Source organism: Rutidosis leptorrhynchoides, chromosome 2 (genome assembly GCF_046630445.1).
Source record: "Rutidosis leptorrhynchoides isolate AG116_Rl617_1_P2 chromosome 2, CSIRO_AGI_Rlap_v1, whole genome shotgun sequence".
NCBI classification, from domain to species: Eukaryota; Viridiplantae; Streptophyta; class Magnoliopsida; order Asterales; family Asteraceae; genus Rutidosis; species Rutidosis leptorrhynchoides.
In genome coordinates this window covers 250,511,929-250,584,017 of record NC_092334.1, presented here as the reverse complement: position 1 = coordinate 250,584,017, position 72,089 = coordinate 250,511,929, and the positions used below count along the sequence as shown (strand labels likewise).

The window sequence follows — 72,089 nt, the reverse complement described above, 5'->3', positions numbered from 1 at the left end:
CCAACCAAGAAAGTGGAACGAACACCTCATGAGATATGGTTTGGTAAACCTCCATCTCTATCATACTTAAAGGTATGGGGATGTGAAGCTTATCCTAAGCGTTACGTCCCTAATAAGTTGAATGCTCGATCCACGAAGTGTATCTTCATAGGATATCCCAAGGATTATATGGGATATTATTTCTATGATCCATCCGAGCAGAATGTATTTGTTGCTCGGAAGGCTGAATTCCTTGAAACTAAGTTCCTTCTGGAAGGAAATAGTGAAAGGAAGATAGATCTTGAAGAGGTTCAAGATCAAGGAAATGATACACAATTGGTTAACACTAGCACTCAACATGAAAATGTTGAGAATGATCAAATGAATGATCAAAGTATACAAAACGTTCGTAGATCTGGTAGGATTAGTAATCCTCCTGAGAGATTTGGATTCTCATGGATGGTTGCTATGTGATTCATTTGGATGAACCAGCGAACTACCAAGATACTTTATCACGGATTGATAAGGATAAATGGCAGGAAGCCATGAACGTTGAGATGCAATCCATGTATGACAACCAAGTTTGGGAATTGGTTACACAACCTACTAACTCTAAGTTAGTTGATTGTAAATGGCTTTTCAAGGAGAAAACCAACATACATGGAAACTTGGATACATACAAGGCTAGACTTATAGCAAGAGGTTTCACTCAAACTCAAGGAATTGACTGTGATGAAACTTTTTTTAAAACCCGTGGTGATGCTAAAGTCTATTAGGATATTATTTACCATTGCTTCTCATTATGATTTTATGATATGGCAAATAGATGTCAAAACTGCTTTACTAAATGGATATCTTAAGGAAGATGTCTATATGGTTCAGCCTAAAGGTTTTGTTGATCTGAAATATCCGAATAAAGTATACAAGTTAAAAAAAATCAATCTACGGATTGAAACAAACATCGATAATGTGAAATCATCGTTTTAATGAGGAAGTCAAGAAATTTGGCTTCATTAATAATGGTGATGAAGCTTGTGTATACAAGAAAGCTAGTGGGAGTACTGTCATGTTCCTCGTACTATGTGTGGATCATATATTATTATTTGGAAATGATATTCCACAAATGCAAGAAGTTAAGACTTGGCTAAGTAGCTGTTTCTCCATTAAGGATATTGGAGAAGCAAAATACATTTTGAGAATTGGGATCTACAGGGATAGATCTAAGAAATTGATAGGTTTGAATCAAAGCGCATACATTGAAAAGGTCTTGAAAAGGTTCAAGATGGAGAACTCTAAGAAAGGTTTGGTACCTATTCAAAGAGGAACACTTCTCAGTTCATCTCAGTGCCCCACCATAAAATATGAACAGGAGAGAATGAAAAATGTCCCATATGCGTCTGCTATTGGATCAATCATGTATGCAATGACATGCACTAGACCAGATGCATCATGCGCTCTTAGCATGACAAGTAGATACCAGAATAACCAGGGAAATAGTCATGGGACTGCGGTTAAAAGTATATTGAAATACCTTAGAAGGACTAAGGATATGTTTCATATATACGGGTCTGGTAAGGAGGAACTCGCTGTAAAAGGTTTCGTGGACGCGAGCTTCCATACTGAAGGTGCGGTCTATTGGAAGAGTTAAAAATAGAATGTTGTTGCTTTATCCACTACATAATCAGAATACATCGCCGTCTCATTGGCAGCTAAGGAAGTTGCATGGATGAAGAAATTCATCGACGACTTAGGAGTGGTCCCTTCCATTCAGGACCCTCTTGAGATCTTTTGTGATAACGAGGGTGTGATTGCCCAAATCAAGGAACCTCGTGCTCACCAAAAGACCCGTCACATTGAGCGGAGATTCAACTACATTAGGGATGAAGTTGAAAAGGGAAAGATATGTATTCGCAAAGTTCACACAGATCATAACATAGCGGATCCACTCACGAAACTCTTATATGGAGCAAAACATGAAGGACATGTTTGTGCATTAGGGCTTCGATATTCTAGTGATTGGTCATGATCTGTTTTAAGTATTGTAACGGAACGAAGTGGTTCAAACTCATTAATATAATTATGGTTTAATTTATTTTGAGTTAAGTTCCTATTTTGCATATTTTATCCATGAATAAGTTATTATTCTAAATTCCGTAGTCGATCACATTTGTGGGAACAAGTGTGAGGTTTAGACTATTATGAACTTGGATTGGTATACGTTCATAGGTTGAATGTGGGGCAAGGTTGCTACCAAGGTTCATAGATATTTGTGGGATACAAATATTGGAAGACCCGCTCTCAAGATTTACTGTATGGAGCCTTTGTGGTTGATCACATGTAATCTTGAGTAAAGGAGAATATCATTGTATCCTCTGACCTGAGATACATATAGGGTTCAGACATTCACCAAATATTGTGCCTTAATTCTTTCCTTCGCTATTCTGAAAATGGTAGCTCATAAGGGAGACTTCAGGTATGGTATGAAGTGTAGTGTCTAGGACGTATGTAATCAAGATGGAATTTGTCCCTCTTATTCGTTGAGAGTCAGATGTCTAAGGCCTGATAAAGTTAAATCTATAAGAGAGTGATCACTCTATATCTCTTGGATTTAACATGACATCTAGGACGAAAGGATATAATGAAAGATTCACTTAAATATATCAGTTCGAGTAGGGAACTCGAAAGGGATGATGTTATTGAATGGCACAAAGTCATAACATATTAGGGGTGATGGACGGTGTGTTAGGCTGTTCCCATCACTTGCATTAATTTCTTATGTTTCTCGTACAAGTGGGAGATTGAAGGTATTTCGTATGCCCGAGAGACATATAAAATTAATGTGGCTAAGGTGTTATGATCCAAGTCAGGTCATACCCAATAACAAGCTTACTGACACCTTATATGTATTTAATCTTGACGATTGGTTCGTTAAATAAATACGTGACACTTGGATTTTAGAAAATGGGTTTTCTAAATATAATCACTTGAGTTAAGTTATTTGGATAACTTATATCCTATGGATTTAAATTGTTTATAGGAGTAAACAATTTACATTGTGTAATATTTATAAAAGGGTTTATAAATATACAAGTAACAAATAAATACTAGCACAAATATTACAAGTTTTATAAAAATACTAATCTTTTATAAAACAAAGTGGTGGTGGCGGTTTGCATAGCCCAAGGAAGACCAACATGTGCTTGTGTTGTTACTTTTAATATGACATAATTCTCAAGTGTATGCATGCTCACTTTAACCAAGCCTTTTGACTCATTTCAAGAATGCAAGTGGAGGACACAATATTATTCTTTTGGGAGAGTGCTGGCCCATTTTTCAATCAGCCTTTTTGCTGAGATTCTGGCCGAAATTATGGGTGAACAAAAGGTGGTTTCAAGCTTGGTCACTTCAATGTACAATATGTATATGAACCAAGACTTGTGAGGTTAAAAGACATGCATTTTAATACATATAAAACCACTTGTAATCAGCTCATTTTTCAGCTCCTTTTCTGTTGAATCTGGCCGTGAGTTTTAGGTAGGAAGAAAGGGTTCTTCATGTAGTATTGCAAGCTCATATGTAGTGTCAAATAAATCCTAACCAAATTGCATGGTGTTAGTAATCAAAGCTTGGGGTATGCAACACTTGAGGCTTCAAGTTAGAAGCTATTATTCATCTCATTCATCTTCATTTTGAGCTGTAAAACCTGCTGCTGTCCAATTTCTTACAAGGCAGAAAAGTGGGTTTTCAAGCTAGATTAACAAGGGTGTTAAGGTTATAAAGTCTAGCTAACTCAAGGGTGGTGTTGGAGGATCAAAGGCTTGAAGTTCTACACTCTTGTTCATCATTTTACTACCATTTTGGACAGCCCTTAAACTTAGTTTAAGGAGGTACATAACTCTACCTTTTCTTGTTAATTGTAAGCATATATATTTCACAACTTGATCCTTGATGGGATTTGGCTTTAATTGGTTTAAAGATGACAAGTAAAATTGATAATTACACGCTTCCGTTTACTATGTTTCTTAAAAGGTTTTAAGACTTATGAACTTGTTAAATCCCAACAGTTTTAACCAGATTATCTATCTCATGCTCTATCCTTCATAACTCGCTTGTTAGCAACAGCTTCCCTCGGGAACAGTTTTGGCCCAAGGACTTATGTCTTGATAATAGTCAAAACAACATTTAACTCATTGGTTTTCATGACCTCGTAACATTTGTTGGTCAAATGTTGCACGACGATTCAAGTCCTTTACTCAATCTTCCACGATCTTACTTCAACTTGTAACCTATGAAATACATATACTCTGTTATCATCGGGAGTTTTACACATTTGTTTAATTGGGCGGTTCTCACGAGATTTATGGGCGAATAAAAGTAATGAAATATTTTGTCATGTATACAATTTATAAAATCAGATATATACGTATGGATTCAAATGAATAAATTACCCTTACCTATTTTGGCTAGTATATATTAAATCATACCATCAAAATTATTTTAAAAACTACTCAATTATTGAGCTGTTTGACCAAGTCAATTTGTTTTATATAAAATGGTACACGTTGTACATACTTCTAAATTTACTAAGAACTTCGTTCCATTTATGTTGTCACATCAAACGTTTAAAGCTTTTCAAAACTCCTTTGATTGATTTTATCAAATTTTTGCATTACTCTACAGAGTGTTTGGATCACAGTTCCTCTCATCCTCCGTTTAAGGATGAAACTTACCATTAAGTTCATTGATAGAAACTCTTACACCACTTTGGATGCCGGTTTAATAAAATTTGTTGGAAAGTCCTTGCGCTCGTAAAATTTACCCTCTTATGGTTGGACATGGCCGAAACGCGGACCGATAAATCAATTTTCTGGGGTACACTCGGTGGTCACCCTATTGTAGAAAAGGTGCTAGGTAGGTTTCTACCCCAACTGTTGTTATAGTGGGTATCATGGATATATATTACACTAGACCGTTTGAGGAGTTTCTACTCTCAATATTCGCTGTCAACCGCAACACCCTCGTAAACATCAATCTTAGGATTCAACACTTTGAGGTGCACGAAATTATTTTTGGAGATTCATCTCACCTAGAGTCGGCCATTCTTTATAACCCATGATTCGTGTTCTTTTCATCCGCACATAAATTTAAGAATATGGATGAATCTTAGATTTACTCGCTCATTGTACAAGGAAGTTCACTCTCGTTGAAATATCACACCTTTCGTACGTCTTCCTTTCGAAAATGTAATGAAAATCTACTTTGAAGTCCACGATCCTCGTTATCTCCTTTGAGAGAATTGCCTTAAATATCTATGCCACCGATGTGACTACTCCTTGTTGCGACTATATTTCATTCGTCCCAGTTCGTCCCCTTGGGGAGCTCCTATTTTGTTTGTTAAGTGGAAAGATGGTTCGTTTCGTTTGTGCATTGATTATCGTGAATTGAACAAGCTTACTGTTAAAAACCGTTACCCTCTTCCGAGAATTGATGATCTGTTCGATCAACTTCAAGGTTCGTCCGTTTATTCTAAGATTAGTCTTCGTTCCGGTTATCACCAATTGCGCGTTAAAGAAACTGATATTCCGAAACCGCTTTCCGTACCCGTTATGGTCACTTCGAATTCCTTGTTATGCCGTTCGGATTGATAAATGCACCTGCTGTGTTCATGGACCTCATGAACCGTGTGTGTAGACCCTATCTGGACAAATTCGTTATTATTTTCATCGACGACATCCTTATTTATTCTAAGAGCGATGAGGAGCACGAAGAACATTTGAGGTTGGTGCTTGATTTATTGAGAAAAGAAGGGTTGTATGCTAAGTTCTCTAAGTGTGCCTTCTGGTTAAGAGAAGTTTAATTCCTTGGACATATTGTTAGTAAACAGGGAATACAAGTTGATCCTGCTAAGATTGAGGCGATTGAGAAGTGGGAGATTCTGAAAACTCCTACTCAGATTCGTCAGTTCCTAGGTTTGACAGGCTATCATAGAAGGTTCATTCAAGATTTTTCACGAGTAGCGAAACCTCTGACTGCTTTAACGCATAAGGGGAAGAAGTATGAGTGGAAGAGTGAACAAGAGTCTGCTTTCCAAACTCTGAAGAAGAAGTTAATTTCTGCATCGATATTATCACTACCCGATGGTAATGATGATTTTGTTATCTATTATGATGCTTCGTGTCAAGACTTTGGTTGTGTTTTGATGCAGCGAAAGAAAGTCATTGCTTACGCGTCATGACAGTTGAAGATTCACGAGCAGAATTATACTACCCATGATTTAGAATTGGGAGCTGTTGTGTTGGCGCTTAAGATATGGAGACATTATCTATATAAGGTCAAAAGTACAGTGTACACTGATCACAAAAGTGTTCAACATATCCTTGATCAAAAATAGTTGAATATGAGGCAGCGACGATGGGTTAAGACGTTGAATGATTATGATTGCAAACTTTTATATCATCCGGGGAAGGCCAATGTGGTGGCTGATGCGTTAAGTCGTAAAGAGAGGGCTGAACCTCGTAGGTTTAGAGCCTTGAATATGATAATACGAACTAACCTCGCTAGGCAGATTCTTGAGGCACAACAAGAAGCCTTGAAGGAGGAGAATTTTGTAACGGGAAGGTCAGAGGCATGAGTAAGAAATTTGAGGTACGAGCAGATGGCACGCGGTATTTTGCGGGACATCTTTGGGTTCCAAAATTTGGTGATTTGCGACAACTTGTGTTGGATGAGGGCATAAGGCTCATAAGTCTAGGTACTCTATTCATCCTGGTTCAGGAAAGATGTATCATGATCTTAAGGAGCTGTATTGGTGGTCTAATTTGAAAGCTTATGTGGCTACGTATGTTGCTAAGTGTTTGACCTGTGTCAAGGTTAAAGCTGAACATCAAAAACCGTCTGGACTTTTGGTGCAACCTGAGATTCCCGAGTAGAAGTGAGAAGGTATTACGATGGACTTATTGCGAAATTACTGAGAGTTGTGGGTGGTTATGATACCATTTGGGGTGATTGTTGACCGACTCACTAAGTCAGCTCATTTCTTGCCAATTAAGGAAATAGATTTTGAAGGAGAAGCTTACTCATTTGTATTTGAAGAAGGTTGTTTCTAGACATGGTGTTCCCGTATTTATTATTTTGGACCAAAACAGTCGATTTACATCGAGGTTTTGGCAGTCCTTACAAGATGCTTTGGGAACTAAATTGTATATGAACACTGCTTATCATCCACAGTCAGATGGTCAGAGTGAAAGGACCATTCAAACGTTGGAAGACATGTTACGAGCATGCATCATTGATTTTGGTAATGGTTGGGATAAGTACTTGCCACTGGCTGAATTTTCTTATAATAACAGTTATCATGCAAGTATTATGCCGCACCTTTTGAAGCGTTGTATGGTAGAAAGTGTAGCTCTCCTGTCTGCTGGAATGAGGTTGGGAATGCTCAACTCACAGGTCCAGGAATTATTCATGAGACTACCGAGAAGATCGTACAGATTAAGGAAAGTTTGAGAACCGCCAGAAGTCGGCAAAAGAGTTATGCCGATAAGGAAAGGAAAGATATAGAATTTCAGGTTGGCGACCGTGTTATGTTAAAGGTTTCACCTTGAAAGGGTGTGATACGTTTTGGTAAAATGGGAAAGTTGAGTCCTCGTTTTGTTGGACCGTTTGAGATTATTGAGAGAGTTGGACCAGCGGCATATCGTTTGAAATTGCCACAAGAACTCAGTGCTGTTCACGATGTTTTTCATGTATCGAACTTAAAGAAGTGTTTGACCGAGGCCGATAAGACTATTCCTCTGGAGGAACTTCATGTTGATAAGCAACTTCATTTTATTGAGGAACCTGTTGAAATTATGGACCGAGAGGTTAAGACTCTCAAGCAGAGCATAACTCCTATTGTCCGAGTTAGATGGAATGCCAGACACGGTCCTGAGTCAACCCCTGCACCTGCTTAAATTTCGGGACGAAATTTTCGTAACGGGAAGGTACTGTAACGACCCTACTTTTTCCGTTATCTTTTACCGTTAATTATTTAACGACCATTAATTGTTATTCGTGCCACGTCATTTCTATGACCTATATTATTATTTTTGTAATAACATATTAATTATCATGTGTAAAATGGATATTTGTATTCATATTTTAAATTGTACGTTTCTACGTGTCGCGGATTTCTATCCGGCGAATCTTTTCGGTCCTCAAACCAACGGTCGATCTTTTGGGATTTTTAAGTTCTAATTATTATAAATATGATATTTTGATGTCATATGATTATATATAGTGTTTATATATTTTATCCGTCGCGTATTTGTTATCTCTCCAAAAATTCAATCGCGTGGTAGCGTTTTCGCGTTTCGGGCTTCGATCGGGCGTTTGGGCCACAAGTAATTTACCAAATATCAAAAATGGGCCATGTGGGGCCCACCCTATTGTGAAACTCGACCGAACCCTCTTTAGAGAGGGGGTATTGTGTAAATTTTGCATTCTAGTGACATTTAATCAAAACATCACTACATCATATCATTTAATCAAACCTAAATGAGCTCTCTCCTTCTCCTTCCTCCCTAGGCCATCCCATATCAGCAAAATCATCATCATCATCATCATTTGTTCATCATCTAAGGCTTGGATCATTCAATTGTTTGCATAATCGGATTGCTCTCTTCATCCTCTACGCGATTGTATCATTTGATTATCGATTAGGGTATAAACCCTAACCCTATATTTTTAATTTTTATTTATTTTTCTGTATTTTGATGTTATATTGATAGTATGATGCTTACATGTTATTGTATTGATGATTGTATGCGTAGAATTGCTTGATTATACATGTTTTCGGTTTGATTGAATTGGGACAGCAGCATATTCGTTCATTTCTGATTATATAACTGATATAAAATGAAATTGAAGTGTTTAGATGAGTTCCTCTCATCAAGACATTAATTTTAGACTACGGATTCATGTCATTTCGATTCCTGGAACTCTAGATATGATTAAAATGGTGTTGTGTTAAGATTAAATTGTGAAAACGAATTGGTACAGGTATGGTCCGACTTTGTGATCATTTTTAGAGTCATTAGGGTATACTAGTGTGTTAGGAATGATGATGGGATGAACTTTCATGTTCGGGCCATCGAAATCCGAGCCACGGATCACCCGTTATGACTAAAACGCGTTTTTGAGCGGATTGAAGATCCAAACTGATTAGTGGCTGTAAGTCACGACTTGTTTGCTGTTCTTGGGGTGTTCTTGAGCACACTAAGGTGTCGGGTGAGTTGGTTAGGCAAAGATATATATAAGACTCGCCAAAAACTGATTCCCGGGGCTCAAGATATGACCCGATGAACTTTTAATTAAAACTTATGGTTAATTATTAAAACTTATGATATAAATAATGATTTTCATTATTATTAAATTACTTATGATATAAAAAGTAATTAATATAATTTAAGACTTATGATATATATTTATTATATCATTTAATAATTACTTATGATTTAATTAAACATTTTAATTAAACTTATGATTAATAATACTTTTTATTATTAATGGAAAATACTTATGATAAGTATTAAACTTCTATTTTGAGATCATTATTATAAGACTTATAACAAGGATTAATTAATTATTTAATTATTATAAGGCTTAGTTATTATTTAATTATAATTTAATTATTAAATACTTATGGTTTAATAATTATAATTAGAAACTTATGATATGATTAATACTTCATTATTAATTAATAATACTTATGATATGATTTAAAATTTATTATTAATTAATAATACTTATATTATGAAAAATATTTAATTAATTAATTAAATACTTATGTCATATTAATTATATCAATTAAACTTATGTTAACTTTAATGATTCATTTTAATTTAATTAAACTTATGTTATGACCTAATTATACATATTTAACTTTAATTAACCTTATAACTTATATTATTATTACAACTTACACTTTTAAAATTAATGTTGACTATGTTTGACCGAGGTTGACTTTTGAGCTGACTTTCGGTTGACTTTGACTTTCAGTTGACTTTTGTTGACTTTATAAATAAGGAAACTTTCCTAACTTAAAACTTTCTAAAAATAGAAACTTTCTAAATTTGGAAACTTTCCAAAAATAGAAACTTTTCTAAAATAGAAACTTTCCAAAAATAGAAACTTTCCAAAAATAGAAACTTTCCAAAAATGGAAACCTGCTAAAAATAGAAACTTTCTAAAAATAGAAAGTGTGTGTCCGTACGCTATTCCGATCAAATCGATGCATGTTGAGTATTGTTCTATGTCTACTTGCAACATGTACAATAACTATCATACTAAGACTTGACCTAAGTTAGTTATTTATATCGACCTGCTTTATTTATAGGTCTGCGTTGTGATCATTCCAGATCACTTTACTTCGTTTGTTGTTCGCTTATTTTTGTGGTTACTTCGTTTGCTATTAAGGTGAGTTATAGTCCCATTTTTCTATTTAAATCTTTTGGGATGAGAATACATGCAATTTATTTTATATTTTGGACACAAGTGGAGGTTGGTTTAAATTATTCATTGTGAGTTGAACAAAAATATTCCCTAGTCTGGTAACTGTAATCACTGGTTTCTACTGGTGAACGCGAATCCTATGGATAGATCTATCGAGTTTGACAACCCCATTTCGAGCTAGTCGCGCTAGCAATTTATAATCGAAATGTTTAGTACTTCTTATTTAGTTGAAGATACACTTGTTCGGTGTATCTTATTTATTGTGTTTGGCAAGGGTAAATAAATGGTTAAGTGGTTACCAGGTGGCTCACGGAAAATGGAATAATGTTTTTATATATTTTCTAGCATATAATTTTGTGGTCCAAAAAGGAGTTGTTATGTTTTCAAACATAAATTTTATGGTTTAAATTAAATATTATTTACAATATTAAACCTATAATTCACTCAACATTTTTGTTGACAGTTACTCGCATGTTTTATTCTCAGGTTCATGATTGATTCTTCCGATGTGCTTAGAGAGTCTGCATATTTATGATGGCAGCTTTTGTTAAACAATAACTTGCATTCTATTTTGATACATTTAATAGTGGATGCTGTTGACTTTTTTTGGTCAACTTTTGGTTAAGTAATAATGTATGGTTTTTCTAAACTTACATATTTTGATAGGTTTCCTTTATAGGAAATTATTTTTAAATAAAGAATGCAAGGTTATTTATTAAATTCATATAGAGTTATGATCAAGCTGTGGGACCATGATAACGATGGTCGTCAAGTGTACTTTGACGGGTCGTTAAAGATCTAGCCTGAGACGTGTATACACTGGGTCGTGGATTGATTCAAGATAATATATATCGATTTATTTCTGTACATCTAACTGTGGACAACTAGTTGTAGTTTACTAACGAGGACAGCTGACTTAATAAACTTAAAACATTAAAACGTATTAAAAATGTTGAACATACTTTGATATATATGTACATATTTGTTATAGGTTTCATGAATCGACCAGTGGCCAAGTCTTACTTCCCGACGAAGTAAAAATCTGTGAAAGTGAGTTATAGTCTCACTTTTAAAATCTATTATTTTTTTGGGATGAGAATACATGCGATTTTATAAATGTTTTACAAAATAGACACAAGTAATCGAAAATACTTTCTATGTCGGATTATCGAACCGAATATGCCCCTTTTTAGCTTGGTAGCCTAAGAATTAGGGAAATGGCCCCTAATTGACTCGAATATTAAAGATAGATCTATTTGGCCCAACAAGCCTCATCCGAGTTACGGATGCTTTAGTACTTCGATTTATCATATCCGATGAGAGTCCCGGAATGATGGGGATATTCTATATGCATCTTGTTAAGGTTGGTTAGCAGGTGTTCAACATATGAATGATTTTTATCTCTATGCAGTTTGCGAAATGCCTGATATGAGATGTGTTATAAAAATGAAATCTTGTGGTCTATTATTATGATTTGATAATATGTAGGTTAAACCTATAACTCACCAACAATTTTGTTGACGTTTTAAGCATGTTTATTCTCAGGTGATTATTCAGAGCTTCCGCTGTTGCATACTAAAATAAGGACAAGATTTGGAGTCAATGCTTGTATGATATTGTGTAAAACCTGCATTCAAGAAACTTATTTTTGATGTAATATATTCTTATTGTAAACCATTATGTAATGGTCGTGTGTAAACGGTATATTTTAGATTATCATTATTTGATAATCTACGTAATGCTTTTTAAACCTTTATCGATAAAATAAAGGTTATGGTTGTTTTAAAAATGAATGCAGTCTTTGAAAAACGTCTCATATAGAGGTCAAAACCTCGCGACGAAATCAATTAATATGGAACGTTTATAATCAATATGAACGGGACATTTTAGTTGGTATCCGAGCGTTGGTCTTAGAGAACCAAAAATTTGCATTAGTGTGTCTTATCGAGTTCGTTAGGATGCATTAGTAAGTCTGGACTTCAACAGTGTTTACTTGAAAAAACGATTGCTTAACATTTTTGTTGTAAACTATATATTATTAACATGTAAATATTATGTGATATAGTAATCTCTTAACGTGTCTGATATTGTGTGATACTACTACAGCTGCTGTGATGCTTACGTTTTGTCGACACAAACAACCACACAAACCACCATCCTTTTCTTATGTCTTTGCAACCGTCCCCACATCGAAAACCATCAATATCATCATCATCAAACGTTTGTTGCGGCTTATTGTTTTTACATACATGGTCATGTTCCAACACCACCACCATGAGCAATCATCACTAAGAACCATCGACCATGCTTAAGTTGATATTCTTTTCCCGTTATAAAACCAAGACCCAAAACCCATCACAAATAACAACCACCACGACCATGTTATATGTTGTTGTTCCTACTGCTACGCTGCAGTTGTTTTTTTTGCAGCTGTTAAAGGCCACAAAACGTCACCCTAAACCTAGCACAACCGCCACTTTGCCACCATGAATAACCGCCATAATCACCACCTTGAAAACCCCCACATATTTGCTGTTTTCAGTTATGAAATATCACACACACCATCACACCTCTAACATCAACACCATAACCATTACTTGCAAGTGGTTACAACTATTGTTCTCCTTCGTTACTTATGTTCCTAATCGAATTCAAACCCAAAACAAACATCCTTGTAGGGTCACTATTTTACTACTACATTCAGTTTCCTGTTTACAATCCAAACAATCAACACAACTTTTAAATATTCGGACCTATTATCTACATAATACTTGTTATCATTTTTTGATGTCAAGTGGGTGCTCTTTTTTGATGGCCGACAGTTTCCAAACAACCCCACATAAATTTCAATTTCCAGCTATTTTAAAAATTCATGATACATATAATAAACCAAGATATTCTTTATAGATTTTTTTTTCTTTTCTCCTTGGCTGAACCACAACAATCTTAGGTGTTGTCTAAGCAAACTTGGGCCGAGATCCATTATGCTGTTGGGTCACATTGCTATGGTTGGTTGGACTGAGATCCAACTTATGATGGGCCGAATCAATAATCAATTTCATAGGTTAACGTTTACCCTGTTTCGGTTATTGCTCGATGGTGTATAATGATGATTAGAAAAGAATAATGATGATGTTATGCTATGATAAAGATGATGTCATGATGATATGAGACACGATGGAGATGAATAATAAAGATGTGAAATAGTTGTTGTTTATAATATTTTTTTTCGGGCGAACTTAGTTAGAAAAACAAACAGGCCGAATATATTTCTGTGGGATTACTAAATCGCGATATGGGCTGCTATGATCCAGTTTTTCTGTTGTTGGGCCGAAATAAAACTGGGTCAGGAAATAATGTTAAGAGAAACAAATAATACGGGTTAAATATATTGGGTCTGATATAATTTCAGAAAAACTAAAACAGATCCATGGTTAAGAGTGTTTGTGCGTGAGCGGGAGGTCGCGAGTTTTAGCTTGGGCAGGGGCGTTTATTTTTTTTAAAGCTTGTTTCATTAAGGTAGCACTTCTATTATTTTTGTTATTATTATTATTATTATTATTGTTCTTATTATTATTATTAGTATTATTATTATTATTATTATTATTATTATTATTGTTATTATTATTATTGTTATTATTATTATTATTATTATTATTATTATTATTATTAATAGGAATATAAGTAATATTATTATCATTATTATTAAATAAAATTATCATTTTATTTAGTTTAAAAATATTAGTAAAATTATTATTTTAATCATTAATATCATAATTAGTATTATTATTACTCATTATTAGTATTAGGTATTATTATCAATATTATTGTTTTTATTAAAAAAATAATAATAAATAAAAAATAATAATAAAAAATAAAATAACTTATTATTATTATTAAAGATTATCATTATCATTTTTATTATTAGTATTATCATTATTAATAAAATTATTATTATTATTATTATTAGTAAATCAATATTATCAAAACTATCATTTTTAACAAATAAATATATATAACATATTAAACATATATATAGTATATAATTTCAGATATAATATATAGACAAAATGTAACACAAATTCTATATAAACAACAACACTAAAAACATATAAATATTGTATAATTAATAGATGTAATTATTTGATTACCATTATATGTGTTAATATATATATATATATATATATATATATATATATATATATATATATATATATATATATATATATATATTAGTTCGTGAATCCGAGGCCAACCTTGCATTGTTCAGTTCCGTCGTATGCATATTTTTACTACAAAATATCGTATTGTGAGTTTCATTTGCTCTCTTTTTAAATGCTTTTGCAATATATATTTTTGGGACTGAGAATACATGCGCTGCTTTTATAAATGTTTGACGAAATAGACACAAGTACTTAAAATTACATTATATGGTTGGATTATCGAAATAAAATATCACCCCTTTTAACTTGGTAACCTAAGAATTAGGGAAATGGCCCCTAATGGACGCAAATCCTAAAGATTGATCTATGGACCTAACAAATCCCATTCTAGAAAATGGAATGCTTTAGTACTTCTATTATGGTGATTGCGATTGCCTTTATATAGCATACTTGTGAGTATGCGGGGGGATATTCTATATGCATCCTTGTTAGTTCGGTTACTAGGTGTTCTTCATATGAATGATTTTTATACACTTGCAGTGTAATGTTATTTATGAAAAATGAGAATCTTGTGGTCTATTTAAAATTATGGAAATGATTGATTACGATAAACCTATGAACTCACCAACCTTTTGGTTGACACTTTAAAGCATGTTTATTCTCAGGTATGAAAGAAATCTTCCGCTGTGCATTTGCTCATTTTAAAGACATTACTTGGAGTCGTTCATCGAAATTGGACCATATGTTGACGACTTCGTCCAGATGGATTAGGACGGGTCGCTGCATAATAAATTTTAGAATTCAAATTTAATACAGAAACAATTATTGTTTGATTAACTCAATTAAAACGAAAAAAAATTCAATCTGTATCAGACTTTTATGAAGAACACGACTGAAATCAAATTCGACTTTTTAATAGGTTTTAGATCATGATTCCTGAATGAATTAAGTTCCAAATTGTTATTAGAAACTATGTGAACCAATAATTCAACTTACATTATAACAGAAAATTTAAATTTAATCGATGAACAAACTGTTTACTTTTTAAAACCAAAGTTTTGACTCTAAAATTCGAAATCGTTAATAGAGATTGGAAGTTGAAACTTTGCAGAAAGTTTAAGTGAACGATTCCTAACAACTTTGCATTATTACTTTTTGAAAAATTATTCGAATTCGAGCTAGTGTTTATCACAGTCAAGAACACTTTTAACTCTAACATCAAACTCAAATTTTAGGATGTTTTAGATCACGATTTATAAATGAATATAAGTTCTAAATCGTTCCTATAAACTTTCTGAATTATCAATTGAGCCTGAAACATTAAATTGAATTCGAATTTCATGATGAACAAAAAGTTTGACTTTTTGAAATTTATCTTTGACTTCAAAATTCGAAATTAATAGAAAGAATTGGGTAATAAAAACTTACAGATAGTTTACTTAGATCATTCCTAACAGAACTGCATTGTTACATTTTAAAAATTCATTTGAAATCGAGCTGTTGTTTAAGAGCTGTGAAGAACAGGGTAATGAGCTGGGTTTTTTTTTCTGTTTTTGGTTTTAAGTTCTAAATTGCAGTGAATGATTTATATAATGTGATATTGGTTGATCACTACAACATCCAGATTTGATTGTAATTGTTTTTTAGCTCATATAGAATCGACAGATAATTCAATCAATAACAGAAGAAGAAGAAATTAAGAAAACAACTAAAATTTTAAATTGAATTCGTACATTTAATTGATTCTGATATCTGATAGTATTAGATAGAAAACAAAATTATAGAAAGTTGATGTGGATATGAAACTGAATCGTACGAATTGTTTTCTTGATTTATAATTTATATAATAAATATTAATAACTAATAATATATTAGTAATAATAATAATTATATTATTAATAATAATAAATAATAATGATAATAATCATGTTATTAATGTTAATAATAAAATGTATTATTTTTTAATAATAATAATAATAATAATAATTCTTAATGATGATAATAAGAATAATAATAATAATATATAATAATAATACTAATCATAATAATTAAAATTATAATCTTACTACTAGTTATAATAATGATATTAACAATAATAATAATAATATTAATAATAATAATAATAATAATATAACAAATCAAATGTATATAATATTAATAATACTGATATTAATATTATTATTAACATTTATTTTAATAATAATAATGAAGGTAATAATATTATTATAACAACTATATTTTAACTTGCATTATATATTATTAATTATGTTATATCATATAATATATTATATAATAATTTTTATTGAATATTTATTATTCATAAATTTTATATATATTACAATATGCATATAATAATAATTATACATGAAAATCATATATATTTATATATAGATTCATTTTGAATTACACTTATTTATTTTGTATCTTATTTTACAAATGTTTAAATTATGTTTTATAATTTCAAATTTTTATATATACTTACACTTATATATATACATATATATATTTACAAACAATTTTTTGTGAATCGTCGGAATAGTCAGAGGTTGAATGTTTTCCATGTTAACAGTTCAAAAATTTTGAGACTCAATATTACAGACTTTGCTTATCGTGTCGAAATCATATAAAGATTACGTTTAAATTTGATCAGAAATTTCCGGGTCGTCACATTACATATTAGGCACGAGTAACATAAACATATACATATGAGTTTAGATCAAAAATCCCTTAGCTTGATTACATTAATTACTTTAAGTAAGCTCGACTTATAAGGACGGTGCCGTTAGGTTTGACAAACCTCGCCTCAACCTACGAGGTGCTTATTCTGTTGTTACTTGTACACATGATCAGTGTATGCTTAGAAAGGGTAAAGGGAAGACGTGTAGCGCTTTAGCTATCCACGGGTTAAAGTTTTATAATCAAGTGCTCATGATAATGTATACTTTTAAGATGGTTTTATTTCAGAAATCTCGTGGCCTAACTTACGATGAATGTTACTTAAACATGATGTTTACAAACTTGAAACTAGACATGGTAATGTCTACAAACAGATGAAACGAAAAGAACTTTTTGATGTCACTCATAGTTGAAACTTGACATCACAGATTACAAACAGTTTAACACTTGGCAACTGCTGCACGAAAACTTTTGAGAACTGATTTTCGACAAATGATTTATGGAAACTATTTTATGAAACATACGATGAACTATTACTTAAACCTATAGATTCACTCAACTTTATGTTGATCCGTTTTGCATGTTTTATCTCAGGTATTAGTTTCTTACACTGTAGAACATTGCTATTACGTAGAAGTCAAGCCGAGCACTGGGACCAGAGTTAACATTCTGTTAATTAATTTTGACGGGGTGTTATACTTGGTATCAGAGCTTTAGCTATAGGGAACTAGGATACATTAGTGTGTTTAACCGTAGGACGCATTAGTGGGTCTAGTCTATAGTCGTGTACTTAGAATGACTATTATACACTATGATTACACTGTTTGCTCTACTATGTTACACGTAGCGCTACGTATTATACCACATGCATATACACATCTATACCCATAACGATATGGACTTGGACTAGATATAAGATATCACATACATACACACGATGCGGGACTTAAGAGAATTAAGTTGACTACGCTATCTTGAACTTAAGGAGTAATGTCGAATGGATATGTGAGATAGCCCAATGTAATGAACGGGATTACATTACGGTAACTCATATAGAAGCTCCGACATTACAAAATAAGGAATTGAGAGCGAGTCAAGTATGTTACTTGGATAAACACCGTTTAAACATAAAATTTCAAATATGAATAGAAATCTACATTGTGACAATTAATTTTTATTATAACCTATAAGAAGCGTGTAATCACGTCACAACTCGTCACTACTCGACACTGTCCATCACCACCGATCACTACTTGGCACTACGAAGATACTGCTTGGAACGAACTCATCATCTCATACCACTACTACTTACTACTTATCGTCACTAACTACTACACAGCGCCGCCTCTCACTGCTAGTCACAACTGATCACTACTTCTCACTGCTTGTCATTACTAGTTACTACTTAATGCTACTCGTTGCTACTTACCACTACTAAGTACTAATCATCACTACCAGCACCTCTGCGACTTACTACTAGCTACTATGCATCACAACCCATTGCTGATATACCTTTAAAAGGTAAATTCCTTGTAACAGCCCGCACCATCCATTGTAGATATCGTCTACTTGACTTCCAAATTACCTATCACTCAGCCACCAGCGGTTTCACGATTTTACTTTCCAATACGATCCTACCGGAAGAGGTATTCACACCCTCCCTCATAACGGGTACCTAGTTCCCCTTCGCCACCGATGCGGGGCAAGCCTGATAACTCACCATGCTCTCAACCTCAACTTCAGTGAAGTTCATCACGAGTTTATTTTTACTCATCGATCATAATGTTTATATACTGTCAACACTGGTGCTAATTGAAGCTTTTTCGCTGGAGAATTCTGTCACAGCATTTAGAATCCAACATCTGCCTTCGACAACGTGAACTCTATAGAGCTATCAACTGCGAATAAAATGCATCATGATTGATGTCATTTTAGTTTAAGGAGGTCCTGTTTTAAGAAGGTTGATCGTACACTTCCATCGTAAATGTCTCTTACCCGAAACTCACCCCAAACTTTAATCGGTGATTGCTCCTAATCCTTTGCAATTTAGGAGCTAAGACAAATACCGTTAAACTCATGACAACTTTCCGAACCGAACAGTACTTTTTCCGACGATTGGCGAGCCACTATAGTAGAAATCTACTTGAGACATGTTTAGAGTTAAATTATTTTGATTGGTCAACCATATTTCTTTTATTTGGCCTTGTGGTTAGAATGGACTGGTTAGCTGAGAATAGAGCCGACCTCGTTTGTCACCAGAATGTGATTTGCATACCTGTTACCAGAGATGAACCTTCGATGGTGTATGGAGAGCTAAGAAATACACCGTTACACTTCATTAATTATTTGAAGGCGCATAAGCACATAAGAAATGGTTATCTGGCTACGTTGGTTCACATGAGCAAAACTGAATCTGAAGGCAAGAAACTCGAAGATGTGCCAATCGTTAGAGACTTTCCCGACATTTTTCCGGATGATTTACCTGGAAAAACAATCTCAGATTGACTTAATGCCTGGAGCGGCACCTGTAGCGCTCACCGTATAGACTTGCACCTTCAGGATTGCAAGACTTATCTAGTCAGTTAGAAGAGCCTTTAGACAAGAGATTCATTCGATGAAGTTCTTCTTCATGGAGAGCAGACTGCTTTAATGGTAGTCTTTACATTTTCCCTTTCACTCATAGTATGGGGAAGAAGTCAACTTTAGAAGCACTCCGACTTTTGTTCAGGAATGAAAATGTTTTATAGATAGTTCTGCAACACATTTTTTTAATTGAAATTTTTTTCAAATAAAAATATCTTCATTTCTAAATTCCATTGAATTCTAGTGGAGAAATCTAGTCTATTAAAGAGTACATGTGCTTTTTATTAGGAAGAAGAATGGATCTGGGAGACTTTGGGTTGATTACAAAAAATTGAATAGGCTGACTACCAAGAAAAGATACCCGTTACCGAGAATTGATGATTTGTTTGATCAGCTGCAAGGATCATGATGTTACTCTAAGATTGATCTGAGGTCAGGTTACCATCAGTTGAGAGTAAGGAGACAGATATACCGAAGACGGCGTTTAGAACACGCTATGGACATCATGAATTCACAGTAATGCCGTTTGGATTGACGAACGCGCTGGCAGTGTTCATGGACCTCATGAACCGCGTGTAAACCATACCTGGACAAGTTTGTTATTGTATTTATTGACGATATTCTGGTATATTCTAAGAGCGAGGAAGAACATGAACAACATCTCCGGTCGCTACTTGAGATGCTCAGGAAGGAGCAGTTGTACGCAAAATTTTCGAAGTGTGACTTCTGGCTGCAAGAAGTGCAATTTTTAGGCTATATCGTAGGTGTCAATGGTATTTAAGTTGATCATGCGAAGATAGAGAGGGTTAAGAAATGGGAGACTCCTAAGTCGCCAACGCAGATTCAGCAATTCTTAGATCTTTCCGGTTATTATAGAAGATTCATTGAGGGATTTTCTACTATTGCCCGACCATTAACAGCATTGACTCACAAGGAAAAGAAGTATGAATGGACTGAGCTACATGAGTCTGCATTCCAGTTGCTAAAAGAGAAGTTGACTACTGCCCCACTGAAATGTCCCGTTCATATCGATTATAAACATTTCATATTAATTGGTTTCGTTGCGAGGTTTTGACCTCTATATGAGACATTTTTTAAAGACTGCATTCGATTTTTAAAACAAACCATAACCTTTATTTTATCGATAAAGGTTTAAAACCATAACGTAGATTATCAAGTAATGATAATCTAAAAGATAATGTTTTACACATGACCATTACATAATGGTTTACAATGATATTTTACAACAATTTATTTTCCAAATGAAGATTTCAAACAATATTATACAAACATGCTGACTCCAAATCTTGTCCTTAATTAGCATGCAACAGCGGAAGCTCTTAATAATCACCTGAGAATATGCTTAAAAACGTCAACGAAAATGTTGGAGAGTTATAGGTTTAACCTATATATATCAAATTGTAATAATAGACCACAAGATTCATTTTTCATAAACATCCACCTTATATCAGGCATTTCGCAAAAACTGCATAGAGATAAAAATCATTCATATGGTGAACACCTGGTAACCGACATTAACAAAATGCATCTAGAATATCCTCATCATTCCGGGACTCTCATCGAACATGATAAAATCGAAGTACTAAAGCATCCCTAACCCGGATGGGGTTTGTTAGGCCCAATAGATCTATCTTTAGGATTCACGTCAATTAGTGTTTCTGTTCCCTAATTCTTAGATTACCAGACTAAAAAGGGTGATATTCAGTAATAATAATTCAACCATAGAATGTAGTTTCGCATACTTGTGTCTATTTTTTAAAACATTTATAAAACTGCATGTATTCTCATCCCAAAATATTAGATTTTAAAAGTGGGACTATAACTCACTTTCACATATTATCAATTCGTTGAGAATTAGACTTGGCCACGGGCCGATTCACGAACCTCAAGTATAGTAGGTAAACCTACTAGAAATGACAAGAAATGATCTAGAGCTTCAAAGGATCTTAGATGGCTTAAAAGTTCTTGAAGTAGAATCATGACACGAAAACAAGTTCAAGTAATATTACTACTCGAATTAAGATAGTTATAGTTATTGAATCAAAGCTTGAATATGAATATTACCTTAAATTAAAAAGATAACATACTGTAAATAACAAAGATTTCTTGATCTTAGATGATTGATTGGAATGGATTAGAAAGCTTGGAAGTAGACTTGCAAACTTGAAAGTGTTCTTGAGTAATTGTTTTGTAAGTTGATTTATGTTTGGATTTTTGAGCTAGATGTAGATTTTGATGAAGATGATGAAGAACACTTAGAACATCATCATAGAACTAGAGAGAGATCAAATGGATGAAAGAAAATTGAAAAATTAAAGTGTATGTGTGTGTGTGTGCTCAAATTCATGATCCATGGTGTCCATATATGCAAATTGTAATTTGATTTTTAGTGTAATAATTCATGCTAGTTGCCAAATGATGGTTCCACATGTTTATTGACTAAATGAGGGATGCTAAGACCTGATCATTAACGTGTATATACTAATAGTATATACATATAGGAGCTGTGTATTGTACAAGTATGAATACAGTTGTATACGAGTAGAATTGTTGATGAAAATGAATGGGAATGTAAATGTAAGCATTTTTGTTAAGTAGAAGTACTTTGATATGTGTCATGAAGTCTTTCAAAATTGTACTAATACTATATGTATATGCTTTTTAACTGAGTCATTAAGTCATCGTTAGTCGTTACATGTACATGTTGTTTCGGAACCTTCAAGTTAACGATTTCGTTAAATGTAATTAATCTCATTGTTATTAACTCTAATGAGATGTTAAATTATTATATTATCTTGATAACATGATTTACTAATGTATCTTAATATGATATATAAATATTAAGACGTTATTATAACGATAATCGTTACGTATAGATATCGTTTTGAATTTCTTAAGTTAGTAGTCTTGTTTTATGTATAAAGTTCATTGTTAATATACATAATGAGATACTTAATTATCATTTCATCATGTTAAACATATATATATATATATATATATATACATATATATATATATATATACATATATACATATATATATATACATATATATATATATACATATATATATATACATACATATACATATATATACATATATATATATATATATATATATATATATATATATATATATATATATATATATATATATATATATATATATATATATATATATATATATATATATATATATAGTATCATGTCATATACAAGTTATAATGTTCGTGAATCATCGGACAAACTGGGTGGTCAACATTAACACAAAATCCGTTTCAATTAATCAAGACTTAACAAGTTTGATTACTTAACATGTTGGAAATATTTATTCATGTAAATATTAATCTCATATATTATATAATCATGGAAAAGTTCGGGTCACTACAGTACCTACCCGTGAAATAAATTTCGTCCCGAAATTTTAAGCAGTTGGAGGTGTTCTCGTATCTTCTGGAAATAAGTGTGGGTATTCCTTCTATGTCTGATCTTCACGATCCCAGGTGAACTCGGGTCCCCTATTAGCATTCCATCGAACCTTAACGATTGGTATCTTGTTTTGCTTAAGGCCTTTAACCTCACGATCCATTATTTCGACGGGTTCTTCAATGAATTGAATTTTTTCATTGATTTGGATTTAGTCCAAAGGAATAGTGAGATCTTCTTTGGCTAAGAATTTCTTCAGATTTGATACGTGAAAAGTATCATGTACGCCGCCGAGTTGTTGAGGTAATTCAAGTCAGTAAGCTACTGGTCCGACACGATCTATAATCTTGAATCGTCCAATGTACCTTGGATTCAGTTTCCCCGGTTTACTAAATCGAACAATACCTTTCTAAGGTGATACCTTAAGCATGACCATGTCACCAATTTCAAATTCTATATCTTTTCTTTTACTGTCCGCGTAGCTCTTTTGTCGACTTTGGGTGGTTTTCAACCGTTGTTGAATTTGAATGATTTTCTTGGTAGTTTCTTGGATAATTTCTGGACCCGTAATTTGTCTATCCCCCACTTCACTCCAACAAATCAGAGACCTGCACTTTCTGCCATAGAGTGCCTTAAACGGTGCCATCTCAATACTCGAGTGGTAACTGTTGTTGTAGGAAAATTCTGCTAACGGTAGATGTTGATTCCAACTGTTTCCAAAATCAATAACACATGCTCGTAGCATGTCTTCAAGAGTCTGTATCCTCCTTTCACTCTGCCCATCGGTTTGTGGATGATAGGAAGTATTCATATCTAGACGAGTTCCCAATGCTTATTGTAACGTTTGCCAAAACCTTAAAACAAATCTACCGTCCCTATCATAGATAATAAAGATTGGTATTCCGTGTCTGGAGACGACTTCCTTCAAGTATAGTCGTGATAACTTTTCCATTTTATCATCTTCTCGAATTCGTAGAAAGTGTGCTGATTTGGTGAGACGATTGACTATTAACCAAATAGTATCATAACCACTTGCAGTCCTTGGCAATTTAGTAACGAAATCCATGGTAATGTTTTACCATTTCCATTCTGGGATTTCAGGTTATTGAAGTAGACCTGATGGTTTCTGATGTTCAGCTTTGACCTTAGAACACGTCAAACATTCTCCTACGTATTTAGCAATATCAGCTTTCATACCCGGCCACCAAAAATGTTTCTTGAGATCTTTGTACATCTTTCCCGCTCTGGAATGTATTGAGTATCTGGTTTTATGTGCTTCCCTAAGTACCATTTCTCTCACATCTCCAAACTTTGGTACCCAAATTCTTCCAGCCCTATACCGGGTTCCGTCTTTCCGAATATTAAGATGTTTCTCTGATCCTTTGGGTATTTCCTTCTTCAAATTCCATTCTTTCAAAAATCCTTGTTGCGCCTCTTTTATTCGAGTAGTAAGATTAGTATGAATAATTATATTCATAGCTTTTACTCGAATAGGTTCTCTGTCCTTTCTACTTAAGGCGTCGGCTACCACATTTTCCTTCCCCGCGTGGTAACGAATCTCAAAATTGTATTCATTTAACAGCTCAATCCACCAACATTGCCTCATGTTCAGTTGTTTTTGATCAAATATATGTTGGAGACTTTCGTGATCGGTATATATGGTACATTTAACCCCATATAGATAGTGCCTCCATATTTTTAATGCAAAAATAATAGCGCCCAATTCCAAATGATGAGTCATATAATTCTGCTCATGAATCTTCAATTGTCTGGATGCATAAGCAGTTACCTTCTTTTGTTGCATTAAAACACAACCGAGACCTTGCTTTGAGGCATCACAATAAATCACAAAATCATCATTCCCTTCAGGCAATGACAATATAGGTGACGTACTTAACCTTTTGTTTAACAATTGAAATGCTCTTTCTTGTTCATCCTTCCATTCAAATTTCTTCCCTTTATGCGTTAATGCAGTCAAGGGTTTTGCTATTTCGGAAAAATCTTGAATGAATCTTCTGTAGTAACAAGCCAATCCCAAAAATTGGCGTATTTGCGTCGGTTTTCGGTGTTTCCCACTTCTCAACGGTTTCAATCTTTGCCGGATCAACCTGAATACCTTCTTTGCTCACTATGTGACCGAGGAATTGAACTTCTTTCAACCAAAATGCATACTTTGAAAACTTGGCGTACAGTTTTTCTTTTCTTAACAATTCTAGCAGTTTTCTCAAATGTTCTTCGTGCTCTTGATCTTTTTTAGAGTAAATAAATATGTCATCGATGAAGAAAATGACAAACTTGTCAAGATATGGTCCACACACTCGGTTCATAAGGTCCATGAACACAGCTGGTTTGTTAGTTAATCCAAATGGCATAACCATAAACTCATAATGACCGTAATGTGTTCTAAAAGCAGTCTTCGAAATATCATCCTCCTTCACCCGCATTTGATGATATCCAGATCGTAAATCGATTTTCTAATAAACCGACGAGCCTTGTAGTTGATCAAATAAGTCATCAATTCTCAGTAGTGGATAACGGTTCTTGATGTTAAGTTTGTTCAACTCTCTGTAGTCGATACACAACCTGAATGTACCATCCTTCTTTTTGACAAACAAAACAGGAGCTCCCCACGGTGATGTGCTTGGTCGAATGAAACCTCGCTCTAAAAGTTCTTGTAATTGGCTCTGGAGTTCCTTCATTTCGCTGGGTGCGAGTCTGTATGGCGCACGAGCTATCGGTGCAACCCCGGGTACAAGATCTATTTGAAATTCAACGGATCGATGTGGAGGTAGTCCCGGTAATTCTTTTGGAAATACATCGGGAAATTCTTTTGCGACGGGAACATCACTGATATTCTTTTCTTCGAGTTTGACTTCTTTGATGTGTACTAGAATGACGTAGCAACCTATTCTTATTAGTTTTTACGCCTTCAAACTACTAATAAGATTTAACTTCGCGTTGCTCTTTTCTCCGTACACCGTTAAGGGTTTTCCTTTTTCGCGTACAATGCGAATCGCATTTTTGTAACATACAATCTCTGCTCTCTCCTTTTTTAACCAGTCCATGCCAATTATTACATCAAAACTCCCTAACTCTATAGGTATCAAATTAATCTTTAATGTTTCGTCAACCAGTTTAATTTCTCGGTTTTGACATATTTTATCCGCCGTAATAAACTTACCATTTAATAAAATTTGAGTAAAAACGTATTATCCAAAGGTATTAATGGACAACGTAATTTGGCACAAAAATCTCTACTCATATAGCTTCTATCCGCACCCGAATCAAATAAAACATAAGCAGGTTTATCGTCAATAAGAAACGTACCCGTAACAAGCTCCGGGTCTTCTTGCGCTTCTATCGCATTAATGTTGAAGACTCTTCCTCGTCCTTGACCATTATTATTTTCTTGATTTGGGCACCTAGTTTTGTAGTGGCCCTTTTTTCCTCATCCGAAACAAGTAATGTTGACATTTTCTGTTCCTTTATTCCCTGGTCCGTAAACTTCACACTTTGCCGCACTATGCCCCATTCTATTACACTTGGTACATTTTACCGAACAATAAGTAGTCGGATGGTACCCTTCACACCTTTTGCGCTGAATTTTCTGGTTTGTGTTGCCATTGTTGTTATTGAGATGGTGGTTGTTGCGATTGTTATTATTGTTGGGACGGTGTTTGTAGTGGTTGTTGTTGTTGGGACGATTGTTGTTGCGTTTGTTGTTGAGAAAATTGGTGCGATTGTAGTTGTGATTGTTGTGTTGATTGTTGAAGCGATAGTTACTGTTGTGTTGGTGACTTTTATCACTGTTTTCTTCCCACTTCCCCTTGACTTGCTTCATTTTGGTCTCCTCGACCCCCTGCTCTATAATCCTTCCCTCGATCTGGTTTATAAGTTTGTGAGCAATTCGTCTTGCCTTTTACATTGAAGTGGGCGCGCTCGCACTCACATCCTCCTGAATTCTCTCTGGTAGCCCCTTTACAAACGCATCGATCTGCTCTTCTTCATCTTCGAACACTCTTGGACACAATAAACACAACTCGGTGAATCGTCGTTCGTATGTGGTGATATCAAATCCCTGCATTCATAATTCTATAAGCTCTGTCTTGAGCTTATTGACTTCGTTTCTGGGACGGTACTGCTCGTTCATCAAATATTTGAATGCTGACCACGGTAGCGTGTAAGCAGCATCTTGTCCTACATGTTCAAGATAATTATTCCACCATGTTAACGCAGTACCTGTGAAGGTATGTGTGGCGTACTTTACCTCGTCTTCTTCAGCACATTTGCTTATAGCAAACACAGATTCGACCTTCTCGGTCCAACGTTTTAGTCCGACTGGTCCTTCAGTCCCGTCGAATTCCAGAGGCTTACAGGCAGTGAAAGCCTTATAGGAGCATCCTACACGGTTTCCTGTGGAGTTAACTCCGCTGCTAGACCCTGAATTATTGTTGTTGTTTTGTATTGCAGCCTGTACTGCGGCAATGTTTGCAGTAAGAAATGCACGGAAATCTTCTTCGTTCATATTCAAGTTCTGTCGAGTAGTCCGTGCCATTTCCTTCAAAAATAGCCAAAAGAGTTAAGTTAATCATATAGAATATTAGGAGTAGTCAATAGTATTTCGTAGCATAATATGAACTTATTTATAAAAGCTTTTTCTTCATATTAGCGTTTTATAATTTTAATTCGGGTAGTACCTACCCGTTAAAGTTCATACTTAATAGCTAGCGCAAAAATTAACTACTACTATCGAAATAATATTCTATCATAAAAAAACTAATTCATTAACATTTTAGGCTTAAACTTTCGATACAATATCATACAATCATACAATACCGTTAATTTACATACAACATAAATATAGCACATAATAAGTTTGATACAAAGTAGCTGTCAAGACAATTTTAGTGAAGCTCAAATTGTTCAATGATGGCAATGAAGACACATAATTCATAAGACCAGAAACAAGTCATGCATTCAGGTTTTACTAATACTATTTCCCATCCTTGATCAAGTGGGAAATAACCATTGTGGCCATTGGCAAGGCAGCACGTTGTAACGTCGTCAAAAGGACGGGGGTTATGAAATATCCAACAGCCACGTAACAAGTTAAAAACCTTATTTCTCACCCCAACTACTGAATTCGTCACCTATGGGAATGTTTTATTAAGAAGTTGCGGTCCGATGTTCTTTTTCTCAATTTAGTGAGAAGCGAACATCACTAACTCGTAAACATAACATGCTTCTCTAAGTTGCATGTTTGAAGCTCTTTCTAAAGAACGAAGTCCTATGTTGGGATATGTGGAGTCAAAATAGGCTCTCAACCCGTATCGGAAAATTGCATTAGGGTTTCCCGCACACAATGCCTTAAAGAAAACATGGCGTAACTTAAGGTCTCCCCAATGTGATATACACCATCTATCGAAGGAAAGCCTTTTATAAATCAAGGCATGCCTAAAACGTCTGTCAAATTTCCTACAAACTAATCTCACTGTAAAAAATTGAGCCGATCAATTCTGACCAACTCTAGACAAGATTTCGTCAATCATATCCCCTGGTAAGTCTTCTAAAATATTCGATCGTCTATCCTTAACATCCATTTTGTATTTGTATACTGTAAAAGAGATGAAAAATTAGATCTTTTAAGGATGATAGAATACAAACATTACAAGCCATTTTTACATACAGTATAAAAGTACAAGTACACTAAAGTACATATATTACACAGCATGATTACAATTCTTTATTCCTACTCACTTGTTTCCTCCACCTCGGACTTGGTTCGTTTTGCTAATTCCCTAGGGATACATGGTGCTCCTCTAATACGAGCCGTCGTTTTCACAAATGGTTTAGAAAAACCTGGTGGCTTAGATGTTCCCAGGTTATAGTTAAAGTTTAAGAAATACGGGTGTTTACGATATATCCCATTGGGATATTTCATGTTAACATAAAGTTCATCGGTTTTGGACTCGGGTTTTTCTATTCTGATAGATTTTCCCTTATTATTTCTTTTGCCTTATTAAATTGAGCCAGGGGTAATTTCTATAACATCATCGAAATCCTCGTCGGGATCCAATTCATCAGAAAGTTGGTAATTTTCCCAATATTTTGCTTCCTAAGCAGAAACACCATTGACCATTTTTAATTTTGGTCCATTGGTTGAGGATTTTCTTTTATTTATCTGTTTTTCTATCGTTCCTAATATTTCCTCCTCTGGAACCTCTTCTTCCGGTTCCTCTTCATCCAGTTCCTCTTCTTCTGGTTCTTCTTCTTCTTCCGGAATTTGTGAATCTTCCCAAAATACATTCGACTCTTCATTATTATTGGGTGAGTCGATGGGATTTGTACTAGAGGCAGACATCTATCACACAATAGCAAGCACGTTAAGAGATTAATATATTAGATAATATTTACATGTAAAAATATATAGTTTCCAACAAACATGTTAAGCAATCGTTTTTAAAGAAAAACACGGTCGAAGTCCAGACTCACTACTGCATCCTAACAAACTCAATAAGACACACTAATACAAATTTTTGGTTCTCTAAGACCAACGCTCGGATACCAACTGAAATGTCCCGTTCATATAGATAATAAACGTTTCATATTAATTGGTTTTGTTGCGAGGTTTTGACCTCTATATGAGACGTTTTTTAAAGAGCGCATTCGATTTTTAAAACAAAATAACCTTTATTTTATCGATATAGGTTTAAAACCATAACGTAGATTATCAAGTAATGATAATCTAAAAGATAACGTTTTAAACATGACCATTACATAATGGTTTACAATGATATTTTATAACAATTTATTTTCCGAATGCAGTTTTCAAACAATATTATACAAGCATGCTGACTCCAAATCTTGTCCTTAATTAGTAATGCAACAGCGGAAGCTCTTAATAATCACTTGAGAATAAACATGCTTAAAAACATCAACATAAATGTTGGTGAGTTATAGGTTTAACATATATATATCAAATTGTAATAATAGACCACAAGATTTCATTTTTCATAAACATCCATCTCATATCAGGCATTTCGCAAAAACTGTAAAGAGATAAAAATCATTCATATGGTAAACACCTGGTAACCGACATTAACAAAATGCATGTAGAATATCCCCATCATTCCGGGACTCTCATCGGACATGATAAAATCGAAGTACTAAAGCATCTGTAACCCGAATGGGGTTTGTTAGGCCCAATAGATCTATCTTTAGAATTCGCGTCAATTAGAGTTTCTGTTCCCTAATTCTTAGATTACCAGACTAAAAAGGGTGATATTCGGTAATAATAATTCAACCATAGAATGTAGTTTTGCATACTTGTGTCTATTTTGTAAAACATTTATAAAACTGCATGTATTCTCATCCCAAAATATTAGATTTTAAAAGTGGGACTATAACTCACTTTTACAGATTATCAATTCGTCGAGAATTAGACTTGGCCACGGGTCGATTCACGAACCTCAAGTATAGTAGGTAAACCTACTGGAAATGACAAGAAATGATCTAGGGCTACAAAGGATCTTGGATGGCTTGAAAGTTCTTGAAGTAGAATCATGACACGAAAACAAGTTCAAGTAAGATTACTACTCGAATTAAGATAGTTATAGTTATTGAATCAAAGCTTGAATATGAATATTAAATTGAATTAGAAAGATAACCTACTATAAATAACAAAGGTTTCTTGATCTTAGATGATTGATTGGAATGGATTAGAAAGCTTGGAAGTAGACTTGCAAACTTAAAAGTGTTTTTGATGTGTTCTTGAGTAGTTGTTTTGTAAGTTGATTTATGTTTGGATTTTTGAGCTAGATTGATGTAGATTTTAATGAAGATGATGAAGAACACTTAGAACATCATCATAAAACTAGAGAGAGATCAAATGAATGAAAGAAAATTGAAAAATGAAAGTGTATGTGTGTGTGCTCAAATTCGTGATCCATGGTGTCCATATATGCAAATTGTAATTTGATTTTTAGTGTAATAATTCATGCTAGTTGCCAAATGATGGTTCCACATGTTTTTTGACTAAATGAGGGCTGCTAAGAGCTGATTATTGAAGTGTATATACTAATAGTATATACATATATGTGCTGTGTATTGTACGAGTACGAATACAGTTGTATACGGGAAGATAGAATTGTTGATGAAAATGAATGGGAATGTAAATGTAAGCATTTTTGTTAAGTAGAAGTACTTTGATATATGTCATGAAGTCTTTCAAAAGTGTACTAATACATCTTAATAAACTATATGTATATGCATTTTAACTGAGTCGTTAAGTCATCGTTAGTCGTTACATGTACATGTTGTTTCAGAACCTTTAAGTTAACGATTTCGTTAAATGTAATTAATCACATTGTTATTAAATCTAATGAGATGTTAAATTGTTACATTATCATGATAACATGATGTACTAATGTATCTTAATATGATATATAAATATTAAGACGTTATTATAACAATAATCGTTACGTATAGATATCGTTTTGAATTTCTTAAGTTAGTAGTCTTGTTTTATGTATAAAGTTCATTGTTAATATACATAATGAGATACTTAATTATCATTTCATCATGTTATATATATATATATATATATATATATATATATATATATATATATATATATATACATATATATAGTATCATGTCATATACAAGTTATAACGTTCGTGAATCATCGGACAAACTGGGTGGTCAACGTTAACACAAAATCCGTTTCAATTAATCAAGTCTTGACAAGTTTGATTTCTTAACATGTTGGAAACATTTATTCATGTAAATATTAATCTCATATATTATATAATCATGGAAAAGTTCGGGTCACTACACCCGATTTTGTCTTTGCCCGAAGGAAATGAAGACTTCGTGATTTACTGTGATGCTTCACGACAGGGTTTTGGTTGCGTGTTAATACAACGGAAGAAAGTGATTGGCTATGGGTAACAAAAACTAAAGATTCATGAACAGAATTACACAACTCATAATTTAGAACTTGGTGTTGTGGTCTTTGCACTGGAGATGTGGAGACATTACTTGTATGGTACTAAGTTCACTGTTTACACTGATCACAAGAGCTTACAACATATGTTCGACCAGAAGCAACTTAACATGAGACAGAGACGTTGGATAGAGCTATTGAATGACTACGACTGCGAGATTTACTATCATCCTGGAAAGGCTAATGTCGTTGCAGATGCCTTGAGTAGGAAGGAAAAGGCTAAACCTCTCTGAGTTAGAGTATTAAACATGACTGTTCGAACGAACCTTACTTCTCAGATACGCGATGCACAACTAGAGCCATTAAATGAAAGGAACGTTGCTACCAAGTCACTTTGAGGAATCGATAAGAAGTTTGTTATTAAAGAAGATTGAACCCGATACTTCTTAGATAGAATTTGGGTACCGAAATTTGGTGGATTAAGGGAACTAGTACTAGACGAGGCACACAAGAAAAGGTATTCTATTCACCCTGGATCCGACAAGATGTATCAAGATCTTAAGGCACTGTACTGGTGGCCTAACATGAAAGCTGACATCGATACATATGTTGGTAAGTGCTTGACTTGCGCTAAAGTCAAGGCTGAGCATCAGAAACCGTCAGGACCGCTGACACAGCCAGAGATTCCCTAATGGAAGTGGAAAAATATTAGTATGTATTATCAATAAGTTACCCAAGACTGTGGGAGGTTATGATACGATTTGGGTTATCGTTCATTGTCTCACAAAGTCAGCTCATTTTCTACCGATTAAGGAAATGGATAAGATGGAGAATTTGGCACAGATCTATATAAAGGAAGTGGTTTCTTGACATGGAGTGCCGATATCCATTATTTTCGATAGAGACAGCAGATTTACATCTAGATTCTAGCAAGCATTACAAGAGGCCATGGGAACTCGTTTAGATATGAGCACGGCATATCACCCACAAACTGATTGCCAAAGCGAGAGAACTATCCAAACATTAGAGGACATGCTAAGGGCATGTGTTATTGATTTCAGAAATGGATGGAATAGACATCTACCATTAGTAGAATTCTCATATTACAACAGTTATCACACAGGTATAAAAGCAACGCCTTTTGAAGCACTTTATGGCAGGAAGTGCAGATCACCCGTATGTTGGACTAAGTTAGGAGATAGTCAATTGAGTGGTCCTGAGATCATACACGAAACAACTGAGAAGATTGTGCAGATACAAGAGAGATTGAAAACGACGCGAAGTTGTCAAAAGAGCTACGCCGACGTTAGAAGGCGAGATTTGGAATTTCAGTTTGGAGACAAAGTTATGCTCAAAGTATTATCCTGGAAGGGTGTAGTGCGTTTTGTTAAACGAGGCAAGCTAAGTCCGAGGTATATTGGACCGTTTGAGATTATCGAAAGAATTGGACCGGTAGAGTACAGACTAAAACTACCACAAGAACTCAGCGAAATTCATGACACATTCCATGTTTCTAACTTGAAGAAATGCTTATCGGATGAAAGTTTGGTAATTCATTTAGAAGATATACAAGTTGATCCTAAGCTTCATTTTGTTGAAGAACCTGTTGAGATTATGGATCGGGAGATCAAGCAGTTAAAGCAAAGCAGAATTCCGATAGTTAAAGTTCGATGGAACGCCCGCAGAGGACCAGAATTCACGTGGGAGCGTGAAGACCAAATGAGACTGAAGTATCCGCAACTGTTTCCTGAGGAAATGACTACGACGGACGTGCACTAAAATTTCGGGACGAAATGTTTCATAACAGGTGGGTAATGTAACAACCCAACTTTTTCCGTTACTATCGTTACTTATCCGTTAAGTATTTAACGGTGATTACTTAGACTTTTGTGTTTAATGGAATTTAAATGCATACTTGATCCTAGTGGATTACTTGAATTAATATGTTATATTAATTTATGAACTCATTTCAAATAACGAAATAACTAGAAAACGACACGATTAAATTAATCACCTTGAAAGCTTTTCAGTTTACGGAACTTAGAATAACGAGAAAATAATTATTTTTAATAATTATTAACTTTACGAAAAACTTATTTAATTTATTATTTATTTAGTAAATTAAACCCGGTGATTTCACTTCAACGACTAGTTAATGTTCCGGAGACTCGATATGGTTAACGGCACTCGAAATGGACCACGCGCGTACGAGTAAGTAAGCAAACAAGCCCAATTATTTTGTTTTGGGCTTAATTGTTACTAGTTGCATGTTTAGGCCCTAACCCGAACTATATATAGCAAGTAAATCACTAGAACCCTTATTTTTAACCCTAACAAAGTTGACTAGTTGCTTCTTTCTCCCCATCCACGAAATTTTGTAACAACCCGACATCTTAAATCCCTTAGACGCGTACCAAAATTTTTTTTTCTATGTCAGTGCATCTGGACAGCGTCCAGAATCCTGGACGGCGTCCAGCTCAGAAAGGTGGGACGACGTCCAAAGTTTGGGACGGCGTCCACCTCAAAACAACTAGGACGGCGTCCAAGCAATTGGGACGACGTCCCAATGGTCTTCCAGCTACTGATCACGGGTCCAACTCACACGAGCGGAAAACCCGCTTCCCGACACTTTCGACTCAACGCATCCGCGACAACGTTCGCCTTACCCGGATGATAAAGTATCTCACAATCATAGTCTTTCACCACATCCATCCATCTACGTTGATGATAATTCAAATCTCGTTGAGTAAAAAGATGTTTTAAATTCTTGTGATCTGAATAAATCATACATTTGACACCATACAAGTAGTGGCGCCAAATTTTCAATGCATGCACAACATCCGCCAACTCAAGATCATGAGTAGGATATCTCGTTTCATGTTCCTTTAATTATCGAGAGGCATAAGCGATGACTTTACCTCTTTGCATTAGAACACACCCGAGACCATTTAAGGAAGCATCACAATAAACCACCATATCTTCTACCCCTTCCGGCAACACTAACACCGGAGCTTGACACAACTTCTCTTTTAACAATTGAAAAGCAATCTCTTGCTCTTTCTCCCAATTAAACCTAGCATTCTTTCTCGTCAACTTCGTCAATGGAGAAGCAATCTTAGAAAAGTCTTGGATAAACCGACGATAATAACCGGCCAATCCGAGAAAACTTCGGATTTCCGTAGGCGTAGTCGGTCGTCCCCAACTCTTCACCGTCTACTTGAATACTGTTTTCATTCACAGTATGACCAAGGAATTGAACTTCCCTTAGCTAAAATTCACATTTGGAGAACTTTGCATACAACTTCTCCTTTCGTAGCGTCCTCAATACTTCACGCAAATGACGTTCATGTTCGTTCATACTTTTCGAGTAGACTAGTATGTCGTCAATGAACACTATTACTGACTTGTCCAACATAGGTTGGCACACTCGGTTCATAAGATCCATGAATGCCGCCGGTGCATTCGTAAGACCGAAAGGCATCACAACAAACTCAAAATGCCCATAACGCGTTCGAAAAGCCGTTTTCTCAATGTCTTCCTCACCGACCCGCATTTGGTGATAGCCGGACCGTAGGTCGATTTTCGAGAAATACGTTGCACCTTGAAGTTGATCAAACAAATTGTCAATCCTAGGTAACGGATAACGATTCTTGATCGTCACTTTATTCAACTCTCAGTAATCGATGCACATCCGCATACTACCATCTTTCTTCTTCACAAATAACACCGGAGCACCCCATGGCGAAGCACTCGGTCGGATAAAACCCTTCTCAAGCAACTCTTGGGTTTGATTTAACAACTCTTGCATTTCCGTCGGCGCTAAACGGTAAGGAGTTTTAGCAATGGGGGTAGCCTCCGGAACCAACTCAATGCGAAATTTAACTTGTCTTTCCGCCGAAACACCCGGTAACTCATCCGGAAAAACGTCTTCAAATTCATTAACCACTGGAATTTCACGAATGGGTGGTGTCTTATTACGAGTATCAACAACGTGAGCAAGGAAAGCCATGCCACCGGTAACAACGAGACGACATGCCCGTGCAAAAGTGCATATCGGAACCGGTCTCCTTCGCTTATCACCATGAATAATCAACTCTCCCCCACTTGGGGTCTTCACACGAATAAACTTATCATGGCATCCAATATCGGATCTATAACGATCGAGCCAATCCATACCAACGACAATATCAAAATCGCCCAAGGTCATTGGAATGAGATCAATTTTAAAGGTTTCGGCACCGAAAACAACATCACAATTTTTACACGCATTAACCACTAGCACCGTCTTGCCGTCTGCTATTTTGACTTCTACTGGACGACTTAACTTAGCTAACGGTCTATCAAGTTTAGGCACAAATTTAGGAGACACAAACGAAAAATTTGCACCGCTATCAAATAGAATTCTTGCCGGATTAGAATTAGCCACGAAAGTACCTGAGACAACTTCGTTTGATTATTTGGCTTCATCATTGATCATCAAATAATTTCGACCCCTTGCTGTACCCACCGCCTTCTCTAACCGCTTAACATTATCATTGCGCAAGTTGGGACACTCCGGCTTCTTATGCCCTTCTTTTCCGCAATTAAAACAAGTGATTTTGTTTCCGGAAAATGGTTTCGGACACTCACAAGCCATATGATCCGGTTGCCCACAATTGTAGCACACATAAGAAAAACCATCGGTAGCGCCCTTCTTCACGCTATTGACACTTTCGGAACCCTTCTTGTTCTTGTTCTTCTTGTTTGAAGAGTTAGAGTAACTAAAACCTTCAAACTTTCTCGTTGAAAAAGTGAAATCACTCTTCCTCGGAACCTCCGGTTCAAAACCCCGAGCCAACTCGAATAGTTCTTCAAAAGTCTTAGCCATTCTCTCACTAATCTTACCCTTGTACTTATCATTCAAGGTACGGTAGAAATCCTTCATTAACTTGTGATCATCAGCCACATATTCCGGTCAAAAATGAGTCTTTGCCAAGAAGGTAGACTTGAGTGTAACCAAGTCCATTGACCCTTGTTGCAGATGGTGCAACTCATCCTGGATTCTATCGAGATCGGAAGAAGTTCGGTATTCTTTGAAAAATTCTTTCTTGAACTCCTCCCATGCCAAGCCCATACATTGTTCTTCACCATATAAGTTGATCTTATCGTCCCACGACAACTTAGCTTCCTCCCGCAACATGTTTGAACTAAACCTTGTTTTCTTCTCAGGAGGGCATTTCGCGGTACGGAAAACTCCCTCGATATTAGAAATCCAACATGTAATCTTCAAAGGATCTCGCATCCCATTAAACATCGGGGGTTGAGTGTCCTTGAAATTCTTATAATGGAAGTCCCGCCTTCCTTCACCTCCTTCACCGCAAGGATAAAGGTTTCTAGCATCAAGGGCCTCTTCGATAGTGGCCTTCATTCGTTCATTTATCAAATCGGTCACCTGCCCATCGACCGAATCTTGAAAGACCTTTCGGACGTCCATAAGAAAATTCGCTTTTAACTTTTTAAAGATGGCCTCAACCTTGGCCGAAAAATCGGCGTCCTCGCTTGTACTTCCGTTATCATGATCGGGTCCGTTTCTCGTCTTCATTCTATAAAACGGAAGAGGTTAAGCAACGAAACGAAAAGACACAACACATACGTACGTACATATATACCACACTATCCCATCTCGCTCGACAATCGTCGTACATTACTTGTTTGGCATGATTTGCGCCCGTAATAATGGTAGCTAGTCATTACTACGCGAGCACGTCGCATTAACTTGCTAGTACAACGTCCATCTCACTCGATGCTCGCTAAACATACAAATCAAATAGCGCATGATTAGTTTGCATAAACCTATGCACTAACCAATCCCGATCCGACCCAAAGTCCTATAAGTCTCGCATAACGCACACACAAAAAGTCGAAGTCTAGGCGCCTATCTCAAGTCACCTAAATCCCTTAGACCATGCTTTGATACCACTTGTAACAACCCGACATCTTAAATCCCTTAGACGCATACCAAGAAAAAATTTTCTATGTCAGTGCATCTGAACGGCGTCCAGAATCCTGGATGGCGTCCAGCTCAGAAAGGTGGGACGGCATCCAAAGTTTGGGACGGCATCCAGCTCAAAACAACTGGGACGGCGTCCAAGCAATTGGGAAGGCATCCCAATGGTCCTCCAGCTACTGATCACGGGTCCAACTCACACGAGGGGAAAACCCGCTTCCCGACACTTTTAAACAAAAACCTTTTTACCACAAGTCAATATAAGTGAAACTAAGAGATTTTCATCATCAAATCAAGTTTTACATCAACGGGCCCACATCGCCCATTTTACGAGTTTCGTTCAAAAATAAAAGTTTCAACCAAATATAAGTTTAAGTTCCAAACGACACTAGAGCATGGTGTTTGGGGTTAAACTACCCAATCTCGGTCAAACTCCAAAAGCTAACACCTAAAAGCATGCCCTAACAAAACAAGCGGGAGATCACTAATCCAATTGAACGCTCTTACCCTTGTCAATGCCCGAGCCTATAAAAAAAGGTAAACAACGAGAGGGTAAGAAAAGCTTAGTGAATGCAATAATTATACGAATACATATATAATTATACCTACTTGCATACACTTACACAACCGCAAACATGCTAGCAAACAACATTAGCTTATCGTCGCAATAACAAGCTATAATTCACCAATACCCCCAAGCTAGCATAACAACCGCATATAAATATAACTCGAATAATATAATATGCTTACAACACAAATAACCATGGTTAACCAATAGTACAAGGGAACGGAGCTCGCGAAAACGCCATCATTGTTCACAACATCCGTTAGGGCACTTAACACCTCGCACCACTAACCCCTAGGGTGGCACCTTAACACCTCGGCACTTCACCCCGAGTGGCATCTTAACACCTCGATGCTTCACTCATTATTTTACGGAGTGGTGTCTTAACACCTCGACACTACACTCCTAGGTGGCATCTTAACACCTCAATGCTACACCAGAGTGGCATCTTAACACCTCGATGCTACACTCTTCATGTGAAACGTGGTGTCTTAACACCTCGACACTATACATTTCACGCTACAACAAATAGATACATTATATACCTACGCATATAATTATTCCATTCACCTCAAAGTCTTGTGAAAAGATACCCGAGCTTGCGAAACCTCAAAGTAACGTACCTATCACGTTATACATATTATTAAACGCAAACTCAAGTCGGTCAACCAATTCTTTCACCATTCCTAAGTCATTTTGACCCAAAGTGCAATCCCGACCCATTTTGCACCATTAACCCTAATAATGGGTCAACTTCACCAAAAACCCTAACCCTAGTCAAATATGGTTTTATTACATTTTTAAATCACCAATTTAACTCATTTTCACACATGCAAGACCACTTAGGTCATTAAAGACCCATTTGACCCATTTCAAGGTCAACACACCCATTTGGGTCATCCACAACCCAAATGACACCCACTAACATTAACTATAAGTATACAAGTGATTTTCTAGGCCTTTAAGACCCATTTACCCCTTTCAAAACCCTAGGTTAGTCACCATTTGGGTCTTCATGACCCAAACTTACCCAAAACCCCCAAATTACTCACAAATGGGTTTTATGTGCAACACTAACCCAAACCCTAACCTTTAAACACATTAAACTAAGGTAATCAAGTTTAGGGCTTACCACCACAATCAAAACGAAGCTAACGAGGAGATGAACAACTTTAATGCTCGAGCTAGAACCCGAAACAAGCTTCTTCCTCTCCTATTTGAGCTTTCTCACACTTAAATGCACTCTCACTCTAGAATTGAAGTGGATGAGGTTTGGTGGTTGGAAATGGAGTAATGAAGCTCCACAAAATTGATCTAGGGCCTTTAATTCATCCACAAAGTGAAATTACCAAAATGCCCATCTAAAATTTCTAAAAAACAAAAAGGCTTGTCTGCCAGCCATTCTGGACGGCGTCCAGAAAGTTGGACGGCGTCCAGGCCTTTAATCTGGGACGGCGTCCCGCCTATTTGGATTGCGTCCCACCAGTCTGAGGAAACCGGATCTTAAAATTTACAGCCCCCATACATACACACAAGTTGCCTACCTTCAATCCTTCAATTCTCCATCAAGTTTTGCTTTTTAGATTAAACCTTCAACACAAACGTTGTTCCTTGCATCGTTCTCTACGCGATAGTATAAACTAATTGATCAATTGAGGTATATTTTCTAACCCTAATTTTATTAGATCAGTTTTTCATTCAATTTCATTGTGTAATCATGTCTAGTGCTCAGTTAAATGCGATTAGGGTTGTCGTTAGTCGTTAAATTGCTCGATTGTTGCCGTTTGCATGTATCACGAATTTGTATGTTATAGATCTGATCAAATTGGTTTATGAAATGATATTGTATGTTATCTAGATGGATTGACGTCAAAAAATTAATAAGTTTGGACTTTGATTTTGCTTGATTTCGTTATCGTATGCTCAAGATATGATTAATGGAAGTTTCGTTAGGGTTTACATGATAGAGTTGTAATCACTTGCATCCATAAATTTGCTTGAAAACAAAGGGACCAATGAGAACGCGACATATGGCGCGAATATCACATGTGATTGAAAAAAAAATTCGAAAATTTTTTTTTTCAAATTTTTTTTTTTCGAATTTTTTTTCGAAATTTTTTTTTTCGAATTTTTTTTAAAAAATAAACATATGTGATTATGCATGTCAATTACATGTGATTGTAAACCCAATCACATGTGATTATGCATGGCAAATTCAATCACATGTGATTGTACAATTCAATCACATGTGATTGTGCAGTTAAATCACATGTTATTGTAAAAAAAAATAAAAAATTTTAAAATTTTTTTTTTTAAATTTCGAAAAAAAAATTTAAAAATTTGTTTTCAAAAAAAAAATTTTGAATTTTTTTTTCAATCACATGTGATTTTCGTGACACATGTCGCGCTCTCATTGGTTCCTTGAATCTCAACTTAATTTATGGACTCAAATGAATATTCCTCTTACATGATATACAAATTTTCTGAGTTTTGTAGGCAAATTAAAAGTGTACTACTTTAATCCTTGTGAAAAATCATGCATGTTAGACTTCAGATTTGCGTCAAAAGATTTTGTAATGCTCTCGGTGCGTCAAAACGAAGATTCGTGCTTTATAGTGAGCTAAATCTGTTTTCAAAGTTAAATAAAAATTTCTAGAGTGAACTAGAAATTGATTCAGGCTTTGATCTTCTGGAATATGTTAGTTTATATGTTCCTTGATGTACTTCATTTGTATGCTAACTTCCGAAAACGTGATTTGCCATGAGTTATAAGCTTGACCAAATGATATGTCTGTTTGTTGACTAAAACTGAAGGGTCCGTAAAGATTGGCTAAATTGTACAAATTGGCTAAATGAATGTCTTTGATTATTTTATCACTAAAACTTTGAGATGTTTATAGTAATCTCCAATTGGCCATTCGTCAAAATCTATTTTCAATATTTATGAGAAATGTTTCAAAATTGACGCGCATGCAGAATCTGATTTGGTAAACCGTAACTAGACCTTTTCTAAAACCCATGGCCAGACTTTTTGGAATCGATTTTGAGTCTAGTTGTGATCTAGAGTTTGCCATGTTTTTATGAATTATGTGCTAAGAGTTATACTCGTGTTTTCTATGATGCGTGTATTTTAAGGACATGCGATAAACTGCGAATGTACAAATTGCTAAACTATGAACTGTAACATGTTGTTTGACTTAGGTTTCACATGTTTACCATGATTGCATGACCTACTGAGATGTTTGACTTTAGTTTACCACTTTGATCGAGTTGACTTTTAGTTTGGCTTTGGTTGACTTTTGTTGACTTGGATGAACTAGTTGACCTTTACTTGCTTATTGAGTCAGTCTGAGCACTAGAACTACGTGTACACTATAGGTTGACATAGTGTGACCTGTGTATTTACTTAAGATGACCTATTTGACTAGGTTGCATTATCGGTAGCGATTGTCCGACTACCTTACGGTTTTACTAAGAGAATTAATGTGCTTTTGCAAAGGTGAGTCTACAGTCCCTACAACTTTTACAGTGATGAGATAACATGCTTTTTACAAATATTTTACATATTAGGCACGAGTAACATAAACATATATGATCAAAACTAAATCGTTCAGTATAAGTAGATTTCGGGTTTGAGTGCTTGATTTGGGAAAAAGAGCGGATCGAATATTTTAACTCCAATAATTGTGCGAACCCCGATTTGGAATTTGGATTCCAAGGGCGTAAAATAATAGATTAGATTAACCTTATTCGATCGGGATGGAATACGTTAATATCTTAAGGCGGAGGTTAATTCCGATGATGACCAGAGTATTGATCGAAATTGTGTTAACGACTGGAGAGATGTAACTTGTTATTAATTTGAGCAGAGTAACATTAATGCATCCAATGTTGTGGAATAAATGATCTTGTTTACGTATTTATAAATATTATGAGGGAATGGTGAGTGGCACATGTCCCTTTCATGGTTGTAACAAACTTTGCTAATCCCGAGGGGTGATGTGGCACCTGTCCCTTTCGTGAGAATAATCGAGCAGATCCTAACAAACTTTCCTACATTAATGGGCTAACGTGATGTGCAGCTTGTTTGTATGTCTGTTCCGGGATCAAGTACTCGTTCCGGGATAGTGCACTCATTCCGGGATGAAGTGTCTGCTCCGAGACATTGCACTTGCTCCGGGATCGACTTATGCTGGGTAAAAACCCTAGTCGGGAAGCTGCTAACTAGTGTATTTTTGAGACAGATCATTATATGTATCATCAATATACATATGAGTTCATATCAAAAATCCCTTAGCTTGATTACATCAATTACTTTAAGTAAGCTCAACTTATTGACGGTACCGTTAGGTTTGACAAACCTCGCCTCAACCTACGAGGTGCTTATTCTGTTGTTACTTGTACACCTGATCAGTGTATGCTTAGAAAGGGTAAAAGGAAGACGTGTAGCGCTTTAGCTATCCGCGGGTTAAAATTTTATAATCAAGTGCTCATGATAATGTATACTTTTACGATGCTTTTATTTCAGAAATCTCGTGGCCTAACTTACGATGAATGTTACTTAAACTTGATGTTTACAAACTTGAAACTAGACATGGTAATGTCTACAAATAGATGAAATGAAAAGAACTTTTTGATGTCACTCACAGTTGAAACTTGACATCACAGATTACAAACGGTTTAACATTTGGCAACTACTGCATGAAAACTTTTGAGAACTGATTTTCGAAAAATAATTTATGGAAACTATTTTAAGAAACATACGATGAACTATTACTTAAACTGGTAGATTCACTCAACTTTATGTTGATCCGTTTTGCATGTTTTATCTCAGGTATTAGTTTCTTTTGCTGCAGAACATTGCTGTTACATAGAAGTCAACCCGAGCACTGGGACCAGAGTTAACATTCCATTAATGGATTTTGACAGGGTGTTATAAGCGTGAAAAAACGCAAAAACTAATTTATTTTGTAAGTAAGGCACTTACAGGAAGCGAGATTAACTATGCGCCAATGGAAAAATTTGTATACGCATTGCTCTTAACTTCACGAAGATTGCGGAGATACTTTCAAGGATATCCTATTCATGTTTTAACTGATTTGCCAGTTAAGCATGTTCTCAGCAAGCCTAAAATATCTGGAAGGCTTGCTAAATGGGCGATTGAATTGGGATCTTATGAAATAACTTACCTTCCACGAATTTCTGTGAAGGGACAAGTTTTGGCAGATTATCTTGCAGAAATGAGAGGCGAATTAGAAGTAATTCATGAGCAAACAGAGTTGCAACCTACGCGGGGTGAAATATGGGATTTATTCACCGATGGTGTGTCATGTGCAGAAGGTGCGGGTGTAGGATTAATTTTGACAAGCCCAATCGGCGAAGAACATAAATACGCATTGTGTTTTAATTTTAATGTTAGGAATAATGAAGCAGAATATGAGGCGTTGCTTACTGGATTAAATATCGCGCATAAATTGAAAGTCACTAAGTTGCGCGCTTATGTTGATTCGCAGTTGGTTTCTAATCAGTTCAATGGCTCTTTTGATGTGCATGAGTTGTCTATGCAAAAATATTTAAAATTGTTGAAGGAAACTGTAGCAACATTTGAGCACTTTGAGCTCACACAAGTTCCAAGAAGTCAAAATAAAAAGGCAGATGCATTAAGCGATCTTGCAGCCTTAACCTTTTCGCATTTTCAAAAGCAAGTTTGGTTAGAAGAATTGCCAAACAAAGCAATTGATGGCGGATTAGTTGTTGCAGCCATTGAAGAAGTATGACCAAATTGGATGAGTCCAATCATTGAGAATCTACGCAATAATGTACTGCCAGAGGATAAGGATGAAGCAAGGTTAGTGCGTATAAGATCGTCTATGTATACCATTGAAAATGGCGTCTTATATCGCAAGTCTTATCATGGACCACTAATGCGATGTGTTGGTCCCGCAGAGGCAGAAATGATTATTGAAGAAGTACATAGGGGTTCTTGGGCGCTACATTCTGGTTATAAGACTATTGCGTCTAAAATTATGCGATTGGGTTACTTTTTGCCAACTCTATATCATGATGTGGCAAAAATAGTTAAAAGGTGTAAAAGTTTCCAAAGGCATGCACCGTAGAACAGGAAGCCAAGACACGATATGGTTCCAGTAAATTCACCATGGCCGTTTTATGAATGGCGATTGATATTGTTGGGCCATTTCCTACAGGTGCAGGAAACGTGAAGTTTTTAATCGTTGCAATTGATTATTTTACAAGTGGGTAGAAGCAAAAGCATTGTGCATGATCAAATGAGTGCAAGTGTGAAATTTTGTTTGGAAACACATTGTTTGTTGATTTGGGATTCCCCATGAAATAGTAAGTGATAATGGGGTGTACATAGCATCCCTTTAAAAGTTGGTGTGAGGAACTCAACATTGTGCAAAAAATTACTTCTGTTGCACACCCTCAGGCCAATGGGTTATGTGAAGTTACTAACCGTAATATTGTTAGTGGCATTAAAAAATGTTTAAATGAAAAGCGAACATGATGGCTTGATGAGTTATCCAACGTGCTGTGGGCACATCGCACGACATTTAAGAAGAGCATTGGCGAAATACCATTTAGTTTAGTGTATGCTCGGAGGCAATGATTCCCGCAGAAATTTTTATGCCAACACATAGGGTTGCCAATTTTGATGAAACAGCGAATAATGATGCTTTGTGCGAAAATTTGAATTTCGTGGAAGAACACAGATTAATGGCTGCAATAAGAGAAGCGAATAATAAGCAACAAATTGCAAAATATTATAACAAAAAGGTGCGTGCTTTAGCCTTCGATGTTGGTGGGTGGGTTCTACGTAATAATGAAGCAAGCCGCACAGAAAATGTTGGTAAATTAGGACCCAATTGGGATGGTCCCTACCAAATAATAGCAATCAATGCAGTTGGCTCTTACAAGCTTGCTGACATCGATGGAAGAACAATCCCTAATGCATGGCACGCTACGCTGTTAAAACGATATTACGCATAAGTTGCAAACAACATGCAAAATTATAATTTTGGACTGCGAAATGTATATGAAGTTTTTTGCAGAATAAATGATAACTGTTTGTTTCTTTGAAATGGAATGATACTTTAATTAGCGGTTTAATACTTATAATTGCGAATTGGTTAAAGTCCATGCACAATGTTATTAAACACGCAAAATTTATAGCGAGGGAAAAGACCGCTATATCGGAATATATTTTATAAAAGTGTTAGCGAAATGATGGAGCCTAAATATGTATGATTTTCCTAAGTTGTGAGTTTGAGATGCTTCGCTATAATACATATTTTACCCAAGGATCGTTTCGGCGGACTTGGAACATTCGCAAGGTATATTGATATTATACAAGTAAAAGGTTGTTTCGCTAAAGTAAGTCTTTATTATGTGCACAATAATAAATGATTGAAAATGCAAAGGACAAGTCAAGCGATTGACAATATAAATTGAAACAAAGCGCTATAAAAATAAACAATTGCAATTGATTATGATAAAAGAAACTTTATTGATATTAATAAAAACACAGAGACAGCTGCGTTAGCTGTTACAAAATATAAAGCACGAAAACTACTGCGCTTGTTCGCTATCCTCTTTGCCAAGATTGAGCTTCATTATATATTCAGCAGTTGCATTCCTATTTTTGCTAAATGAAACAACCTTTGGGATGGGAATCTCAGCAATATCCGCCTTAGCGAGTTCATACATTTCATCAGCCTCTTTGTGGCTTGATCAAACCAAAATTGATTAGTGTGAATAGATTTCGGGTTTGAGTGCTTGATTTGGGAAAAAGAGTGAGTCGATTATTTTAACTCCAATAATTGTGCAAACTCCGATTTAGAATCTGGATTCCAAGGAAGTAAAACAATCGATTAGATTAACCTTATTCAATTGGAATCGAATAAGTTAATATCTAAAAGTGAGGATTAGTTCCGACGATGATCGGAGCATTGATCGGAATTGAGTTAACGACTGGAGTAATGCTACCGTAATTAATTTGGGCAGAGTAACATTAATGCATCCAGTGTTGTGTGAATAAATGACATTTTTAGCGTATTTATAGATGTTATGAGGGAATGATGACGTGGCACATGTCCCTTTCATGGTTGTAACAAACTTTGCCAATCCCGAGGGGTGACGTGGCACCTGTCCCATTCATGGGAATAATCGAGCAGATCCTAACAAACTTTCCTAGATTCGTGGACTGACGTGGCATGCAACTTGCTTGTATGCTTGTTCCGGAATGAAGTGTCTATTCTGGGACAGTGCACTTTCTCCGGGACAGCGTGCTTGTCCCGGAAAGATGTTTTTATGTGGGGTTGGAATGCTGACGGTGACGGTACCAGCAGCATGTCGGTTCCGGCTAAGGTATCACGAGGCTCTCAGTCTAGCTGAGAAGGTTTTGCTTTCTATTTATTCCAAGTGTTTCTTCACGGCTACAATCATCATGACTGGCTACATGATGCCGGTTACGTATATGCCTTCCGGGCTGGGTTTTTGTATGATGTTCCTGACTAGCCGTTCTTCCGTCGTGGTAAAGTTGCTGAGATGATGCCAGATGATTGTTGGGAAAGGGCCCTTTGTCCGAGATGTACGGTGCCGGGTAAGATCCTAGTCGGGATGCTTATTTGTTTTGAGACGGATCATTATGCGTATCATTAAGTCCCCCCAGTTTGATGGTGGTAGCCGGATCGGTTTTCGTCGTCAAACTTTTTTAAAACGAAGCCATGCTTCCGATTGGATGTGCATTTAATGTTTGTCAACGTGAAAAGACAGTTTCTGCAAATACGCCCCCCTTTTTTTGGGTTTTTTCCATTTTTTAACTTTTTGGAACGGCGTTCGAGGGACTTTTTTTTGCAATTTTAATCATTGCTTTTGCCAATCCATCTTTTGAACTGAGCCGTTGGATAGATTTTCTTGAAACCTATAAATAGCCTCCCTTTTCCAATATTTTCACTTTTTTACAGCTTTCGTACCCTAAACATTTCTTCTTCAAAAAACCAACAGTTTTTTACGAAAGAAGGTACCTTTTCTGTTTCCCTCTTTTTATTGCTTTGCTTTTTTGTATTTTCGTATATATGACGGATTAGTCTTCCACTTCTACTAGTGCTCCCGAATCTTCTTCCAAACCTTCTGTAGATGTTAGTGGTATCATGAGTCAAGTATGTGATGGATATCTTGACGAAATGGTATGGAAGTACCCGTTTTTGACCCGTTATACGTTAGGGTGCCTGATGCTATCCACCGGTGTAGTGACCCTGAAAATTTTGACTAATTCTAAACCAAACTCTCGATACGATTTAATATTTTTCACATGATAAGCAAAGTCTGTAAAGTTGAGTCTCAAAAATTTTGAACTGTTTCATACATTCAATTGACCTTCGACCATTCCCGACGATTCACGAACAACTATTTGTAAATAATTACATATATATTTAAATATATATATAATAATATATATAATAATATATATATAAATATATATATAAATATTACTTGTAAATATATAATATTATATTTAGTTGTTTAAAAGAATATAATTAATATATTTATTTACTTAAACTTGTTAATTAAGATTTGATATATATATAGAATGTGTATATTGAAAATGAATGATTTCGAGCCTAATTAGTAAACGTCAGTAAAACTCAATTGACGTTTCGTTAGTTTTAATATAGATATATATTACATGTTCATGAAGGACTAAAATAAAAGTTGAACTGTAAATCGATTACGAAGATGTTAGATTTGTTGAAAATATTTTTACCTTTTTAAGTTTAAATATTAGTACTCCGTACATATAAATCGGAACAGAAAATAAATAATTTTCGAACCTTTTTGATCAGGTTTCAAACAGGTAATGAGTGAAATAATTAAATTTGTTTAATCTAAAAATTTAGGATTTTTAGGAACACTTTTATGTATTAACTGTTTAGCAATGTACACGATATAATATCCGGTTGAAAGTGTCGGCAAGAGAAAACTGTTGTTTAAGACCCGTGAATTTAATTATTAATATTAACAAGATCACTGTGTAGTTTTGTTTCCTTCTTCACAATTATTATCTCAGAGGTTATATGTAAAACATGGTATATATATAAATATATATGCAATGAATGCATAACTCGTCATCACCACAACCACAACCACCTTTCTATTATTTGATCAAGCTTACTGTTCCAGTTATATTCTTCATCAACCTCCATTACAACCAAAAGCTGTCACAAGCATATGACTTATATGAAGATGACAAAACATGTACTAGTTTCAATCACAACCCACTTTCGTACTTTACGTTTCTTGTCTTAAATCAATCAAACCCCACCTGCATTCCTAATTCATTTTTTTTTCTTTTATGGAAACATCTAGATAAATACACACCACATTTGATATTTTTTTTCTTTCTCTTTCCTCTCTTGTAACTCGACACACAAACCACACCATTTTCTATATATGCAATATACATATACACACATAGAGAGGCAACCAACACAAAACCCAATTCATTATTTCCTTTCTTATGTTACTTCTCCACCTTCAACCATTGATACAATTCACCACCTTTCTTAATAGAGATATACATCGCCAACCCGTCATCATATTTTTTTTATGTCTCTTGTCATACTCGAACCAAGTTCAACCACACCAAATTCGTGATAATTTCTTCAAGTTTCTGGTTTCGTTCCTCGGATCCACAACTGTCGATCAACCGGCCAAACCACCATCTGTAACCATAAGTATTTGATGATTTATTCTTAAATCAAACAACACCCACTTCATAAAACCCATCATCATTATTAATGCTACGTACCAGGATGTTTCTACTTTCTTGTTTTTCGATTCCAACAACTATCAAACCCATTTTTATATTCTTATTCGAACCACCACAACTTCATGATGCACCACCACAAACCCAAACCGATACCTCCATCTCTCCTCTCTCTTTTACTCTTTCTCTCTCATTGATCAAAAACTTTCTGTTGCCAACCCATGGATTTGAGACATCATCACAGCTAAATACATTTTCTTCATCTCTTGTGATCAGACTTATTGATCACCATCTAATATTTTTTTTTCCTTGTGTTCCCTACTTGATGGACAACGAATTATGGGAGACAAAGGTTGGTTCCTTTACACATGCTAAACAATGGTAACACTCCACTACTGCCCACTTTCTCATCCGACACGCTTTCTAATTTTTTTTTTATATATACAAACAGTTTTCTTTTTGCGTAATGGGTTTTATATCTTGAGCCTCATTTCATTAATAAATGGACTACTTATGTGGGCTCGTTTGATTATATTTTTGGGCTGTTTTGAATTACAAAGCCACACACCATGGAGCTTGTTGTGTTACGAAATCAAAAAAATTTAGGATAATAACAATCAATTATAAAAGGATGATGATAAGTACAATAGATAATAACGACGAGGTGATTGAGATTTTGATTATAATGATACGTTGAATATGATAAAGATGATAATGAAAGAATGATGGAATGGTGATGGCGATGTTAATATGATTATGATTATGATTATGCTAATGATTATAGTTATGATCATGCTATGATTAGATTATACATGAAGTAAGATGATACGGAAGATGGTGATGTTGATGGCCGATCACTTTGTATCAATTAAAATGGACGTGCAAAGTTTTTTTTTTTAGGTAGAGTCTTGAAACCCCACTTCCAACTCATGTGTCGTTCAATTGATGGGAATCCAAGAAAAAAAATGAAATTTGGTTTTATGTAGCAACTTGGACCGTATGTTATTTAATCACATAGTGGGCCGATGACATAAACATACCACTTGATGTTGTAGAGGATGATGTATGATGATGAGGATATTGATAATACATGAGGGTGAGGCGTAATAGTGTTGATGATAAGAAAGAATAAGAAAAAGATGAAACAGAAAAAGATCGGTTATATGTATATAGTAATGGAATATAATCAGAAAAAGTGGTTAGCTTGGATGGTTAGAGGGGGTGTCGTGTTTGCGAGAGGTCTCGGGTTCAAGCCTGGGCGATGGCAGTTATTTTTTAAAGTTGTCTCTTCAAAGGTTGTACATTCAATTTTTATTATTATTATTATTATTAAAAGAACCTTCATTTTTTTAAAATTATCACTTTTATTAACATTATTAGCATTATCAAAAGTATCATTTAAAATTATCATTTTTATTAAGATTTATATTACTATTATAACTAATATTATTAGTAAAACTACCTTGTTATTTAAAATTTCATTTTTATTATTATTAATTTACCATTATAACAAATAAATATTTTGTATATATAAAAATATACTTATACTAAAATTATATTAATATCACCTATAATTTTATATTAAAAATATTAACATTTCTATTATGTATATACAAAATAAATACATATATAACATGCAATTTAAGATATGAATATATTAGAGTTTAATACAAATTATATATTAACTACAACATTAAATATACAAATACTATATAATCAATAGATGAAATTATTTGATTTTCATTATATATTTTAATATATATATAAATGATATAGGTTCGTGAATCCGAGGCAAACCCTATACTTGTTCAATGTCGTCATATGTATTTTTACTACAAAATACATTAGGTGAGTTTCATTTGAGCCCTTTTACTCTTTACATTTTTGGGACTGAGAATACATGCGCTGTTTTTACAACTGCTTTATTAAATGCTTTTGAAATATATTTTGAACTGCGAATACATGAAATGCTTTTATAAATGTTTGATGAGATAGACACAAGCAAAACATTCCTCGAATGAATTATTATGCAGACAGAAGTTCTGCGGATTATTATTGAATTATGTGGACATGATAATTGCCACCATTGAATTATGTGGACATGATAATTGCCACCATTGAATTATGTGGACATGATAATTGCCACCAGTTGATGTGAATGTTATATATCTAGAGAATGATTTTATACACAGGTTATGTGTATGTTATTTTTGTGCACAAGATATGTGTACGGTTACTATGATTTATGAAAATGGTTTCGTACGCGAGAAAGATGTACTGTATTTAAATGATATAGCATGTACATTACAGGTGGGTATAGGATTCGGGCCCATTTGTAACATGCAGCTTTTAAATCTTGTGGTCTATCAAAATGATGAATTTTATTGTTTATGATAAACTTATGAACTCACCAATCTTTTGGTTGACACTTTTAAGCATGTTTGTTCTCAGGTATGAAAGAAATCTTTCGCTGTGTATTTGCTCATTTTAAAGACATTATTTGGAGTCGATCAACGCAATGGAACCAGATGTTGGTGACTTTGTCCAGATGGATTAGGACAGGGTATGACATGTGGTATCAGAGTGGTGGTCTTAGCGAACTAGGTCTACATTAGTGTGTCCAACTGATAAGTCGTAGGATGCATTAGTGAGTCTGGACTTCGACCGTGTCTGCATGTCAAAAGTTTTGCTTATCATTTCGTGTCAAAAATTACCTGTTTACCATCCTTAGAAAATTATTTGCTTATCATCCTTAAAGTCTAGTCACGTCTTACTGCCTCTAAGGCATAGACAGTGTATATATAAATTCATATCTTAGCGTATCTGTTATTGTTACCTTTGCCTGAAAGCTTCCATAGATTCCTCCGTAACTTATGGGAATTTAGTATTATATATGCATATGTAAACTATGTATTGCAGGGTACTAATCTACATCCTATAATCTATTTCTTATCGAAAATCCTTCATCTGATCGTACGAAATGAATCCCTCAACCAGTTCGAGTCCCTCAGATTCTGACTACTATTCTGATATGGAGTTTCCCTAAGCTCCAAAAGCAGTGTCACCATAATGAATCATCCAATCAGCCATCCCCAATTTATCTGATGGGTTCGTAGTCTACTTAATAGTTGTAGGAAAGAAGAAGGTGATCCTTTTCACCAACCAAATCCACCTCTTGGCAAAGAACCTGAAGCACTTACCGGTGAACCAGTCCAACATATCATTTTCACCCTCATTTCTCAAATTCTCGTCATGATTACATAATATCTCAGATTCTAAACCTTATTCATTCGTTCGTTCCAATCGACAATCATCCTGAAATAATGGAAGAAGTCAACCAACTTCGCGCTCAAATAATCAATCTGAAAAACGTGGTACAAAACCTACCAGCTTCCAATCATCCCGGAGTAATACAAGAAGTCAACGAACTTCGCGCTCGAGTAATCAATTTGGAGAATATGGTGCAAAACTTACCAGCTTCAGCAATATTCCACACCTCAACCTCACAATATGTACCTCGAGTATAATCATCATTCTACGTATCGTTCTACATCATTTATCTTCGTTCGACATGGCGATTATGTAATCTCTAATGTTTTAGAGATTATATATTCTTGTTCTAACGGTAAAGCAAATGAGTTTAATATCGTATTAACTCATTAAATCCATGATTATATCTGAAGAAAATATATATGCATATATGTTTTCATAAAGATTGTAATTAAAAATTCTTTTGTACAAACTGTTAATGGTGAAAATATTTTAACGGGTAGGTAATTCCCGAGGAAATATTTAACTTTCATATTAACATGTTATACTGTACATTCTTTGAATCTGATTCAACAGTCATTTACTATCCTACTTACATCCACAGATATACGTATCTGTTTACAGCAGAATAACCATTTTCCTTCAATTTTATATTTGGATTTTGACCTATCAGAATCCAACAAGTGGCATAATGAAGAAAACATTGGACAAAATAAAATTTGTTAGAAATAAACAAATTAACTATGAAAAATCCTGTTAAGAATCCACGCTAACAAAATCCTAGCTAACTGTTCCTAGCTAACTCATTTTATTTAAAGCAATTTATTTATCATAATTTAATTATCGCAATTTAATTCTCACAATTTTATTTATCGTCATTTAATTTATTTTATTTATTTTACGCACTTTAAATATCGGGACACGTATACAAGGTTTTGACATATCATATCGACGCATCTATATATATTATTTGGAATAATCATAGACACTCTATATGCAGTAATGTTGGAGTTAGCTATACAGGGTTGAGGTTGATTCTACAATAATATATATAGTTTGAGTTGTGATCGAGTGTGAGACATGTACACGGGTCACGATATGTATTAATTAATTCGAATATTATATAGTAAACTATATATGAATTATTATTTGTACACTACTAACTGTGGACTATCAACATTGGACAATTAAAATAAATTAAAATATGAATTATAACCTATGAAACTAAACAATTCTTCAAGTTTACCACTTGATTCTATCTTAAACCTCATTTGTATCTTGACGATTACAATCTGCGTTCAAATCTTTCATGATTCTTGAAAACACCTCAATCTAGAGGATAAACCAACCGCACTTCATCTACGGAAGAAAAGATTGATGCATATAGTTATGCACCTGAAAAATTCTCGAAACCTGAGTAAACGTTTAACATGTATCTGTGCTAATTCCTTTAGTGTTATTATTACCTAAAATAATTTGGTAATCCCTTTCAAAGTAGCAAATTTTGTCACAGCTCCAGCAAGTCAACTTCGACTTTTCGTCCGAAACAACCTTATTATAACCTTGATATATATGCGTGCTCACTTATTATTACTAGAGAATCTTTTATATTCCACCATATTACCATAAGCGTTCAATCATCTAAAAACAAAATTCTCCTGAAACCACCTCGGATTGATAACCGATGATTCAGATATCGTAGCATTAAATGCCGAGGAAACAGAAAAATTATAGATGGTCTAAACGGTCAAAAGTTTGATGATAAAGAAGGGAGTGTTAGGAAAGCTCGATAGAAAATTTGGTACTGAAAAAACGGATTGAGCTAACCATGAAGGAAACAAAGAACAAATACAAGGATCAAACCCTATATTCAAAGAATCCAGGTAAATCTGGATCCGATGAAATCTTTAGAGAATATCTTGCTCTGTACCCACGTTAAAATCTTGTGGAAAATTTCTCTCCATCAACCTTCAAACTTAAAAATTTCAAAATATCATCATAAATATTTTCGATATTTTTGAGGATATTTTCATAAATATTCTTGTCCAAAATTATCTACCTCTTCGTGTTTTCTGTATTCTATTATATTGAAAACTTCTGTAAAATCTAAGTATATATTATGAATGAATTGGGGAGAAGTGTTGGAAACTGAAGCATGGGTTAGTATAATATAATGACGCCCGGCCAGCGTGATTATATTACAGTAAGTCATGCTGAGTTTCTAATGAAACGTGATGATGGTCCACAGTAGATCATACCATCATCATGTGTCATGTTACATAACTCTTTCATTCTGCTTAACTTCTAAACATATCAAGAAAATATATTCTTGATAGTTCCGTCCTCAGGGATTCTGGTAATTTGACAAATCAAATCGTGCTAATACATTCCTTCCTGCTTAGAACATTATAATCATTCGAAAATCTATATCTACAAATTCTGGACCATTATTCGCTTGACTTGAAGTCGGAAAGAGAAAACAAAAGCATAGATCTTCGAAATATAAGGGAGAATATAAAGCCCGATAACAGCACATAAATTACAAACCGTGTATATCAATGTTTATCGCAACGTAAAGACACGGGAGAATTAAACACACTATAATTCCAAGGGAGAAGTAGAAGAAAGCGGATTCCTCAGGTAGTAGATGAAAAAGGAGGAAGACAGAAGTGATTGTCAGAAGAAGGACAAGGATCAGTACCGGATTAAGCATTTTTACAATATTTAGAAGTATGAATTAAGAAAGAAAGTATAAGAATTGTGAGAATAATGGAACGGAAGAGTTTAATTTATAATGAAAATTCAGACAGAGTAATTAGGGACAGATCATCGCATTTAATTAAAGAGATCCTAATTTCCTTAAATCTCAAAGAATCAGATCTTATAGATTTCGAAGATTTTTCTTAAATCCTTTGAATTCCGAAAATCAACCCTGACTACGTCACCGGTTAAGGCGAACTTGCATTTTCTCATTTTATTCTTTTGTGATAACTTCACTCGTACACTTCACATAATCGAATCGTTTTATCTATATTATGCATTGCTGATAAAAATCTAATTATCAACTCATATTCGTCATGAAAACATCTTTATTGTTAGCCATGACGATCTCACTCAAATTTCGGGACGAAATTTCTTTAACGGGTAGGTACTGTAGTGACCCGGAAAATTTCGACTAATTCTAAACCAAACTCTCGATACGATTTAATATTTTTGACACGATAAGCAAAGTCTGTAATGTTGAGTCTCAAAAATTTTGAACTGTTTCATACATTCAATTGACCTTCGACCATTCCCGACGATTCACGAACAACTATTTGTAAATAATTACATATATATTTAAATATATATATATATATATATATAATAATAATATATATAAATATATATATAAATATTACTTGTAAATATATAATATTATATTTAGTTGTTTAAAAGAATATAATTAATATATTTATTTACTTAAACTTGTTAATTAAGATTTGATATAAATATAGAATGTGTATATTGAAAATGAATGATTTCGAGCCTAATTAGTAAACGTCAGTAACACTCGGTTGCCGTTTCGTTAGTTTTAATATAGATATATATTACATGTTCATGAAGGACTAAAATAAAAGTTGAACTGTAAATCGATTACGAAGATGTTAGATTTGTTGAAAATATTTTTACCTTTTTAAGTTTAAATATTAGTACTCCGTACATATAAATCGGAACAGAAAATAAATAACTTTTGAACCTTTTTGATCAGGTTTCAAACAGGTAATGAGTGAAATAATTAAATTTGTTTAATCTAAAAATTTGGAATTTTTAGGAACACTTTTATGTATTAACTATTTAGCAATGTACACGATATAATATCCGGTTGAAAGTGTCGGCAAGAGGAAACTGTTGTTTAAGACCCGTGAATTTAATTATTAATATTAACAAGATCACTGTGTAGTTTTGTTTCCTTCTTCACAATTATTATCTCAGAGGTTATATGTAAAACATGGTATATATATAAATATATATGCAATGAATGCATAACTCGTCATCACCACAACCACAACCACCTTTCTATTATTTGATCAAGCTTACTGTTCCAGTTATATTCTTCATCAACCTCCATTACAACCGAAAGCTGTCACAAGCATATGACTTATATGAAGATGACAAAACATGTACTAGTTTCAATCACAACCCACTTTCCTACTTTACGTTTCTTATCTTAAATCAATCAAACCCCACCTGCATTCCTAACTCATTTTTTTTTCTTTTATGGCAACATCTAGACAAATACACACCACATTTGATATTTTTTTTCTTTCTCTTTCCTCTCTTGTAACTCGACACACAAACCACACCATTTTCTATATATGCAATATACATATACACACATAGAGAGACAACCAACACAAAACCCAATTCATTATTTCCTTTCTTATATTACTTCTCCACCTTCAACCATTGATACAATTCACCACCTTTCTTAATAGAGATATACATCGCCAACCCGTCATCATATTTTTTTTCTGTCTCTTGTCATACTCGAACCAAGATCAACCTCACCAAATTCGTGATAATTTCTTCAAGTTTCTGGTTTCGTTCCTCGGATCCACAACTGTCGATCAATCGGCCAAACCACCATCTGTAACCATAAGTATTTGATGATTTGTTCTTAAATCAAACAACACCCACTTTAAGAAACCCATCATCATTATTAATGCTACGTACCAGGATGTTTCTACTTTCTTGTTTTTCGATTCCAACAACTATCAAACCCATTTTTATATTCTTATTCGAACCACCACAACTTCATGATGCACCACCACAAACCTAAATCGACACCTCCATCTCTCCTCTCTCTTTTACTATTTCTCTCTCGTTGATCAAAAACTTTCTGTTGCCAACCCATGGATTTGAGACATCATCACAGCTAAATACATTTTCTTCATCTCTTGCGATCAGACTTATTGATCACCATCTAATTTTTTTTTTCTTTCCTTGTGTTCCCTACTTGATGGACAATGAATTATAGGAGACAAAAGTTGGTTCTTCTTCACATGCTAAACAATGGTAACACTCCACTACTGCCCACTTTCTCATCCTACACGCTTTCTAATTTTTTTTTATATACAAACAGTTTTCTTTTTGCTTAATGGGTTTTATATCTTGTGCCTCATTTCATTAAAAAATGGACTACTTATGTGGGCTCGTTTGATTATATTTTTAGGCTGTTTTGAATTACAAAGCCACACACCATGGAGCTTGTTGTGTTACGAAATCAAAAAAATTTAGAATAATAACAATCGATTATAAAAGGATGATGATAAGTACAATAGATAATAACGATGAGGTGATTGAGATTTTAATTATAATGATACGTTGAATATGATAAAGATGATAATGAAAGAATGATGGAATGGTGATGGCGATGTTAATATGATTATGATTATGATTATGCTAATGATTATAGTTATGATCATGCTATGATTAGATTATACATGAAGTAAGATGATACGGAAGATGGTGATGTTGATGGCCGATCACTTTGTATCAATTAAAATGGACGTGCAAAGTTTTTTTTTTAGGTAGAGTCTTGAAACCCCACTTCCAACTCATGTGTCGTTCAATTGATGGGAATCCAAGAAAAAAAATGAAATTTGGTTTTATGTAGCAACTTGGACCGTATGTTATTTATTCACATAGTGGGCCGATGACATAAACATACCACTTTATGTTGTAGAGGATGATGTATGATGATGAGGATATTGATAGTACATGAGGGTGAGGCGTAATAGTGTTGATGATAAGAAAGAATAAGAAAAAGATGAAATAGAAAAAGATCGGTTATATGTATATAGGAATGGAATATAATCAGAAAAAGTGGTTAGCTTGGATGGTTAGAGAGGGCGTCATGTTTGCGAGAGGTCTCGGGTTTGAGCCTGGGCGATGGCAGTTATTTTTTAAAGTTGTCTCTTCAAAGGTTGTACATTCAATTTTTATTATTATTATTATTATTAAAAGAACCTTCATTTTTTTAAAAATTATCACTTTTATTAACATTATTAGCATTATCAAAAGTATCATTTAAAATTATCATTTTTATTAAGATTTATATTACTATTATAACTAATATTATTAGTAAAACTACCTTTTTATTTAAAATTTCATTTTTATTATTATTAATATACCATTATAACAAATAAATATTTTGTATATATAAAAATATACTTATACTAAAATTATATTAATATCACCTATAATTTTATATTAAAAATATTAACATTTCTATTATGTATATACAAAATAAATACATATATAACATGCAATTTAATATATGAATATATTAGAGTTTAATACAAATTATATATTAACTACAACATTAAATATACAAATACTATATAATCAATAGATGAAATTATTTGATTTTCATTATATATTTTAATATATATATAAATGATATAGGTTCGTGAATCCGAGGCAAACCCTATACTTGTTCAATGTCATCATATGTATTTTTACTACAAAATACATTAGGTGAGTTTCATTTGAGCCCTTTTACTCTTTACATTTTTTGGACTGAGAATACATGCGCTGTTTTTACAACAGCTTTATTAAATGCTTTTGAAATATATTTTGAACTGCGAATACATGAAATGCTTTTATAAATGTTTGACGAGATAGAAACAAGCAAAACATTCCTCGGATGAATTATTATGCAGACAGAAGTTCTGCGGATTATTATTGAATTATGTGGACATGATAATTGCAACCATTGAATTATGTGGACATGATAATTGCCACCATTGAATTATGTGGACATGATAATTGCCACCAGTTGATGTGAATGTTATATATCGAGAGAATGATTTTATACACAGGTTATGTGTATGTTATTTTTATGCACAAGATATGTGTACGGTTACTATGATTTATGAAAATGGTTTCGTACGCGAGAAAGATGTACTGTATTTAAAAGGTATAGCATGTACATTACAGGTGGGTATAGGATTCGGGCCCATTTGTACCATGCAGCTTTTAAATCTTTTGGTCTATCAAAATGATGAATTTTATTGTTTATGATAAATTTATGAACTCACCAATCTTTTGGTTGACACTTTTAAGCATGTTTTTTCTCAGGTATGAAAGAAATCTTCTGCTGTGCATTTGCTCATTTTAAAGACATTATTTGGAGTCGATCAGCGCAATGGAACCAGATGTTGGTGACTTCGTCCAGATGGATTAGGACGGGGTATGACAACCGGGCCCATAAGTCTCCTTCGGGCATGGTCACCATTTATGGTGCAACCATTAGCGTGGGCAATTTTTGGTTGCCCTATTCTGAATTCATGTACCAATTCTTTACACATTATAGAATAGCACCTGCTCAGGTACATCCCCATGAGTACCAGAAATTGGTAATGTGGGAGATGTACCTTAATCATTATCATATTCTTCCTACCATTCGCGTGTTTCGATTCTGTTTCTTCATCTCAAGGTCTGAGATTGGATGGTTTACCATTAAAAGGAGAGCGTTGTTCAACTTTACTGGAGACATGGATACTTCATTAAAAGAGTGGCAGGAGTCTTTCTTTTTTGTCGATAGCAAAGGGCTACCGCCACGATTTGTTGAGCGCTGCGAATGGGTAGTCGATGTGAAAAAGGGAGCCAATAAAATCCCGAATCTGAATGCTGCCGAGAAGGCATGCATATTAGCCATTCGAGAGTTCAAGTTTCCCCAACGGCCATACCCAGAGGCCATGCTTGTTTTGGGAGGAGTTAGCCACCAATGGCTAGATCCAAATACCAAGCCTGTCCTTCGTTTTAATTAAGCAGGTGAAGACTAATCCTAGCCAACTGCTACATTGCCTAGTTTATTAATCGTATACTTACCTCGTTTTTTTTAGATGTTTATACAACAGTAATGGAGTTTTCTACTGCGATGGCCTTTGGTGACCTGGCGGAGATCCGGGTGGATAGTGTCCCGGTCAATCCAGGAGCCGAGCCAGATGTCGTTCCCCAGGACCTGGAGCAGAATGCCGGCGACGGAGCCGACTTGATTCTTCTCGGTCCAGATGTGCCAGAAGGGCACACGGTGGTGAAGATGAGGATTCACGAGCTTCCTCAACTACGGAAGAAGGCCAAAGGTAACTGTCTTGTTTCGATAAACCAATCTCACCTAATATTTTGACTTGTCCCATGCCTAACTTTCTTTAAAAATATTTGTTTTGCAGCTGTTGCTGAGCTGTCTGTTGGTGTCGGTACAACCGAGACGGAGCCCATAAATTTGGGTGGGGAGGGTGAACAGTTTACCCTAGAAAGCTTTGATGATCTTCACTTCATCATCTCTGCAGGGGATGATCTTGTCCGTGCCTTCTCTCAGCTGGATATTGATTATCCTGGCTGCAAGAGTGCCTTGGAGAAGGGGTATTCTTCATCTTTTCGCCAAGCAGTTTCTGCCCTTCCTCGGAAAGACTCTAAGGTTGTCCGAACCCGGGTGCTCATATCACTGAATACACTTTTTCTGGACGGTTTTAACCGGGAAGAGCAGGTGGTGAACCTGGAGTGTCAGCTTAAAGCCGCCCGTGATGAGCTGTCCTCTTCACCCTTGGCCTGGAAGGCTGCTAAAAGCTTGGAGAGCCAGCTGAGAGCTGCCAAGGATGAGCTGGTCCGGGTGGCAGGGCAGAAGGATAAGGAGATTTTTGCTGCTATTTCTGCCAAGGAGGCAACCCTGGCGGAGTACATACGGTTGCAGGGTGGTCTTCCTTCGATTTTGAAAAGGGCTATCAACTCCTCCACCGTGAAGGCTCCCTTCCAGGCATATTTGGACAGCTTTGGGGTGACCAATTTTACCCATGCCTTTAGGTTGATGCAGAAGCATCACGTTAGTGGGGCTGTCCCCCTAATTCCAGATATTGTTGAGAAGGTGAATCCGGCTGCTGTGCAGGAGCTCCAGGCTGCTCAAAAGGCCTTGGTGGAGATCCGTTTTAGCAGTTTTGAGGATCTTTGTGCCGGTGATGGTACAACCGTGATTCAGCTCTTAGATTTTAATTTTTAGTTTGTTTGTACTGCACGTTGTTGTGCACTTTTGAAGTAGCTTGTAATGAAATAACGTGTAATTAATGAAATTTTAATTTCAAGCATTTTTGTGATGAATTTTCTTCAGTTGAACTAGTTCATATCTTCATACGTAGGTCTAGACTACATTTGTATTAGTTTTGGCATGTACATCGTGCAGTCACGCGTGTTTATGCCATCTACTCATTGGCCGTTTATCAGTATAAACTTGTACCGATGAGGGCTAGACAATCAACTCTTAAAGGGGTACAGAATAACTTGCATGGGACTTATGTGGATGCCGGAATCCGTCTGCCGCTAGCAGGTTATTATTATGTGAACATCGTTGTAAATAACATAATGACTAAGTTATTCTAAACGGTAAAAAATTCTTTTTTTCATTTCTAAAAAGGAAAAACATACATAGATTCTTTATTAGGAGAAAAAGACATAAACATCAAGATAACCATGAGTTGAAGTGATCAGTCTCAATCACGGTATCCATCTAAATCTCAGTTGTTGCACTTAGCCACTTTTGTTTCCTTCAACCGTTGTCTTGTCGCGGTTAGAGCTCTCACAGCTTTCAGTCCTGGAACGTTTGGGCATCGGATTGAAGGGTTCAGCCTTTTCTTACACACCATTAAATATTTTCTCCCATCCTGGCCGGCGACGCCAGCCGACAACTGCCTTCTCTGCCTCATTGACGATGACTGGATTTTTACTACTGAAGTCTGATGATGGGGAGAAGAAAGTTAGTCTTTTAAGAACAGATACACATTTTTACTCCATGACGTGTGGTGTCTTCCATGATTCGGCACATTGCCTATCTCAAGTGCACTCGTTCCCGGGGAAAGGGCATCAGGTGGATTGAACCGTTGCCACACCTCGTCGGGTTGGGAGTTTGAGTATACCATGGGCGGTAGAGGCTATTGCACCGAACTTCCTGAAGAACTATCTTCCTAGTATCACATTTGTAGCAGTCACAGATTTGACGACATAAAAGTCAATGGCTTCACTACAGAGGTAGGGTGGAGTACCCACCCTGACCGTTGCCTTGAGTCTACCTATGGGTTCTTCAATGGAACCCGTGAACCCAAAAATGACAGCATTAGATTGTCTCATCTTCCTTCCGACACACTTTGGGAGCTTTGAAAGGCAATGGGCATACATGACTTCAACTTCACTTCCCGTGTCGGTGTACATTTCGCCGACCAGGAACCCATCTATCAAGTCGGTAATTACTACCGGTTCATCCCTAGACTGTCGCACCGATAATCCCGGGAATGTGATGGTAGCATCTTTCCACAAGCTTTGCGGAGCAAACTCGTCCTTCTCAATGTTTATCATGTTAATGACAACTTTATCTTTTGCCTTCTCAAGCTTCTTGCCGTCTTCCTTTTGCCAACTAAATGTTTTGTTGGGGTCAGCCTTTTTAAACTTCCGACCTGACAACAAGTGATTAAGTTCGCCAGCCTTGATTTTGGCGATGATTTCACGTATTAGCGCTTTACATTCATCAGTGTCATGACCGTTGTCTTCATGGAATTCACAGAATTTGTCTGACTTTTGACCATCCCGCTTTTCTAATGGTGCCGGAGGGGTGAACTTTTCCTTTACGGGCTCCGTTAGCAGTGTCTCCCTTGGAGTTTTGGAAAGGCTGTCAATTAGGGATCCCTTATCATATGGTCTTTGGCTGCTCTTATCATGCATATGGCTATCATGGCTTTTGCCATGGTTGTTGTGGCCTTTGTGATGGCTTTCACTGCGTCTGCTGCTGTCATGACGGTGCCTGCTGTCGCTTCTCCGTTCCTCTTCTCTTTTCTTTTCGTCCCGATGATACCCAGCATGTCTTTCCCTTCCAGAGTGTTGGTATTGCCTCACTACTGTCACGACATCTACAAATGTACTTGGGATGTTCCACCAGAGTTCAGAGACGAGCGATGGGTGTGCATCTTTATCCAGGCATGTTATGAATTCAGAAATCTGCTGTGTTTCTGTGAGTCCTGGGATTTTTTTTTTGTGACGTCCTCCAGATAGGGTCTGGAAGAAAACGTCACTAATATCAAATAAAACAACATATTATAATATACGAGAACAATACTAAATGATAAGAATAAACTTTATTGCGTACGCAGCGAAAAATGAAATGTCGTTACAATAATGGGAATTACAATAAAGTAATTGTTTCAAATGCAAGAATAATAAATGCGATATCTCTTGATCCTAAGTCCAAGTAGCATCACATAAGCAGTAAGTAAATAAGCTTGATCAATCGGCACCTGAGACAAACATGCTAAAGTGTCAACCAAAAAGGTTGAGTGAAATAATAGGTTTAACAAAACTAGTTATCGTTGTTTTTAGATCACAAGATTTATTTTCATAAGTAGATCACACAGATCTTTAGTTGTCAAAGAAGATCACAAAGATCTTAAAATTTTCTCTTCCAGGGACCAAAAAGTTATGCCAGTTCGTGATATTTAGACTAAACGTTCAAAGTTTACCCCAATGACAAGTTGTTACTATACTTGTTGGTTTAATTTAATAATTAAGTAATACAATGACTTGGTCAAATGTATCGAGGACGTTACTACTGATAGGCTTACCCCCAATAATTAAGAATGCGTTCATCGAGCAATTAAAAATATCACTGTAGGAATTTAGTTGGACATAGCCGGGTATAGCATAGTTTAACAGTTGGTACTTGTGTCTAAATTGTAAATAGTAAAAGTAGCATGTGTCTCACCCCAAAAAGTTAATAAGTTGCATGCAATAAAGAGTGGGGCTATGAGTTCACCTTAGTAAGTAGAGAGAGATAGTTATTCCTCGAAATAGAAAGTTTGGATGGATGAACAGAAAGTCAACCTAATGACATTTAAGAGTAGTTAAGTGTTTTGCCCAAATTTAAGTTTAAATATGCAAGTATTTTAAGTATAGTTCGTTTTACTAAGTTTCCATACTTAGTAATTTCTACTTTTAGAAAGTTTCCAATTTTAGTAAGTTTCCACTTTTAGAAAGTTAGTGTCGAACACTAGTGATTTGTCCTTAATAAGTCTACCACCTATTAAGTGTGAACATAACTAAGTGTATGATTTCTACAGTCGGGTTGATATTGTGGAACATACCCAAACATCTATGCCACCGCCGAATCACTAGAATGACCAATTGTTACCGGTTGGCCCATGATTTCTCGAGCAAAATCTATGTTTGGCATTCGAAATCCACAAGCGTCCCATAGTTGTACCAAGGATCACCCTAGGCCTTAAGCAACGTCGACGTTCGAGTAATCCTCACATTATCGTGATGACTATTGTAATCGTATGTTATACTAGAAGTGGTATATATATTATAAGTGTTAGTAATAGTATAAGTGTATAAGTGTTAAGTAGTATTAGTAATATAGTATAAGTAGTATTAAGGTTTATTAGTTAAGTAGTATTAGTAGTTAGGGTTTATTAATTAATTAATTATTAGAGTTTAAGAAATAAATGTTTAATAGTATTAAAGTAGTATTAGAGTTAGAGTTTAGTAAAGTAATGATTAAGTAATGATTAGGGTTTTAATTAATGTATTAGGGTTTTATTAAATTAGGGTTTAATAAATTATGGTTAGGTTTAATTATGGTTTTAATATTTAATATGTATATATGTATATATGTATATATGAATATATATATCGTGTATATGTATGTATATGTATGATTTAAGAGTTTTGGATCTAGGGTTTTACCTTGATGAAGATTGATGAAGATTAACAAAAGAAGAGAAGAAACACTTGAAGATGAAGATCAAAGCTCTCCAATAATCAAGAACACCTTTGAAGATATTTGAAGAACGCGAAGAACCCGATGAACAACTTGAAGATCACTTGAAGATCTTGAAGATGATGGTGGTAGATTTCGATGGTGGTGGTGGTGATTTTCAGTTTTTGGCCAAAAATTAGGAGAGGGAGAGAGAGATTTGAGAGAGAATTGAGAGAATGATTTGGTACAAGAAAATGGGTTAGCCTAGGTCTCTATTTATAGGAGGGATTGGAGAATTCTAGAATTAGGGTTTAATTAGGAATTACTTAGGGAACAAGTCAAGATTAATGAGGAGGTGATGGGGGGTTGCTTGGCCAAAAATTTGAGGGGTATTATGGGCATTTTGCCCTCTTTTTTCCTTGCAAAAATCGACTAGGGTTAGGAGGGTTAGGGTGGAACTTTTTCACTTTAGTCCTTATACTTTAAATTAGCTTAAATGGTTCCTTAATTATCCAAGTTTAATTATTTAAGTGTACAAGGTTAAAGGTTATTTATTTTGTTCAAAAAGTTTATTAGCTCACTCTTTTTATCTTTTATTAACTTGTCGTTTATTACACAAAGTTAATTGTTATATTTTATAATTCTTAATGCTTAACAATCATTATTTAAAGTTTAATTGTTAAGTTAAATTATATTGTTGGGCATTTAATATGGAAAATATAGAATGGAAAAATGAGGGTCGTTATAGTACCTCCCCGTTATTAGAAACTTTGTCCCGAAGTTTTAAGTAGACTTCTCGAATGCATCAACGTTTGAGAAGAGATGGAGATATTTCTGTATCATTTAGTCTTTGCGTTCCCAGGTATATTCGGGGCCTCTACGCGAATTCTAACGGATTTTAACAATAGAGTTTGATTTTCACGTTCCCTGGTATAATTGGGGCCCTTACGTGAATTCCAGTGAGTGTTAACAATATGGATATTGTTTTGTTTACACGTTTGATCTCATGATCCTTACCCTTAATAGGTTGTTTACAAGTGCATTAAATGCGGAGATCTTCCAAGGATTAACAAGAGTGTCGTTTGACTAGTTTTCCTTTAAAAGGAAAGTTGATGCTATATCAGCATGAAATGTATTATTGATCTCGTTAAGATTTTGAGTGTTTATGCTGCAATAGTAGGGCAGAGTAGAGTACGTAAAGATTTCAGTTACGTAGTTTGATGTATGGCTGGTGTTTGTTAGAGATAGTACCAGCTTCAAGTTTCGAAAGGTAACCATAATACCTTTAGTTTTCAAAAGATGTCTAATAGACAAATGAGATGTTAGTTGAGGATTCATTGACCTCAGAATAATACGAGTGATTAAATTAAAGACATCGTTCAGTATACATGAGAACTTGTCTTTAGAAATAGTTTCAGGATGTAGCTTTAAGATTTATGATTTCAGTTTCATGTCGAACCATAGGTTAAAACTTGACTAGAATAACATCTAGTTGCAATCCATGAAGGAATAAATCTTTAGAGTATCTTCATAAATGTTTAAGGTAACTCCTTTAGAGTAAGGAAGTCGTTTTCGCACAAATGGTGGGTCGGTCTATTATTTACCTACGAGTTTAAACGGGGATTCGAATAAATGTGAATCATTGTTTATAAGATATTATTTCTATCATGAAGGAACCTCTGCTTCCTTGTTCGAAAGATCATAGATTTAACGTTTACGAGAGCGTTGTGGTTTAGTCGTGAAATACCGGAAGTAGTAACTTCTTAATGATTAGCATAGCAAGGAAGAGATGATGTATGTATTGAGGTAAGTCTCGTTCTTGTACGGAGAATGAGAATAGAGGTGATCATAACAAATTGGAGAGCAATACGAAAGTTTTAATTATAAGCCAAAGTAATTCTTGAAAAGTTGCGACATTTGATATAACAATATAAACAAAGCGGAGCTATTAGTAAGACTTGAGTTATGTACAACACATATTATTTTACGTGAAATAATTTGAACAATACGAAAAAAGAGTTGATTAAAAGAATGTTTAATTTGATAAAACAAAGGTAAATTGATATAAATGCGAAAGTGTTTATATAATTAGTGAAAGTAATTTAAGAGGAGGTGATAAAATGATGTTCATAGTAAAACTAGGGTTACGTAAAATTTTGTAAAGTAATTCCGATTTAATCAAAGTGGAAATTTGTAGAAACTAAAATATAATTTGATATGTACTAGTCAAAGTACGTAAAGTTAAATTTACGTATAAGATTTTATAAATCGCATAAGTGAAAAAATCATTTTTATAAATTCCGAGATAGTTTGAATATAAAGACTCGTGTAAGAAATCTTTGGAAAACGGGGTACTTGTATTTAAGAGTTTATTTGTTTGAGAAAAATTAAAGATTTTAAAGTTCCAGATAATTGTGTAATAATTGTTTCGAGGTAGTGAAAACTAATGAATTGACTTTTATCAGGGCATGTGTTCTTGGACTCAAAATGTTAACATTAAAGTAAGAAGGAAGATAATATGATTATCATCAAATGAGTAAATCCCTCAGATTTAGAGTTATGTATGAAAGAACTTCAAATAAGATTTGCAACTTTGAATCATTCGAGTGATAGTGAGAGTTCGAGAACTCGGCATGAATAATCCGGCAGTCGCATAGACAAGTATAAATAAATGCTAAAGTAGTGACTTTCAACTATATAATGATCGTTTGAATTCAGCCTTAGTTGGTCTGAGGGGAGGATACGTTAAAGTATGATGGAATCATTTCAATTGTTACATCAGTTTTTCAGATGTGATGAGTTTAGATCAAGCCACAACTTGAGATAGTGTATTTCACCTTTGATTTTCGAGTTGACAATGATCGATTATTGTTTGCGTATGACACCATTTCTTTCATGTTACCAAGTAGTCTATTATAAGTAGATGTACGAGTACAGAAGTTTCTTGACTATGATAGTCAAAATGATGCACGTATGGAGGTTCCATTCTTCAAAAGATTATGCATATGAGATATTTATCATCTCGACATAGATAATGTGATATTGGAGATGGTGTTTGTAATACCGACGTTCGAGGGTTCAAATGACATGGGTTTTTGTAAGTCATATGAAAATTTACACTGAAAGTGTAATAACAGAGAGGATTTGGATATAACAAGTGATGATTAAGTATCAATGATCATGAGATATCCATTTAGGATAAATGAACGTAAAATTTCAAGATTCGATTGTTTACAACCTTTATGGTACATGAAAGTTTGTTAAATGAGTATGAGATAGATATATAGTTTGATTAGAATGAGTTCTTCGTATCTACTAAATATCAAGATGATCATTTTTCTCCTTTCATGCCCTTGCATTTGGGTTTTTTAACAGATAGCTTGAGAGTTTTCTTTGATTCACTTTCTATTCCATACGTCATGATATTAGAATATTTCTATGAATTACCGTAATATAATCACGTTGGCCACCGTCATTATATTTCACTAATTCATCTTTCCATTCCAAGGTCACTCCATAAGGTCAGGATATGTGATCAATGATGATTTCTAATGTAGTGTGTTAAGAATAGCAGTAAGCTTAGCTGGATCGACAACATGTCGGTTTTAAGCCAAAACTTGCACTTGGAAAAGTTTGCGTAGTGTTGTTTTTCTTAAGAGTTCAAGAATGAATTTGTAAATGTTGCTCATGTTCTTTCTTACTCTTGGAGAAGATTGAAATGTCATTCATGAAAATAGTTACAAACTTGTCGAGTCATGGTTGGCTAGTTTTAAGTTGCAGTCTTTATAGACTTGGTCAACTTTCAGATCTTTGAAAGTTATGGAAGTTGTGAAAGTTATGAAATGGACGTGGTCAAACGAGAAAGTTATGTAATATCGTTGTACGAGTTGGTGCGGTTGAACGAACCATGATTCTTCACTACATAAGGGTGTATGGAAGTTTGATAAATCTGTTAGGTCATAAGTTTGAAAAATTTTAAGCGAAATAAAGATGAATATGATATAAACGAAACACTTTATATTATTAAGAACGAGGCATTAAATAAGCCTTTATTACACAAGTTGGAAATGGGAATAATTTAAGGCATAGCCTTTACATTGTAGTGACCCGAACTTTTCCATGTTTATATATATTAATTGAGATTGATATTTACATGATTAAGTGTTTCCAACATGTTAAGCAATCAAACTTGTTAAGACTTGATTAATTGAAATATGTTTCATATAGACAATTGACCACCCAAGTTGACCGGTGATTCACGAACGTTAAAACTTGTAAAAACTATATGATGACATATATATGGATATATATATATAGTTAACATGATACTATGATAAGTAAACATATCATTAAGTATATTAACAATGAACTACATATGTAAAAACAAGACTACTAACTTAATGATTTTTAAACGAGACATATATGTAACGATTATCGTTGTAAAGACATTTAATGATATTCATACATGATAATATCATGATAATATAATAATTTAAAATCTCATTTGATATTATAAACATTGGGTTAACAACATTTAACAAGATCGTTAACCTAAAGGTTTCAAAACAACACTTACATGTAACGACTAACGATGACTTAACGACTCAGTTAAAATGTATATACATGTAGTGTTTTAATATGTATTTATACACTTTTGAAAGACTTCAATACACTTATCAAAATACTTCTACTTAACAAAAATGCTTACAATTACATCCTCGTTCAGTTTCATCAACAATTCTACTCGTATGCACCCGTATTCGTACTCGTACAATACACAGCTTTTAGATGTATGTACTATTGGTATATACACTCCAATGATCAGCTCTTAGCAGCCCATGTGAGTCACCTAACACATGTGGGAACCATCATTTGGCAACTAGCATGAAATATCTCATAAAATTACAAAAATATGAGTAATCATTCATGACTTATTTACATGAAAACAAAATTACATATCCTTTATATCTAATCCATACACCAACGACCAAAAACACCTACAAACACTTTCATTCTTCAATTTTCTTCATCTAATTGATCTCTCTCAAGTTCTATCTTCAAGTTCTAAGTGTTCTTCATATATTCTACAAGTTCTAGTTACATAAAATCAAGAATACTTTCAAGTTTGCTAGCTCACTTCCAATCTTGTAAGGTGATCATCCAACCTCAAGAAATCTTTGTTTCTTACAGTAGGTTATCAATCTAATACAAGGTAATAATCATATTCAAACTTTGGTTCAATTTCTATAACTATAACAATCTTATTTCAAGTGATGATCTTACTTGAACTTGTTTTTGTGTCATGATTCTGCTTCAAGAACTTCGAGCCATCCAAGGATCCGTTGAAGCTAGATCCATTTTTCTATTTTATAGTAGGTTTATCCAAGGAACTTAAGGTAGTAATGATGTTCATAACATCATTCGATTCATACATATAAAGCTATCTTATTCGAAGGTTTAAACTTGTAATCACTAGAACATAGTTTAGTTAATTCTAAACTTGTTCGCAAACAAAAGTTAATCCTTCTAACTTGAATTTTAAAATCAACTAAACACATGTTCTATATCTATATGATATGCTAACTTAATGATTTAAAACCTGGAAACACGAAAAACACCGTAAAACCGGATTTACGCCGTCGTAGTAACACCGCGGGCTGTTTTGGGTTAGTTAATTAAAAACTATGATAAACTTTGATTTAAAAGTTGTTATTCTGAGAAAATGATTTTTATTATGAACATGAAACTATATCCAAAAATTATGGTTAAACTCAAAGTGGAAGTATGTTTTCTAAAATGGTCATCTAGACGTCGTTCTTTCGACTGAAATGACTACCTTTACAAAAATGACTTGTAACTTATTTTTTCGACTATAAACCTATACTTTTTCTGTTTAGATTCATAAAATAGAGTTCAATATGAAACCATAGCAATTTGATTCACTCAAAACGGATTTAAAATGAAGAAGTTATGGGTAAAACAAGATTGGATAATTTTTCTCATTTTAGCTACGTGAAAATTGGTAACAAATCTATTCCAACCATAACTTAATCAACTTGTATTGTATATTATGTAATCTTGAGATACCATAGACACGTATACAATGTTTCGACCTATCATGTCGACACATCTATATATATTTCGGAACAACCATAGACACTCTATATGTGAATGTTGGAGTTAGCTATACAGGGTTGAGGTTGATTCCAAAATATATATAGTTTGAGTTGTGATCAATACTGAGATACGTATACACTGGGTCGTGGATTGATTCAAGATAATATTTATCGATTTATTTCTGTACATCTAACTGTGGACAACTAGTTGTAGGTTACTAACGAGGACAGCTGACTTAATAAACTTAAAACATCAAAATATATTAAAAGTGTTGTAAATATATTTTGAACATACTTTGA

At 34.7% G+C, this 72,089-nt stretch overlaps 3 protein-coding genes across 3 annotated transcripts; all 3 read left to right on the top strand.

The window, feature by feature from the left end:
- The first annotated feature begins 43,848 nt into the window (after positions 1–43,848).
- On the top strand, positions 43,849–44,613 carry LOC139888643 (uncharacterized). The gene has a single exon (XM_071871639.1). It carries the CDS (start codon positions 43,849–43,851, stop codon positions 44,611–44,613), a length of 765 nt encoding a protein of 254 aa, XP_071727740.1.
- Positions 44,614–44,622: 9 nt separating this feature from the next.
- Positions 44,623–44,952, top strand: LOC139888642 (uncharacterized). The gene has a single exon (XM_071871638.1). The coding sequence runs from the start codon at positions 44,623–44,625 to the stop codon at positions 44,950–44,952; it is 330 nt and encodes a 109-aa protein (XP_071727739.1).
- A 508-nt stretch (positions 44,953–45,460) lies between these two features.
- On the top strand, positions 45,461–45,844 carry LOC139888641 (uncharacterized). Its single transcript, XM_071871637.1, has one exon. The coding sequence runs from the start codon at positions 45,461–45,463 to the stop codon at positions 45,842–45,844; it is 384 nt and encodes a 127-aa protein (XP_071727738.1).
- Positions 45,845–72,089: the final 26,245 nt, after the last annotated feature.

Bases quoted from the DNA above. Each gene is read 5' to 3' on its own strand.
- LOC139888643 (XM_071871639.1), top strand. From the start codon at position 43,849: ATGGAAAAATTTGTATACGCATTGCTCTTAACTTCACGAAGATTGCGG.
- LOC139888642 (XM_071871638.1), top strand. From the start codon at position 44,623: ATGAGTCCAATCATTGAGAATCTACGCAATAATGTACTGCCAGAGGAT.
- LOC139888641 (XM_071871637.1), top strand. From the start codon at position 45,461: ATGATTCCCGCAGAAATTTTTATGCCAACACATAGGGTTGCCAATTTT.